The 61,656-nt window shown below is 35.7% G+C and overlaps 2 protein-coding genes across 4 annotated transcripts; one reads left to right on the top strand and one right to left on the bottom strand.

Annotated features, from left to right (window-relative positions):
- The first annotated feature begins 8,439 nt into the window (after positions 1 to 8,439).
- LOC149530845 (uncharacterized) lies at positions 8,440 to 21,021 on the top strand. Of its 3 annotated transcripts, none has more exons than XM_089808949.1 (4): positions 8,440 to 8,897; positions 9,338 to 9,632; positions 9,815 to 9,872; positions 9,972 to 12,631. In XM_089808949.1, the coding sequence occupies exon 4, from the start codon at positions 11,558 to 11,560 to the stop codon at positions 12,020 to 12,022; it is 465 nt and encodes a 154-aa protein (XP_089665075.1). In that variant the 5' UTR covers positions 8,440 to 8,897; positions 9,338 to 9,632; positions 9,815 to 9,872; positions 9,972 to 11,557; the 3' UTR covers positions 12,023 to 12,631. The 3 variants fall into 3 exon arrangements, 2 of the variants coding, with proteins under 2 accessions (XP_089665075.1, XP_089665076.1); XM_089808950.1 differs by having other exon boundaries at positions 8,468 to 8,897; positions 9,972 to 10,520; XR_016358502.1 differs by lacking the exon at positions 9,972 to 12,631 and adding an exon at positions 20,684 to 21,021 and having other exon boundaries at positions 8,482 to 8,897.
- A 27,180-nt stretch (positions 21,022 to 48,201) lies between these two features.
- On the bottom strand, positions 48,202 to 52,532 carry LOC149530844 (uncharacterized). The gene is made up of 4 exons (XM_089808254.1): positions 52,479 to 52,532; positions 52,203 to 52,371; positions 52,021 to 52,110; positions 48,202 to 48,814 (listed from the first exon to the last, which is right to left on the bottom strand). Exons 1-3 carry the CDS (start codon positions 52,530 to 52,532, stop codon positions 52,082 to 52,084), a joined length of 252 nt encoding a protein of 83 aa, XP_089664380.1. The 3' UTR covers positions 48,202 to 48,814; positions 52,021 to 52,081.
- Positions 52,533 to 61,656: the final 9,124 nt, after the last annotated feature.

The following is a 61,656-nucleotide window of genomic DNA, read 5'->3' as shown; positions in this document are numbered from 1 at the left end:
ATAACTAATAGAATGATTAACACCTCTTGTTTAGTTTAATATGATATTAATGTTATTAATTTATTAATATTATCATGATTTTTTTAATGCTATTGTAGATATGGTTCAGCAATAGTGCTATCAAAAATGTAGTTAAGATATTAACTGAAATAATAAGTATATGTTTTTAGGAAGAAAGAATACATTAATTAGGGTTCATGACAGTCCCCCCTTTTTGAATTTGCTTGTTCCCAAGCAATGTTGAGTGAGAAATGACTTCTTCTCTCTTGAAAAATATATATTGATCTTCTAACTGATATTATATCATATCTCTTATTTGATATATATCAATATCAATATCAATATCAATATAATATATATATATATAATCTCAAATTAATATATTAATATAATATACAATATCTCTTGAATGATCTTACTCTCATATTATATTGATTATCTCATGTATGTGTACGTGTAGGTGGGTGTCTATCTTATATTGTCTACATATCTTAATATCTTAATATGTTATGTACATAGCATATACTACTTATTAATTGTTTTAGTGTCTCATAACATGTCTTTCATACTTATTGAAAGGTATATATAAAACTCACTATAATCCTCACATGAGATTTCTCTTACACATTTTCACGTCTTTCACTTATATTCTTATCTCTCTAATATTCCTCACACTTTCTGAAAATCATTCTCAGATAACATATTGCTGCGATATACTCAATGATATATATTGCAGCAACATAAAAAATCTGATTTCAATAATCATTTGACCAATATTATTTTAGCTTCCCAATCATAAATTCTGTCCAAACCGTTTGAAACCCTTATCACTGCTATAGCATATTATGGCTCTCACTGATTAAAGTTTGGCAAAAACCTGCTTGTCATTATCATACGCTATTGTTGGGAATATTTTTGTTATTAATCTTGTTTGCTGCTAAAAGGTATTTATTGTCCATACACAGTGCATAGATTTTAATCTCAAAGCCACAGTATGTTCAAAAAAACTGTATCATCCCAATAATCTCTATCTTATATCTTTTAACCATTTTGTATAGAGCCGCTCTACTAAATATTCTTAGTTCATAAAAAAATTAAAAATAAAAAAATAAAATAAAATGAAAGCATCTAGTTCATAGTAGATTTATTTATTTGTAACTCTATGATAGTTGAAACCCTTGAAGAAAATTTCTCTATGGATTTTATTTGCATGTCTAAAAAAAATTATTTTGAATTTAATCCTTTAGTCTAATTATTGCATTGTTTCACCATATTTTCTAACTTAATCGCTTTAACCCTTTCAGAATAGGCACGTTGAGATTCTATGTATTGTACCCACTAGCTTCATGTGGTTGTTTACTTTCAAATGTATAATCATTCAAAATAGCTTGTTACTGCAACTGTACTTCATTTATGGATCTTTCATGACCTATATCTAGTCATCTAGTTTTCTGCTTTTAAAATTACTTTTTTCATATCGTTGTTGGGCTGAACACTGGCTCCATTACACTAATTTTGGATTTGTAGCTGATGTGTATATACCACACTCAACTCTTCGTGCTTTTTGAATGGCATAACATGGTTACTTCTATGGAAATTGAGCTGCATCATTGATATTTATAATTGAATACGAATTTATCTATATATTACATGCACTTTTAACTTATTTAAGATTGGCCTCATATATACTTTCAGCATAACTTGTAAAAGTTCTATCAAATATGAAACTCTTTTAAATATTTCAATCAATCATAGCTTATGAATTAAAACAAAGAAGGCTCCATTGTGCAAAATATGTAACCGTATATCTGTCAATTTTTCCTTCTCTTGTAGACTTTATCATGTTGATGTTGGTGCACCTTTCATTGCTGCATAGGAGCTTGTGAGCTCAAAGATTAATACAATGTTTGTAGCTTGTACCAATTATGTGCTCTTTCTATCTTATTACCATGCTATATATTGAAAGTCTTTGAGTAATTTTTGGCAAGGCTTTCGCATTTATGTTTCGAATTTGTACTTTGTTGCTGCAAATGTCTAGCTTCACTTGTTAAAAGTTTGCTCCCAATTAAGCTTGATCTCCTCTATATGCAAAATAACTAGAATGGTGAGTGTTGAGAGGATTTTGTCCTCCTATTTATACACCCTTTTGATTATGTGATGAGGGTTAGGTATAAAAAGCACTTGTTTCCATGCAAAGGTTTGTATATACTCAATTGAAATAGAAAATTTGATCATTCTAATTTTCTTCACTTTATAATACCTTCTATTCCATAGCTTCCACATGATATTTCATATATTTATTTATTTATTTCCCACTCTCAATTTGTTCAACTCAATAGTTTGAAAGTACCAAGCTCAAATAGGGGAGCATTTTTTCTATTAGGATGGCTTGAGGGCAATGATTTAGTTCACTGTAAAAGCAATGGAAACATACATTGTTCATGTTAAGAAAGTGGATTCGATAGATTGAAAAGGACACTAATAGTTTCTTGATGTGCAATTGTAATATCCCCATTGTCAAGACATTAAATCATTTGTTATAGAATTTTTCATTTAATCTTTTACAAATCAATAATTTATATTTTGTCCTATCTCCTTCATTTGGAAATAATTTTTCCTTCTGAGTTATAGTAATAATGACATTGAAAATTATTTCTATGATCATTTTCTATCATAATATTAAGAGTTATTCGTAATAGGTATTCATAATAATCATTAAGTTTTATTCATTCTTACATAATATTAATTTTAATTTTAAGAGTATTATATATGATTAACTCCATATTCTTCTCCCTTTGTCTCTTCTTCATTGCCTTTGTCACATTTTGCCTTTTTGTTGACCTTTTCTTCTTCAAGGTCTTCTTCCATTCTTTGGATGCAGCCTCTTTTTTCACATCTATGTGTGGGTGCCTAGTCTATTCCATAATGGTGACAAGTGTTTCTTTTTCGGCTGCAGTTATGGCCTGGTTCCCATGGCTTTTGGCATTTAAAGCATAATTTTTTCTTCTTTAGTTCTTCTTGATCCTTCGTAGGAATGAACTTTTTGTATGATTTATCTTCTTTGTGATATTTTGTATTGGACTTATTCCATGATTTGTTGTTTGTGGTTGAGACTTCCAATCTTAGTGCTATTTCAAAAGCATCATCTAAGGATGAAGGTTTTAGGGCACTTACTAGACCCTTTAATGAATCTTTTAATCCTTCTATGAATAAGTAGGTAGAGTGTTCGTCATCTACTCCTGTGACTTGGACCGAGATCTTTTGAAATTTCTTAATATAGTCCTCTACTATTCCTTGCTTTTTGATTTGAGTTAGTTTCTTAAAGTTTTCTTGAGGATGCTTCCTATCAAATCTCTTAATGAGTTTTTGAGAAAATTCTTCATAGGAAGTAATGTTTTGGTGCCCCTGAGTAATAAGACCATGATGCCACCAATCATGTGTTGTTCCTTCTAGGTGGAGGATTGCAAATTGAAGTGCATCTCCTTCTGTCATTGGACTAAGGGTCAGATAGGTGTTTAATTTTTGTAACCAGGCACGTGCAGTGAACTTTTTCTGACCCATCAAAATTTGGAAGTGTCACTTTATTTACTTTACTTCTAAAGTCTTGATTTTGTAGAATCCTTCCTCTCCTATGCATTTCATGTTTGTTGGCTTCACAAAATTCCCTAAATGTGATTAATTCTCTAATTTATGGTTCAAGGTTAGCATAAGCTCTGGCATTCTCAATAGAAATATTGGTTGTATGTCCCTCTTCTTCTATTGAGGGGCCTTCCTTGGGTAAGAAAGTACATTTGGGTACTTGAGGTGGTGAAGCTCCATTATTTGCTGAATGGTTTGAACTTATGTCCCTTCCACCAGAATTATTATTTTTAAGATTGTTTATGGAATTTCCCATGTTTTGTAGAGCTTGAAGAAGGGCTTCATTTGATCTTTCTATTTGCTCTACTAAGGTTTGGTTGGTTTGTTCCATAACATTTCTAATTTCATTAGATAATTGCTCACTCATTTTTGCTCCTCTTATCATTTACTATATTTTCAGGATGGGAAGATCAGGCTCTGATACCAATTGTAATGACCCCTTTTTCAAAATTTTAACTTGATATTCAATTTAGGTATAAATTAGGAAATCATCAATTTTTAAAACAAACAACCTAAGATTCTTCCTTCTATTAGTTATGCGAGGAGTTGAGCATTATCATTAATTTATTGATTTTCAAGGAATATTTTTCCTCATAGTGTTAGGTCATCTTTCATTTTGATTATGATCATTCCAAGATAGTAGAATGACGGTGTAGAGGGCATGTGAAACAAGGTCCAAGCATATCCGACAAGTCCTCGAAATTACTCCGCCTTTCCCCCCACCAACTCCCTATCTCAGGATTTCATAATTCGGGTGAAGTACAGACTTCTACACTATAATTCAAAATATATCTTGATGTTATTCAAATTTCTATACATATAAGTTTATTGTATTAATATCCTTTGATACAATATTTATTATTACTTTATGTATCAATATCCATTTGAACTTTGACTATCATGCACATATATATATATATATATATATATATATATATATATATATATATATATATATATATATATATAAAATGTAAAATATGATAATCTGAACAAGTATTGCAAATGTTTTAATAACATTTAGTACTTCTTTTTATTTATAATATCCATTTTAATATGCATGTGATAACACTTATGAATTCATAATGTAATAATATTGTGAGTACGTAATAATCCTTTCATGCAAAAGCCCAACCATTTTGTGTTGGGGCATGAGACAGGAATTACGTATTTCGTAACCCCCCTTAATAACATTGTATTCATTAACGTTATTGTGATAAGGCACAACTAAAATTTATTCCAATACCTTCAAACATTTGACAATCGGCTATTTGAAACATACAGGAGGAAATTGTGATAGTACCTGTATCTGGATTGCAGATGTATTGCCCTGTCAGCGTGGTCTTGCAAATCAGATTACAACGTGATGTCTTGAAGTAATTATATATATCCCATGTCCATTCACAGAATGGGAATATTCTTATTACGTATTCAACGTTGGTTTTTATATATAATTCCTTCTTCTCTGAATGTGAAATATTGATTATGCCACTTGATGTGATCCCTTCATTCGTATTTTTTCTTCCTTTGGATTAGCCCTAACCCTAAAGATAACTTAGGGTAGACACAAGTGAAGGGTTGCGCCCTATTATATGCTTAATCTTTTCTTATGTTATGTTTATTAATTAATTTTATGTACATTTATTGTTTAAGCATAGTATCTAAGTTATTTTATTCATTTGAAAGGATTAATAATTTATGGTAAGGATATTGTAACATTATACATAAGAGTATTTAATTAGAAAGTATTTGTAGTAGTTAATGGATTAGGGTATAATAAATAAAGTAATTATAATTATATTTGGTAATATAACTAATAGAATGATCAACACCTCTTGTTCAGTTTAATATGATATTAATGTTATTAATTTATTAATATTATCATTTTTTTTTAATGCTATTGGTAGATATGGTTTAACAATAGTGCTATCAAAAATGTAGTTAAGATATTAACTGAAATAATAAGTATATGTTTTTAGGAAGAAAGAATACATTAATTAGGGTTCATGACAAGAACAGTCCATGCAAAATCAGTCTAAAGGGTTAAAATCACGAATTATGTCATCTGACATATTCGAAAGGTAAAATATCTCGAATACTTGTCCTACCTTTCTTGGACAAATGGTTTAAGGGCTTAGGATTTGGACTTGAGAATTTATCTCCCCTCTCTTACTTTTGAGATAGTGCGATAGGGTACGCTCATCCTAGCAATTTAGGGAAGTCGATACTCGGTACCTGCAACCTGCATAAAATCCATGCATGTACATATATATATATATATATATGTTAAGCTAAACAGGCAATGGCAGGAAGTGGTGCATCATGTAGATCCCGACTAGCAGGTGACTACGACTCCCTTCCTTAACCACATTAGAAACGCCATACAATAAAAGAACAAACACACACACCATACACATGCAAGTATGGGGTAAGTATCCATAAGAAAACACATGTGATAATAAACGATCTAATCTAATCATCATCAATAACTAAAAGCAATGTAATAATCATCATGCATCCATGAAATGTAGAGTCTAAGTAATCTCATCACATATATCAACTAAATCTATAACACAATATCTGATAGTCTCAAAATAATGCCATCAATCATCAATATATAATTGACCTAAAAGAGTTTGGTAATGATAACAAAATGCGACCTAGGGGCAGGCACTACAATACTCCTATGTTTTCCATCAACATAATTTTTATTATTTGTACAAGTTTATTCTATTAGAGGATATAAGTAGTTTTATTATGTATTTATCTCTTTTAATCCTTCACAAAATATCAAAATATGGAAAATGAAACTCACTGCCATCAATAATCATCTATATACTAATCTTCCTATTAAAGCAAAGCACAATCTTAGGTAGTTGAGTAGGATATCTAGATTAATTTCCTTTCATAGTTGAAGAATAATAGAAAAAATATTTGTATATTATATGACTAAATGGAGTATTGATTTGTGGTGAATGTGCATGTTAAATGTATTAAAAAAATAATAATTAAGTTTTTTAAAGTTGCAAGAGTTATTTTCATATTCTTTCCTTAAAGTGACTTGTTTTGTAGAATGTTGTTTGCAATGTCCCCTATTTAAAATAGGATTTTATAAAAATAATTATATTAACTTAACAGTAGTACAAAAGTATAAAATTAGATTATAATACAATTAACATTTAGTTAAATTTAATGAATGGTCTAAACACATAGAATGAAAAGTTTTGATTCCACCAAACATGATATATAAAAGGGAAAAGATGACCTCATTTGAAAGCAAGGAAAGAAAAAAGAAGAAAAAGGAGAAAAGTGTGAATCAAGAAAGAATAATAGAGAAGAAAAGAAGGAACTAATCTCTTCAAAGGTAAAAGTTATGAAGGCTTGTATTCTTTCAAATGGTGGTAATTGTGAAAGACTTCAATTTTTTCAAAGGAAAGAAACAATGAATAGTTGTGCTCTAAAAGATGACGACAATTGTGAAATAATATTACTTTTACAAGGGGTAGGCATGATGAAAAGATGCGATTTATCCCTCATAGTGAAAGATATAAAGATGGGAAGGTTTCATTTAAGGATGATCCAAAGGATCAATTAGGGAGAATATAATAGTCATATAGAAAATAATTAAAAGGGTTATAAAGTTTTCTCTTGGGCTTTGATATGAGGATTTCTAGGAACCTTATTATGATTCCCTTTCCAATCTCTACATTGGTTTATTATTGGAGAAATCATAGTTGTAAAAAGGATGAATACAAAGACATGAATATGGAGGACAAAGATGAGCATCCCACTCGGTAGATCTCCCCATGATGGATGTCCAATGTCCCTACCACTTGGGACCAAGGGGGTGTATAATCCACTCTTGAGCTTAGTGTGAGGATTAGTTTGGGCCAACCTATCATTCTCCCTCATTGCAAGCGTATTGCAAATGGAATATAAGTGTGTGTGTGTGTGTGTGTGTGGAACATGATTTATCTAATTAATTGTGATGATTATACATCTTTGTTACTCATATCATGTGTGATTATTAACACTAAGAGAAATACTTGGATTTATGAATTATACCCACTCATAAACTATTGTTTAATATGATTGCAAGACCTGAACTAAAATTAATCTTATCAAATGATATTTTAATTGATAAAGCCATATCCTTAACTATCTTAAATATTTAATTTAAATGAAAATTATGATTTTAGGGCAAGACTTATGGAAATACCGAAGAGGGGACATTACATTGTTTTGTATCATAGAACCTAAACTATCATAGATTTGGGTTTAATGTAATGGAGAGTCAAAAGATTTACTAAAGAGGAAGCAAACAATTTTAAAATTATATATATTTCTTTTTGAATTAAAACTTAATAAATGTTAAATGACACAAACAAGCTAATGAACTATTTAATAAATTATAAAGGTCAATTTTGATTGTGCTCTAAACTTAACATACAATAACTTCAATAAAGTGTAATTATTAGTCTAAAAGCATTTGTAATTTATTTGATAAAAGTACAATGTAAAACTGTCTATAACACATTTAGAAATAGAACATCCAAAGAAAACTATTGATACAATTTTGAAGCGCTTGATTTAAATGCAAAAAAATAGACCTTTAAAATTTCAACTCAATTAACCATAATTTATAATTTTAAGAACTCAACATATTCATATTAAATTTACTATTTTTTTTTTTTTTAAACTTAAAAAACATACGCTAATTTAAACATGTTTTTACATAAAAACAAAACAAAAACATATTTGTAAAGCACAATTTGTTTGAACATTGGCCGGGGAAAATAATCAAAGCATACACTAAATTTAAACATTGGTCGGTGAAAAAAACACACTAAATCTAGTCTTCTTGCGTTGAGAAAAAGCGTAAGGCTGAAATTGCAAATTAAATCTTCCTAACGTTGAGAAAAAGCATAAAACCTGAAATTGCAAATTAAATCTTCCTACCGTTGAGAAAAGGCATACGGCTGTTGTATAAGAAGGGTTTCATTGCTGCTGCTATATATGAATAGAAGAATGGACGGATTGATGAATGGGAGCTAACAAAGGAAGGAAGAATGTAAGATTGCTGAAATTAATGGAAGAATCGAAGAATTGTACCGTAGCAACTCCAGACAGACTTGTGTTGCAAATTTTTGAAGCCTTCTCCAGCAAACGAGGGCTTCAAGATTTCCTCTGTAATTTGAAGACAAGGGCATTTTATTTGGAGAATCTGGAGAAATACTCGAGTTCATCCGCATTGACTGGTGCGTATTCCAAATTAGTTAGTGAGATATCTGAGGTACCCTGCAATCTGATTGTGGTAATTTTTTCTGGGGAGGAGCAAGGCATCTTGTGGTTTGGATTTTTGTATCTTAACTCTGTTTTGGATATTACAAATGCTTTGTGCCATTTAATTGTAAATTTCAGGAAAATTGTAATACTAAAGTTATTTTTCTATATATTTCTGGAGAAAACTTTAGGCACAGTTTTGGTTTTAGTTGCTAGTAGTTCTCAATATCTAAACAATTTTAGTGATCTTTTTCATTTTTAGTCTGCACGAAATTCATTTTAATTCGAATTGTTCTTACAATCTTTGCACAGTCAATTTAAGTTATCTTTGTAGATTCTACAGATTTTTTTTATACAATTTATAAAGAATTCGTTCATTTAATAATGATATTGTTTGGGGTTTAAATGTACGCAGCAACACAGCCATGCCTGGGGTTTAAATGAAAGTTATCCAGCAACTGATCTCACACAGATGTTTGAGCGTCAGCTAGGGTTTCAATCAGATTCTGAAAATTTTCAGAGAGAAGATCAGATTGGGGCTTGCAAAGGAATTAAAACCCTCGATCTATTTCCGCAGTGTTAGCTAGGGTTTCAATCCAGTGGTCAACAGGACAAAAGCCAATGGGCTTTGGTGGATTTACGTATTGAAATGTCTGAAGCTGTGACAATTAATCTAAGGCAAAGCCACGCTGTTGAAAGATTGAATTTCAGTAAGATTTCTGCCCAAATTTGTGACAATTTAGAATGTGAACAATTATAGATCAGTACATTAACGACAGTTTAATTTTTGTTCTCACTCCAGCAGTATTAAAGATAAGGAAGATCTGTGACAATTTAGAATGTAAACAATTATAAATCAGTACATTGATGACGGATTAATTTTGTTATGTAGGTCTTCCGATGGCGAAAAGGATATCCCTTAAACGATTTTTACAGAAATGGAAGGACAGGTATGTTGAATTTCCTGCTTGATTTGCAATTCAGATTTTTAAAAACAGAGCATTTCAATGCTGAATTTTGACAAATTTGTGTTGTGTATGTGTGCAAAGTCTGGAAATCTCGAAGGTAAATTACATTGACTATACAAAGACAACTTACATCGACTGTGCAGAGATTGTTGGGTGGTCTTGTGCAGATATTTTAATTTGAACCGAATCTTCAGTATGTTTGTTCTTACTGCAGCAGTATTAGAGACAAGGAATATGATGGGGAAAAAGCGACGCAACTAGCAGACGCTATAAAAGTCTGTTTATCTGAAGTCTGTAATGTCCCTTTTCTAGCATTCATAGCATGATGTTGTCGTTAGCCTATTTCCCCACAGTCCCGTAGGCTAACTAGGACATTAAAGGGGCTTAGAGGCCATTTGGCCTAGACAGTTTCAGTTGCAGGTCTTTCTGAGGGGTTCTGGGGCAACTTTGGGCATACTTACTATTTATAGTAAGTCATCTTGGACATGGCCGGACATTCAGTCACAGTGGTTTGTCGATGGTAATTGTTTAAAATCGACAGGAAAACTTATTTATCACTGATAAGATTTGTTATGCATTGATAAAGTCATTTTATAAAGTGAAATTTAAATATTTAACTTTATTAATGCATAGACCATAGTTTGTGGAAAATATTTAAATTAAAAGAGTTCCCTTTATTTTTATAACACATTGAAGACATAAGGTACATAAAGGGAGTTATGTTTTATCCCACATTGAGAAAACGAAGGATTGAGCTCTTGTGAGAACACTATAAAAGAAATGGAAGATTTTTTTTTTTGTATGCTTGAATGAAGATTAATGTTATGTTGCTGGATATCTGATTATCGGGCTTGGAGGACGGAATCCCTCTTTGCTAGCATTCTCTTCGCTGTTGGAAGACACAGTCAGGAGGATCAAGGGTGTTTTCACTTCAGGAAACACACTGGGTTTCATTTGGGGCGTTTGCATAAAGAAATTTACAAGGGTTTTAGGTGCAGATCTGAAGTTAGTTATTGCTATAGTGCCGCATGAACAGTATTTTGCTACAGTCGGCATGAACAGTATTTTGCTACAGTACGGCGTGAACAGTGTTGATATCAAGTTTACTTGTTTTTCCGGCTGATTAGAAGTTTGGAGGGTTGGCCGACTACATCTGCAAAATACTACGGCCACTAATTCCAGGTTTCTTCTATCAAATTTTGATATTTTGCATAATAATTGTTGAATACAAGTCTGAATAGTTGTTGCAGCCTTTAAGGCAGCTGTAAGTGCACATCTACATTTAAAAATCACCCTTTATTAGCAGATTGAAAGAGTTTCCAGATTTTTCATATACTATTGAATGTGTGCCAAGTGTTTGTGAAAATGTTATGATGTGTATTATGCATTTTAATGTCACTTCATAGTTGTTCGTAAATCTACTCATTGGAAAGCAATTTATTGAGGAAATCAGCTTTATGAGTTTGCATACAAAGTGTTTGACAATATTCCTTAAGTTAAATTTCTGCAAGTCAAAGTTCAAATCAGGGGAGGATATTACAGTGGTATCAGAGCTATAAGTCCTGCCATCCTGTGGAGGTCTTATAGGAAATTTGGAACTGGCGGATAGAGGGGAAGGTGTTTGATGAAATGTCAAAACACTAAAATCAGAGCATTTATGTTTGAGCATGCGACAGGGGCCTTATAATTTCCGCAATACTAGAGCAAGACAAAGTAGGAGTTCAGACCTGCAAAGCAAACAGTCTAGTTCATCCATACAGGGGGGTATAGAATCCAGTCATACAGACACAACGGAGGTATTCTTTGATCAAGACAGCAATATGGGTGATCGAGATGACAGGAATACAAGATTAGGTGGAGGCGGGAATGTCGGTCCAGAGCCTGGAGAGGAAAGATTCTTACAGTTATTAGAGACCTTGGTACAGGGTCAGCGAGTAGCAGAACAAAGGGCACAAGAACAGAATCAGAGATTGGATCTTATGATGCAGATGATGGCTCGTCAAATGGGGTTGAATGCTAACATGGGTGGAGGAAATAATCAGAATGGTAACAATCAGAATGGAAATGATCAGGATGGGACACATAATGGAGATGAACAAGTTGGGAACAATTTCGGTCATGCACCCCAGTGAGCTAGGACAGTGAGTTCAAGGCCCATGATTCCTACATTTCCTCCTAGAGCTCCAGAGTAGCTCGTACCAGAGCCCCAGATTACTGATATACAGGACCAGTTGAGGAGAGATTAGGAAGCCGGAGGGCCAAATTTTACTGCTGCAATTACCTTTAGGGAGTATATGGATGTGCGGATGAAACATATGCCACGTGGACATGACAGGAACCAGAGCTATGAGCTACGGAAGAAAGTAGAAAGACTTGAGTTACCATAATATGATGGCTCAGGAAAGTCTACAGCAAGAGCTTGGGTTCAAAAGCTTGACACATACTTTCAATTGAACCCTATGCCTAAGGAAGAAGCTATTAAGTATGCAGCAATTCATCTGGATGGGTTAGCACACAAGTGGTGGCATCATGGTATGGTCACTATGGGACATGCACGCATTACCTCATATGTGGAGTTTACAGAGAGGCTGATTGAACGTTTTGATAGGAAGGATCCATAACTCCATTTCAAGGAGTTAGCTCAGCTTAAACAGTGGGGATCATTGGAAACATACATTTCAGAGTTTCAGAAACTTGCAGTGTTAGTAACAGATGTATCTGAACGAAGGATACTAGTTCTATTTATGGATGGGTTAGCTGATCCGTTGAGAGGGTGGATTAAAGCTCTAAACCCTCCCACTTTGCAGGAAGCCATTAAGAAAGCTCGTGACATGGATTCCTCTTCATCTTCAAAAAATAAATTCCAGGCAAAGAGTTTCCCTTCAAGGAAAGATAAGGACAAGAAACCTTTTCATAAAGAGGTTCAGCCAGCTAAGGAGGAAAGTAAGAGGTTGGACAATGAGACACTTAATGATCTCAGGAAGAAGAAGTTTTGTTTTCATTGCAGGGAGCCTTGGGATTTGTCACATAAGTGTCCATTGAAAGCAAAAGCTAAGCAGATGGAGTACTTTTCAGCCAAAGAGTCAGTAGATGGAGATTCAGAGCAGTCATCTGAATCAGATGGAGATGATGATAGTTCTTCACAGGAGGAAGCACACGGTGATAGCACGATAGCTCAGTTGTCAAGTATACAGGAGGCCGTCACTTTCAGAGTTAGGGGAACCTTGGATGGACAGAGAGTTGTGGCACTCATTGATACAGGGGCGACACATAACTTCATTGATGAGAAGTTTGTGACACGCAGAGGGCTACATACAGAGGAGCATAGGGGATTTAAGGTGATGGTTGCCGATGGCTTCAAAATTGAATGTACCAAGAAAATCTCCAACTTGCAGCTTCGTATGGTCATGACAGGAGATTTCTTTGTGGTCAACATTGATGATCAAGATATGGTGCTTGGGATGAACTGGATGAAGTCTCTGGTAGAGTTTACATTTAACTTTGAGAAAGATAGTGCTCAGAGGTTTGTCAGATGGGAGACTTCGAGTGGTGTCACTCAAGCGGATGCAGAGTTTCTTTAAACATGATCAGGTGCAGTGGGCAGCAGAGTTTAGAGTAATGCCTGAGATGACAGAGCAGCATAAACTAGAGTATCCACCTTATGTACAAAAAATAATAACCAAACATACTAAGGTGTTTGGTGAGATACCTCCAAGGAGACCCCCGGATAGGGGAATCGAGCATGTTATTGAATTAGAGGAAGGGGCTAAGCCAGTTATCATCACACCTTACCGCCATCCGAAGAGATATAAGGATGAAATAGAAAAGGCAATTAAGGAGTTGATTGACATGGGGCACATACGGCCAAGCAAAAGTCCTTTCGCTTCGTCAGTAGTATTGGTGAAGAAGAAGGATGGTACAATGAGGATGTGCATTGATTATAGGGAGCTAAACAAGAAGACAATCAAGAACCGATACCCTATCCCGCGCATCGATGAGCTTATTGATGAATTGCATGGTGCATGCTACTTCTCCAAGATTGATTTGAGATCCGGCTACCATCAGATACGGGTTAGAGAGGTGGATGTGGAGAAGACAACTTTTAGATGCCACTATGGACATTTTGAGTTCTTAGTCATGCCCTTTGGGTTGACAAATGCCCCTGCCACTTTCCAGTCCTGTATGAATAGAGTGTTCAGAAATCAGTTGAGGAAGTTTGTGTTGATATTTTTTGATGATATACTGATATACAGCCGTACTTGGGAGGAACATTTGAAGCATATTGATACAGTGCTCAGTATTCTAGAGAGGGAGTCATTATATGCCAAGATGAGTAAATGTGAGTTTGGGATGACAGAGTTGCTCTATCTAGGGCATATTATTAGTGCAGGAAGTGTTCGGGTTGACCCAGACAAGATTAGGGCCATTCTGGATTGGCCACCACCGAGGAACACTTCACAACTCAAGGGATTTCTCGGGCTTTGTGGGTTCTACCGCAGATTTGTGAAGGGATTTTCACAGATAGCAGCACCACTTACAGATTTGACACGGAAAGATAGTTTCAAGTGGTCAGAGAGGGCTCAGGATTGTTTTGACAGGTTTAAGGAGCTGATGAGTATATGTCCTGTTTTAGCCATTCCAGATTTCACCAGGCCCTTTGAGTTGCAGTGTGATGCTTCGGGAGAGGGCATAGGAGTTGTTCTCATGCAAGACAAACATCCCATCACATATGAGAGTAAAAAATTACGAGGTGTGGAGAGAACCTATAGCATCTACGACAAAGAGATGCTAGCAATCATGCACGCGCTAGCTAAGTTCAGGCAGTACTTAGTGGGAAGCCGGTTCACAGTAAAAACAAATCATAATAGCTTGAAACATTTCCTTGGACAGAAGGACCTTAATGACAGGCAACAGAAATGGGTGAGTAAATTACAGGCCTATGATTTCGGCATAGCCTATGTCAAAGGGAAAAAAAATATTGTTGCAGATGCTTTATCTAGAAGGCCTCATTTGCTTGCTGTTGGGATAGTCATGGATGATTGGAGAGAGATGATCTTGGCAAAATATGCTAAGGATAGTTGGGCATCTAGCATTATTGAGGGAGCTATTCAAGATAGTCGATACACTGTCGTAAGTGATCTGATCATCTACAAGGAAAGGATTTATTTAGTACCCGGGTCTGCTATGAAGCAGAAGATTTTGAGGGCATTTCATGATTCACCAATGGCAGGACATCCCGGATTCTTTAAGACATATCGGCAGGTGAGAGAGCGCTTCACTTGGAAAGGACTCAAATCAGAGGTGCTTCAGTTTGTGAGGGAATGCCCTGTGTGTCAGCAGAACAAACAGGAACATTCTTTTTCGGGTGGTTTACTACAGCCCCTACCCATACCAGAGAAGAAGTGGGATAGCATTTCCATGGATTTTATCACAGGCCTCCCCAAGGCACAGGGTTGGGATTGTATCTTTGTTGTGGTAGATAGATTGACGAAATTTGCACATTTCTTTGCAATTTCGTCTACATATTCAGCAGCACAAACAACAAAACTATTTTTTCGAGAGGTATTCAGACTACATGGGATACCACAGAGCATAGTCAGTGACAGAGACAGCAGATTTATGAACCACTTTTGGCAGGAGTTGTTCAGGTTATGTGGAACAGAGCTCACTCCGAGTACCAGCTACCACCCCCAAACTGATGGGCAGACAGAGATAGTGAACAAATGGGTTGAGGGGTACCTTTGAAACTACATTGCAGGAGAGCAGAAGGCTTGGGTGAAGTAGCTACATCTAGGGGAGTACTACTATAATACCTCTTTCCATATGTCTATTCAAATGTCCCATTTTATGGCACTGTACGGGTATGATGCTCCTAATTTTTTGGATTTGTTATTTGGGGACAGCAAAGTGCCTAAGGCCAAGGATACTTTGCAGGAGTGCCAGGACATTATGCGATCCTTGAAGGAAAATTTGCAAAAAGCACAAAATCAGCAGAAGCAATATGCTGATCAGCACAAGGTTGAGAGGTCTTTTGAGGTGGGAGATATGGTGTACCTCATGTTACAGCCGTATAGACAGTCCTCTCTCAAGAAGAGTGGAGCATTGAAATTGAAACCACGCTACTATGGACCGTTCAAAGTAATCAAGAGAGTGGGCGAAGTAGCTTATGAGTTGGAGTTGCCTGCAGACAGTAAAGTGCATAATGTGTTCTATGTGTCACGCCTTAAGAAGGCATTGGGTCACAATGTGGTGCCTTCAGTAGTATTGCCACCTCTTGATGATGAGGGAAAGCTTATCTTGGTTCCTGAGGCCATACTTGACTCCAGGGAGAGGGTGCTTCGCAGGAGGACTATCAGGGAGTATCTAGTGAAGTGGAGGAACCTACCTGTCGAGGATGCTACTTGGGAAAATGAGCAGATATTGCAACATCCAGAGCTAAAATTGCTTGAGGACAAGCAATTTTGGGAAGGGCGGACTATAATGTCCCCTTTCTAGCATTCATAGCATGATGTTGTCGTTAGCCTATTTCCCCACAGTCCCGTAGGCTAACTAGGACATTAAAGGGACTTAGAGGCCATTTGGCCTAGACAGTTTCAGTTGCAGGTCTTTCTGAGGGGTTCTGGGGCAACTTTGGGCATACTTACTATTTATAGTAAGTCATCTTGGACATGGCCGGACATTCAGTCACAGTGGTATGTCGATGGTAATTGTTTAAAATCGACAGGAAAACTTATTTATCATTGATAAGATTTGTTATGCATTGATAAAGCCATTTTATAAAGTTAAATTTAAATATTTAACTTTATTAATGCATAGACTATAGTTTGTGGGAAATATTTAAATTAAAAGAGTTCCCTTTATTTTTATAACACATTGGAGACATAAGGTACATAAAGGGAGACATAAAGTACATAAAGGGAGTTATGTTTTATCCCACATTGAGAAAACGAAGGATTGAGCTCTTGTGAGAACACTATAAAAGAAATGGAAGAGCTTTTTTTTGTATGCTTGGATGAAGATTAATGTTATGTTGCTGGATATCTGATTATCGGGCTTGGAGGACGGAATCCCTCTTTGCTAGCATTCTCTTCGCTATTGGAAGACACAGTCAGGAGGATCAAGGGTGTTTTCACTTCAGGAAATACACTGGGTTTCATTTGGGGCGTTTGCATAAAGAAATTTACAAGGGTTTGAGGTGCAGATCTGAAGTTAGTTATTGCTATAGTGCCGCATGAACAGTATTTTGCTACAGTCGGCATGAACAGTATTTTGCTACAGTACGGCGTGAACAATGTTGGTATCAAGTTTACTTGTTTTTCCGGCTGATTAGAAGTTTGGAGGGCTGGCCGACTACATCTGCAAAATACTACGGCCACTAATTCCAGGTTTCTTCTATCAAATTTTGATATTTTGCATAATAATTGTTGAATACAAGTCTGAATAGTTGTTGCAGCCTTTAAGGCAGCTGTAAGTGCACATCTACATTTAAAAATCACCCTTTATTAGCAGATTGAAAGAGTTTCCAGATTTTTCATATACTATTGAATGTGTGCCAAGTGTTTGTGAAAATGTTATGATGTGTATTATGCATTTTAATGTCACTTCATAGTTGTTCGTAAATCTACTCATTGGAAAGCAATTTATTGAGGAAATCAGCTTTATGAGTTTGCATACAAAGTGTTTGACAATATTCCTTAAGTTAAATTTCTGCAAGTCAAAGTTCAAATCAGGGGAGGATATTACAAAGTCCAAATAAACTGTAAGTACGCATTTCTTTTTGTTGTTTTGAAGAACCTAATAAGTTTGCTTTATGAATCACATTTTAACCCACCAATTTGTAATTGCTGCAAAATCCAAGAAGAAAATTTAAAAGGAAGACATGCATGCTTTATTTCAGAATGCATAGCGTAATAGTAGAAAGAAAATAACTATACAATATTATCTGCTTGATGCACCTTAATAAAATACTATACAGCATTCCCTAGTTGCTTATATTTAGATGCGAACAGTATGCTATATTCCCTATTATACTGCATTACCTAGGCACTCAGCTAAGTCGTCCCCTGCTCCTTGAAATGTTGATCCATAGTGGAGATTGCAAGAAAGTAGTTGATTGCTCTTACATTATCTAGGTGAAGATGTTTCTAGATATTTGCAAAAGCTGGTGAGTTGATCAAATTGTATTCTATATCTTCTCATGTACCTTCCAACTCACCAATTCATCTCTGTATGCTTCCAACTATCCCAATTTTAGGTCATAATACAAGTGAACTGAAGATGATTAAATTCTCTATGAAGGTGTAGGAGATTCCCTAATAGTAGTAGCTGCCACTGGTCTGATTAAATATAACATCTTTTTCCCATGTTTTCAGCTTGTTCACATGATTCCTAACTAGGCCTGTGTCAATTACACTATATTGTTGGGTCTGTTATCTCTATCTTTTAAACACCAAAAAATCTTCATAGTGCATGGTATTTCTATATTCACCATCCTATTATCTTTCCTCTACAATACACTTTTGTCATTTAGCTCCTAAATCTTTTCCTCTGTCAGTGTTTGGGCCTTTATACAATTATCATATTATGTCTGTATCATAAATACCATTCACCATTTCGACTGCCCCATGTCTTACAAAGTAATGGACCTCTTATCCTCTTGAATTATGCTCGTCATTTATGGCTTCTTGACCTAGGCTTTGTCAAAATGCTAATGCTTGTTCTAGAATCTCTACTTTGTTAATTAGCTCACCGTCATAAACCTCTATTACATACTAGGATTCTGATTGCTTTAGATTCTATTGTTCTTTCCACCAACCCTTGTGTTTGTTTTATGATTGTTGGATTATTATGGACTGTTATTTATTACTATAATCAGATGGCCATTATTTTGTTTGTTTTAATTTATGTCTCGGTCCTCTACCTGTAGTTTGTTGACCCATAGCATGTTCTCTGTCCTGGTTCATTTAAAAATGTTTTCAAATCATTCTTGTAATATCAATATTCGTCATTTTGGTGCTCACTCAGAAGAATAAGTTGTAAAGAGAAGTTTGACAATGAGACTTGCTGTCTTTTCTCTGTCTTCTATGCTCTTTTTGATCATTGAAAGCCTTTGTCATACTTCTTTCGTGATGCACTTCATAAGTCTAATCACCCTATCGGTGATCCTTTACCCTAATTAATCAAGCCTTTCAGTGTCTTGATTACGCTCTTTGATTTCATCGTATCATGACAGATGTATAACCTTGTCCAAGGCATGCAAGTTTATTGAACTGAGCATGGTAGACTTCTTACTCAAGGAGTTTCAATGTTGAAAATTCTGTCAAATTTTAAATGAAATGTCAAATCAATGTTTTCTACCATCTAGAAAGTTTATCTATTCTTATTTGACCAGATGACTGTAATCACTGGGACTATCAGCATTGTGCTCTTGTTCATCAAGGATACTTGTTCACAATTCACTGTAAGATGTTTTGTTCATAGCTTGATACTGCTGCTCTAAAATTGTAGAAAGGTATGTTTCCAGCATTTCCTAATTTCTTGGCTTCTTTATGCATCAGTCTATATTTTTGTTCCTTCTATACTGTTGTTTATTTCTATTTGTTATGGCCATTCTTTAGTTTTATTTTGTGCATTGAGTTCTACAGCTACTTTAATTTGTGCAAAATTAAAGAATTTAAAATGGCTAGGCTTTACATTGGATTCAAACTGCTCTCAGTGGGAAGAGTATGGACTACATAGTCTATCCCTCACTGCTGTACTATAATTTAGTGTAATTTTATACTTCGCACTGTCCAGAGTTAATGCCACTATTAAATGCCAAACATTATGTTGTTTACTAGTTATGCTGCTCTAGCATGTGATAGGTAGTAAATGAATGGTTCCTTAATGCATATTTTGAGTCAATTCGTTTGTCAAGGCTCTGCATATTGAAAACATATTTGAGTTCATTTTAAATTTCATAGGCTAAGGTCCCAAAGTGTTTCAACAAGAGACCCTTTAAGGGTAACAAGTAGAGAATGACAGCCAAATGTGAAGATTAAGGTTTTATCCAGTACTGTCACAAAGTTTATCATCCTGATGTGAAGATCAAATAGGAAGATTTCAAAAGTTTTACATTTTCAAGTAGGCTTTCTAATTCATTATAAGTTTGGTGTTTCTTTCCCTTATTTAAATCCTTGCAACCCACAAGAATCATAGATGATACCAATTATTTAATTGTAATTTGAATATTCAACATCACATACATATGTCCATGATTTTTAAAAAAAATTGGAGTAATTTTTTAAAAAAAATTGTAGGGGTGATAAGGTTCCTGCTGAAACAGAAATAAAAGTAATATGAACTTAGAATCCTTTTAGAGGCTGGGCTTCGTATTATTGAGTTCTATTCAAGTGAGCAAAAAGAAGCTGGTAAGGAGTATCATGAATGCAAACTTCTATTATTTTATTTTGATTTTGTTTTGAAGTCAACTTGGGTTGCATTTATCTTACAGACTGGTTATTGAAGTCAGATTCACTTAAGCTATTTAATGAATGTTTAAAAAGTTGTATTTAGATAACATTCTATTTTGTTGGCTTCTTTATCCATTATTCTATGCTTTCCCTTTTCTTTCTTTTCTACCATTTTAATTTTGTTTGGCATGGCCATGCCACCTCCTTTTATTTTGTCTCTGAGTTCTATCTTAATATGATTGTTTTGCATTTTTATTTTTTGTTTTTAATGGTATCTTTATAAAGGTTTTATTGCTATTATTTACTTGTCCTTTGTTTGTGGCTGGTGATTTTTTAATCTAGAAATTGCAGGAGAAAAGAAGCACAACTCCAATGAAGATTTTGTAGACTATTTGTATTGAGGAAGTAGTAACTTTAAAGAGGATAATGTAAACTAATTTTTCAACTAAATTTTATTTAGGTACCTATTTCTGAAAATAGTTCTCATTCTTTGACCACCATGTGGTAGGGGGATTGTTCATAATCATTCTAGCAATTTCTTCTCTTTTATTACTACTTTCAGATCTTGCAGTTAGAGCTGAACTTTGAATCTATAATATGGGTTTTAAAGCACTATTTAGAGCTCATAGCATAATCAAACATTTTATGGGAAACATATATGACTATATGATTACATACTATACATTCTGTGGAGTTTTAGAAGATTTTTTTAATCTTTTTGCTTCAGATCTCCGTAAACAAATTTAAATAGTAATTTCCATTCTTAAGATTATTTTTTGCTGCAGTTTGTTTTTATTTACTTGTAGAGAAGGTCAATATACACATTATTTATGCATCATTTGATGATTTTGATGTTAAAAGATTTATTAATGTTAGGTGTGAAATGTGAATTGTGCAGGGTTCATTTGTCTAAAAGAAATAATATAAATGCCGAAGGAGTAATATATCATTTAAAAGGATGTCTATATCTTATTGTAAATAGATTTGTGTAATGGTGAATGCCTAAATTTCTGGTACACATTGCTTGACAATTATAAGTAATAAAAAAATATTTTTCAGGTGTGGTAGAAATACCACTCCACAAACTCTTAAGGATGGCCATGGACATCCTTCAAGAGGTCTTTTTTGTTTCCTTTTTATGTTCTTTTTATTTACTTTTATTTTTCTAGAGCATTGAATGAATGAATGAATTTATAATTGCATGTAAACAACTTAATGATCAGTTGTCTTATGTATTTTACATTTAATCACGATGGACTATTTTTTTGCATTAAGGTTAATGACATGAACTAATCATCACTAATTATCTAGATTGAATAAATATATGTATAAGGTATGCATTAATGTCTATATAAGAAATGTGAGTGAATGAATTAATGTATGTTTGCATTATAATTGCATGTATGTATGTATGAATCAATGAATAAATTTATGTAGCTATGAAGGCAGGAATGAATGAATGAATGAATGCACGTATCAAAGGTGTGAAAATGGATGCATACATATATTAAGATTAATGGCATTAACAGAGTGTAGACAATGGCATTGAATGTATGTGTGTTGTTGTTATACATTAAGATTAATGGCATTAACAGAGTGTAGACAATTATGTTAACTATGTATAAAAGAATGAATCAATGAGTGAATAAATGAAGCATGTATTCATGTAATTATTAGTCTAAAAGCATTTGTAACTTATTTGATAAAAGTACAATGTAAAATTGTCTATAACACATTTAGAAATAGAACATCCAAAGAAAATTATTGATACAATTTTGAAGCACTTGATTTAAATGCAAAAAAATAGACCTTTAAAATTTCAACTCAATTAACCATAATTTATAATTTTAAGAACTCAACATATTCATATTAAATTTACTATTATTTAAAAAAAAAAACTTAAAAAACAAACATACGCTAATTTAAACATGTTTTTACATAAAAACAAAACAAAAACATATTTGTAAAGCACAATTTGTTTGAACATTGGCCGGGGAAAATAATCAAAGCATACACTAAATTTAAACATTAGTCGGTGAAAAAAACACACTAAATCTAGTCTTCTTGCGTTGAGAAAAAGCGTAAGGCTGAAATTGCAAATTAAATCCTCCTAACGTTGAGAAAAAGCATAAAACCTGAAATTGCAAATTAAATCTTCCTACCGTTGAGAAAAGGCATACGGCTGTTGTATAAGAAGGGTTTCATTGCTGCTGCTATATATGAATAGAAGAATGGACGGATTGATGAATGGGAGCTAACAAAGGAAGGAAGAATGTAAGATTGCTGAAATTAATGGAAGAATCGAAGAATTGTACCGTAGCAACTCCAGACAGACTTGTGTTGCAAATTTTTGAAGCCTTCTCCAGCAAACGAGGGCTTCAAGATTTCCTCTGTAATTTGAAGACAAGGGCATTTTATTTGGAGAATCTGGAGAAATACTCGAGTTCATCCGCATTGACTGGTGCGTATTCCAAATTAGTTAGTGAGATATCTGAGGTACCCTGCAATCTGATTGTGGTAATTTTTTCTGGGGAGGAGCAAGGCATCTTGTGGTGTGGATATTTGTCTCTTAACTCTGTTTTGGATATTACAAATGCTTTGTGCCATTTAATTGTAAATCTCAGGAAAATTGTAATACTACAGTTATTTTTTTATATATTTCTGGAGAAAATTTTAGGCACAGTTTTGGTTTTAGTTGCTAGTAGTTCTCAATATCTAAACAATTTTAGTGACCTTTTTCATTTTTAGTCTGCACGAAATTCATTTTAATTCGAATTGTTCTTGCAACCTTTTGTAATGACAGACTCTTACGACATTATGCCAAATCATCCATAAAACGAGAAATACGGAAAAAGAAAGAAGCACTTCAGCAATGGAGTTGAAAAGTCAAGACATTTTATTTAGTCAACTGAAAAAGATTACTTAGTTCAATACAACTCCAATAACAATGCTGTTCGGATGTATTTATGCACAAAAGATAAGACTTCATCACATCCATTCAATGAAATGTCCACGTAAATGAATATGGTACATAGTACATTTCAAAGATGTATACATTTCAAAGATACATATACATCATAAAGACAAGATGAGTGATCAGCCAATAGGCATTTACAGCTTTTCAAGTGTTCGCTGCCCTACTTCTGAGTGTACTGGTCCTAGCCAGCAAACGACGTTTATCTGCTATCTGAAACGGGGGTGTGGCCCAGGCGCTTTTACCTCACCAACCACGGAGTAATACTCCCCCGGGGTTCTTCCTGACATGAAGAACTCTCCGACCCTGGCACGAGAAGGTTAGCTTCCCAGAACAAGACGGATCGGATGGATCCGGTGCAGCTGTGAAACTTACTACAGACATCTATGTGCTAAGTAGCCTAATCACAGATATATGGCAGGGAAAATAAAATAAAATAAAACATTCCACACATCAACACATATGCAGAAAGTAAAGAGAACATATTTTTCCATATGTACAATTCAACATATCTACACCAACGTAATGTCAGAATTAACAACATTTCAGCTGAAATATTAAAGATGGCTTGGCCAAGCACTAATTCGTCAACATGATGCATGGAGAGTCAAATCGTAATGAATCTTACCATACAACAGTCGACAGGTTGAGAGAAGCAAAACTAACTGCATCCATCTCCACCCTCCCAATGCCATATACACCCAACCATAGGGAAAATTAAACATCATCACTTAGTCCATCATCTTGTCACATTAATCTACATTGGAACCATATTTGTTCTTAACCGGCAAAATAAGTTATGAACTAAGATTCTAATAAGATCAGCAACAACAGTAGGGAAAGTGCATCAAAGTATATGTAGAACTTTTTACAATTAAGAAGACAGCTGAAAGCTCTTAAGACCAACAATTACTAATTAACAAGATTAACTCCTTGAAGGTTCGATTTCAATTTCATCTAAAAAAAAAAAAAAAAAACTTTTGGTGTTCCAAAAAGAAAGATCTGATTCTCTAAATGTTGGACATATCAATTGGAATGGCTCACAGTTCAAATTCAACAGAAATATAAACAGCAAGGATAATCTGTTTTCTTTTCTTTTTATAATTAAGATGTTACTACAACTACTAAGAGTGATCTAAATTTCAGACCTGCTATACAATTCCACCCACCTACATAGTCTTCACCAATCCAAGAAAGTGTATTGGCAAAAGTTAAAACTATCCAACTAAACTACGAAGAGTAAACACTCTTTCCTCTGCACCCTCAAATTCAGAATGAATACTTCCAAAACCAGTGTACAGAGTTAAGTAAAGTTTTAAGAAGAATTCATTATTTCAGCATGTGAATCATTAGCAAAAAGAGATGCTACAGCAGCCTATTCAGCATGCAAAACTTCAGCAAAAAGAGATGCTACAGCTGCTGATTCAGTATGCAAAATATTAGCAAATAGAGATGCTACAGCAGCCTAAACGTTTCATTATTTACCTAAGGACTCTATACTTTTTATTTTTATTTTTATAAAATCAAAAGAGGAGAACCTGAATTAATGGAGTGTAAAAACCTCATTTATGGCTTCTTGACCTAGGCTTTGTCAAAATGCTATGCTTTTTCTAGAATCTCTAGTTTGTGAATTAGCTCACCATCATAAACCTCTATTACATACTAGTTTTCTGATTGCTTTAGATTCTATTGTTCTTTCCACCAACCTTTGTGTTTGTTTTATGATTGTTGGATTATTATGGACTGTTATTTATTACTATAATCAGATGGCCATTATTTTGTTTGTTTTAATTTATGTCTCGGTCCTCTACTTGTAGTTTGTTGACCCATAGCATGTTCTCTGTCCTGGTTCATTTAAAAATGTTTTCAAATCATTCTTGTAATATCAATATTCATCATTTTGGTGCTCATTGAGAAGAATAACTTGTAAAGAGAAGTTTGACAATGAGACTTGCTGTCTTTTCTCTGTCTTCTATGCTCTTTTTGATCATTGAAAGCCTTTGTCATACTTCTTTCGTGATGCACTTCATAAGTCTAATTACCCTGTCAGTGATCCTTTACCTTAATTAATCAAGCCTTTCATTGTCTTGATCATGCTCTTTGATTTCATCGTATCATGAAAGATGTATGACCTTGTCCAAGGCATGCAAGTTTATTGAATTGAGCATGGTAGACTTCTTACTCAAGGAGTTTCAATGTTGAAAATTCTGTCAAATATTAAATGAAATGCCAAATCAATGTTTTCTACCATCTAGAAAGTTTATCTATTCTTATTTGACAAGATGACTGTAATCACTGGGACTATCATCATTGTGCTCTTGTTCATCGAGGATACTTGTTCGCAATTCACTGTAAGATGATTTGTTCATAGCTTGATACTGTTGCTTCTTCTTTATGCATCAGTCTATATTTTTGTTCCTTCTATACTGTTGTTTATTTCTATTTGGTATGGTTATTCTTTAGTTTTATTTTGTGCATTGAGTTCTACAGCTACTTTAATATGTGCAAAATTAAGGAATTTAAAATGGCTGGGCTTTACATTGGATTCAAACTGCTCTCAGTGGGAAGAGTATGGAGTGCATATCTTTGTGTTTATGTGCTTTCTTTCTCTATCTATTTTCTATATTCATAGTTTATTGCAATATTATTGTTTACATAATATCAAATTTGAAATTGTAAGGGTTTAATAGGAATTTGCACAATACTTTCCTTAAGGGGTTAGTGTAGGAAGTTGTTGCTACACCTGAGTTTCCTTACATGTGGGGGTGCATGGCTGAACATGTGTGTAAGTGGATGTGTACATGGGTCAGTTGGTGGGTAAACACATGATAGTGCACAGAAATGTGTGTTTGTGTGCATACATGCATGATTGTCTATGTGTGCATGTGTTGTTGCACACATGCGCATATATGTCTATAAGTGGGGGTGCATGGTTGAACATGTGTGCATGCATGTGTGGTTGCACATGTATGGATGCATGTATGTGTGTGAGTAGGGGTGCATGGGTGAACATGTGTGCATATGTGTATTTGTATGTGTGGGTGGGTGAGCCTATGTATGTGTGTGTGCATGTGGGTGCATGCATGTTGTGGTTGCATCGGTGGATGTGTGTAAGTGGGGGTGTGTATGTGTATGCGTGGGTAGGTAGGCCATTCGGTGCACATATATACATGCACATGTGTGGGGTGCATGGGTGAACCATGTGTGCATATGCGTATGTGCATGTGTGGGTGGGTGAGCATGTGGGTGTGGGTGTGGGTGCATGCATGTTGTGGTTGCACTTGTGGATGTGTGTACACATGTGCATGTGTATAAGTCAAGGTGCGTATGTGTATGCATGAGTGGGTAGGTCATTTGGTGTACAAATATGCATGCATATATGTGTATGGGTGGTTGTACATGTGTGGGCCACCCATGCATGTGGGTAGGTGCACACATGTGCATGTATATGCATGGGTGTATGTGGGTGGATGTGTATTTGTGTATATGGGTGCATGTGCATGCATCTATGTGTATATGAGTGGGTGTACACGTGTGGTGCAAGTGTCACTAGGTGTGCACATATGTGTCTGGGGATGTGCAAATGTGTATATGTACATGGGTGAGTGTGTACATATGCATGCATGCATGTGTGGGTGCAGACATGTATTTTTATGGGTCTGCATGTGTGTGTGTGGGGGTATGCACATGTATGCATGTTCGTGGGTTGGTGCACACATGTCTGCATGTTTGTGGGTGTGCGTGTATGGGTGGGGGTGTGCAAATGTGTGCATGTGTATGGGTAGGTGTGTATGTGTGTGCATGCACATGCATGTGTGGTTGCACACATGTATGCACGCATGCATATTTGTGGGTGTGCATGTGCATGAATGGGAGTGCACACATGTGGGTGCAAGTGTCACTAGGTGTGCACATGCGTCCATGTACATGAGTGGGTGCAACATATGCATGCATGCATGTATATGTATCTGGTTGTGTACGTGTGTGTGCACATTGTTGCCAAGTTTTAGTCCTACTCGTAAAAGTTAAAGTCATTGGAATTTAAGCGAGTTTGTGTTCAAGTGTGATGTCTAAGGATCCTTTAGGTTACTTCTCATCTTCTTAGAGCACCTCATTTTCTTTGTTTTTCGAGTCTCCCTTGCATTGCCTTTACCTAATTCTTCTTTGTGGTTTTCTATTTTTTCGATGCACTTAGGGTCTAGGTGATCTAGGTATGGTTGGGATGTGTCTTAGTGTCTTCCTAATGAGAAGTAAGTTATTTATGTTTTACTATCTACTATCTTGGCTCAGTATCCTTTCTCCTATGGATTCTAAGCAATTGAAGTAGTTTTCCTCTTTGGTGAACTTAATCAAGTACATATCTGAAGTATGAAGCCATGATAGTGATTAAGATGCTATGTATACGATTATGTCATGATGAAAGACCCATGAAGCTCTGGATCAAAGCCTGAAAGAAGCCCATTGATGTTGCAGAGGTAAAGTCTGCTTTCACAAGGAAGAATTGATCTATGGGTATTTTGTTGTGCACTAATGGAAGTGAAGGTGTTTTGTTCTGCTTCTGAATCTACAATGATTTATGTGAAATCAAAGTCTTTACACACAGGCAGTAGAAGCACGATGTTTAATGAATTGCTTCAAGCCCTTAATCAATAAAGCATGCTCAAGGTCTAGCTTTGAAGCCATTAGATTGAGATTAAAGGATGAAGTGTTGCTAGTTTACTTTGTTTCGAAAAAAAGTTGCTCAAAGAGTGGTTTTCCATCCCCAGATAATGAAAAAGGCCACTTCTTCAAAGGCTTAAAAAATGGAAACACAAGTGTCTTTGAAGTGTGAATAGTCTTCGAAGATGTGTAAAAGATACTTTTGGAAAAGTCAGTAGTGAGAATGTGACCCCAATATAAAGGAAAGGAAGTGTTGAATGCTTAAGGCAGAAAGTGAAAGAATGAAGTGTGCAAGCTAACAAAGGATCATTCCCCTTGTGATTCCAAGTAGAAGGAGAGTGGGTTTTTGGAAAAGCTAAGTTTCTCTCTCTCCCCCACATATGTTAATATTATTAAGTATTTCTACATTCTAGTTTCTGAAGCAAAATAAGGCACTCCCCGCGGAACTTAAGTACTTGTTTTCTTAAGTGATTTTTAGTAATATCACTTTAAGTAAAGTAATAGAGCTTCTAGAAATTACAAGTTTTCATGTGCAGGTGAATAGAAAGTTTAAATAGTCATTGATCAAGGAATTAAATGTAAATCCTACTGTTATAATTGTTGGTCAAACTAAATTTCATTCGTGTGGCACCAATGGTCAAATTCCTATAATTATTTCATCGAAATTGCTTGAAATCGATTTCCCCAAGTATTTTTAAAATGACTATTTATCGAGAACTACATCCTGTGCAATCATAGCAAATGGTAACCAGAGCTATTGGTTATGATAAGTTAATAGGCCGAGAAAGTGAATTGAAAGAGCTAACAAATACATCATTCAAATTCTACAATTTGGGTGATCTCCATAGGAGACTCAAGTCTCTACCTATTCACCCAATCACTCAAAAGCTTAAAGAGAGCAAACCGGTTGAGGTAGCTAGTTTTCCAATGACAGTACATGCACTGGAGCTTGTGAGGGAGTGTATCGAGAGATATGACCCAAAATCAAAGCAAATTTTGTTTCCTGATCAATACATCCTCATCTCAATAAAATTTGGGAAGTCTAGTGTTAGATTCTCACAAGCTAAGTGTAGTGCCTACCCTTAGTCAACATTTTCCTAGTTTACATTTCTGCTATTATTGCCAAACTCTTTTAGGCTAGTTTTATGTTGATGATTAGTAGCATTATCTAGAGATTATTAGATATTGTTTCAAACTTAGTTGATATATGATAAGATTACTTGGTACTCTATACTTCATGTGTGCATGATGATTATTACAATGCTGTTAAATTATTGATGATGTTTAGTTAGATGGATTATCATATGTGTTTTCTTGTAGATACTTACCCCATACTACATGTGTATCGTGTGCGTGTTTGTTTTCTTTATGTATGATGTTTATGATGTGGTTAAGGAAGGGAGTCGTAGTCACCTACTAGTCAGGATCTACACGATGCACCACTTCTTGCCATTGCCTGTTTAGCTTAGTATTTATTGTGTATGTACATGCGTGGATTTTATGTAAGTTGCAGGTACCGAGTATCGACTTTCCTGAATTGTCAGGATGAGCTTACCTTATCGCATTATCTCAATGGTAAGAGAGGGGAGATAAATTCTTAAGTCCAAATATTAAACCTTTGAGCCATTTGTCCTAATTGACAATTAGGACAAGTATTTGAGTCGTGTACCTTCAGAATGCATTAGATGACGTTAATTTTTTAAACCCTTAGTTGATTTTGTATATGTTTTACTATGATGGGTTTTCGTATTTTACTTTATAAGTTTTTGGTAAATTTTCTGTTAATTAAGTCTAATTAAAAAGATTTAATTTAATAGAAAATTATATGTTATGTTAATATTTTATTTTATTTTATTGAGAAATTAATTATATAAAAGAGTCAAATAAAAGAATTAAATTTGAGAATAAATTTATAAGTTTAAATTTGAACGTGATAATATTTAGTTAATTTAATTTTATATATATATATATATATATATATATATATATATATATATATATATATATATATATATATATATATATATATAGAGTGCATTTTTAAATAAATGCTAAATAATATTATTATTTAAATTAATAGATAGTTATCAAAATTATTGTTCAAAAATAAATTTAGAAGTGGGAAAAGAAATTAATTTATTAAAAGATTCATGATTGCATAATACGTGCATGAGACTAAATTAAATAAATCAATTTAAAAGAGGTCAAGTAAAAATTAAATAAAGTAATTTAATGGATTAGTGTATGTGCATGGAAAAGATAAAAGAAAGACAAATAAAAGTTAATAAAGAGTTAAAAGATGTGAGCAAATAGTTCTCTAGGGTGAACGCACATTTAGTGCTCCGATTTTATAAAGAGAACTCCTTATCACAATTTGAGGGTTCATTTTTCATAAAAGGCTAGGAAATTTTGGAGAAGGAAGAAGTTTTTAAAGAAGGAGAAAGTTTTGAAAGGGGAATTGATCTCTACAAATTTTTGGAGGGTAGCGAATTAGCATCAGTCTCCAGGTAGACGCTTGTGAAAAATTGCATAATTTAAATACGTTCTTTTAATTCCTGTCTTTTTCGTGTTTGCTAAATGATTGTCTGGATAATTTTGGTAAAGAATATATATTATGATGTGAATTCTGGATGTTGGAAAATTATTTTGTACATGGAATGTTTTAATTGTCCAACGCGATGGGAGTAGGCCATTTAGGTTCCACGCGGTCGGGTGGTAGTGCTTTTTCACTCTTACCATTGAGATTCGTCCGCGACACCATGGCTGGAGTATTCTTGTTGGCATTTACCTTCATTCTGTTCATGGATTTTATGATGGATGGTTAGATTTTATGGTGGATGTTTTTATCATTATGGATGTACGGATGTATCATGTATGATGAATGATTTCATTTATCTTATTGCACGTGTATCATGGATTCGAAGAGGATGATGTATATCTATTTTTACATATGTATATTGTTTTAAGCCTTTCATACCCTGTGACATGTATAGTGGACGAATGAGCATTCCGAATTAATTTACCAAGAGGCATTCGAAACAAATGTATATTAAATGGACATTGGACTTTTCATTATTCTTTCATATGGATGTAGTAATTGATGGACTTAGTTTTAGATTAGATTTAAATGTGATTCAACGTCATGGGATCTTTAAGGAATGCAACATGTTATGTATGTTTTAGATTAAGGTAAAATCAAGTTTTGAAGAGACTCTGAAACCCCTTACATCAAAGAGAAAGATAAACCATTAAGCACAACCAAGTTAAAAAAGGACCTGAGACCAACAAAACAACTAAATCAAGTTTTACAGGGACATGAGACCAACAAATGTGACCAGAAAAATCAACCAAAATAATACTAGAACCTGGAAAGTCAACAAACTGGAACAACAACCTAAAAAACCTCCCGAACCAGTATCCAATGAACCAAAAAAGCAACTAGTTCACCAACACAAAAAACCAGTCATCATAAGGAAACAAAAGATTTTTCTTTTGATATGAATTTTCCCTTACTCGACCGAAGGACCCTATCTAAAGGGGGGTAGAAGCATTAGACTTCTTTCGTTTAACCGCAATCCAACCATCCTCAATCTTCGCAGCCTCAACAACCCAAGCCTCAAAAGACAAAGACCCAAGGAACTCAGGGGATGTTGAAGCCGCAACAACCTCCGTGAGAGAATTAGATGACATCTGACCCCTAGGAGGGACATCTGAACCAGGGGTAGAGACCAAAGCCACCTCCACCACCGGCTCGGAATGAATGTAATCCTTAGCCACAAGATCCTTAGAAGCATCCAAGGAATGATCCACAAGAGCATCCACCTCAGTCACCGGCTCGGAGCTAGCCTCGGCTTCAGAATCCACAAGAGCAACTGAGGAATGTTTCACCGTGTAGTGCTCAGAGGAGGCCTTTGACCACCAAGATGGTGGTCGCCTAGACTTGGATTTCCCAACAGCACAACGAGCAACAATATGACTCGTCAAGTGGCATTTCCTGCATCGAAAAGGGATACCCTTGTATTCCAACAATTGTGTCCAAGAACCCCTCGGGGAATCCAAGCAAATCGCCTTAGGAAGGCCCTTAGAGACATCCAAGTCTACAAGAAAGTGAGCACAGGTCGAATGGAGAATATCTGAAGTGTCAGCATCCACATATAAGAAATCCCAAATAGCATTCCCGATAGTTTCAAAAACCAAATCTTGCCAAAGATGTAATGGAAGATTAGGGAGCTGGACCCATATAGGGAACTTATTAAAGGATTCCGAGAGAGGATTGAACTCCATGTGTCATGGTTTGGCCATGAGTGGAAATCTGCCCTACCAAGAAAAATTATTGTGACACAAAATAATCTTTCTGTCATTGGTACTTTGAAATTGAACTATAAAAAAACCTTTAGCACACGAGAAGATGTGGACTTTATTATCTATAAGTGGCATCCAGTTCTTGGAGATCCAACCATGTAGATCAACAAGAGAAGGCCAATAGCCTCAGAAGCGAAAAATGGCAGCAAGAGAAGAAAGGTCTTTTGCCGTATGGAAAATTTCTTCAACTGATTCTGGATCTAAAGAAACCCTAATAGGCTTTAAAGCACTTACAGGTGAAATGTGAGAGGGACCAGATGGAATGGAAGCACCATGCAAACTGGCTTCAAAGGTAGCCACGTCTGCAAAAGACCTACATCTAGAACCAACAGACCCTAAACGAAGAGCAGGAGACACAGAGGCCAAATGAGGGGCAGACGAAGCCCTACCCCCACCCGCAAAAGCATCCAAATGTGAGGTAGACGTGAGGCACCTGTTATGTATGTTATTGCTTCCGCTATTATCTGTTTGATGTGAATGGTGTAACTTTCATGTTTAAAAAAATAAATGCTATCAAACTTAGTCAAACTTAGGTTATTTCTTTTGGATCCCTTGAAGGGGCGTTACACTAAGGGAGGCAACTTCTAATAATTAGACCACCATACAAAAGGCAACAGATGGACTGATTGAGCAGTTGGCCTTATTGCAAGAAGTTATTGACATGAAGACAAATGTTGCCATTGCCCATGGGTTCCTCAAGACAAGCAAGGAGTCATTATTTCATTGGAAACAATCCTTGGAGTTCATTATAGAGAGCTCTATGAGGTCTGCAAATGAGCTCAAGGATGTACATGACCTGGTCTAGAAGGTCATTGAGAAAATTATTTCAATATCTGAAGATACTACATACAAAGTCATTTGTGTTTACTAATGGTAAGCTTGTGGGTATTGAGAGGATGAAGTCAAAGTTCTTGCCATTTGCTAATGAAGCTATTGATCCACTCAACTTCCAAATTTCAAAGATCCCAGACTCTCAGCAACAAACTCAATCATAAGGAGAGAATTGGAGAAGTTTCAGTCAAAGGTCGCCAGAATTGATGAATTAATTGAGATGCATGACTATTGGATGATTCGACTTGACAACATCATCATTCCAAATGTCGAGGAACTGGACAAAGTAACTAATGCAATGAAATCTTGCAAAGCCAAAGAAGTTACATCTAAGAAGGCATGATGTTTTGATGTTCTTCCGGACATCTGTCATTCTCTCTCTTCTTTCTTTTTGTAGCCATTCATGGCATTTTTTTATCTCTATAATGGACATTGACTCAAGCTTGTCCTATTTTTAGCTTATTTTGTTCAGAGATGCTTTGCGATGCAATCATCTATTATAACTGGCCATTTTGAGAAGGCCTATATATGTAACTTTTTGATAAGTTAATAAGATTGACAAAATTACTTTTGGGCGAACCCTTGTAGGTAGGTAGATATTGCATGTGTGCGAGCGTACGCGAATGTGTGTGTGGGCTACTTCTCAAAAGAGCATCCAACCATATAAAAATTGTGAGGGACCAAACATTTTTTATAGTGCCCTACTACTAGTTGCAACTATGAAATCAAAACTACTTGGGGCGAAGTGGCAGAAGATGCATAACCTTATTTTTTTCTTAAAATAATTCTTACTGATGGATGGAATTGACTTCTGGATCATCATCACCCAAGTCTAGCCAAACTACTTGGTCATCTAGTAACAATGGTTGAGTAGGGGAGTATAAAGTTAGGTTTTGGAGAAATTAGTTACTAGATGACCAAGTAGTTTGGCTAGACTTGGGTGATGATGATCCAGAAGCCAATTCCATCCATCAGTAAGAATTATTTTTAAGAAAAAAATAAGGTTATGCATCTTTTGCCACTTCACCCCAAGAAGTTTTGGTTTCATAGTTGCAACTAATAGTAGGGCACTATCAAAAATGTTTGGTCCCTCACAATTTTTATATGGTTGGATGCTCTTTTGAGAAGCAGGTCACTGTCAAAAATGTTTTTACCAAAGAGGTCCTCAAAAGATGGTAATGAGCTGATTTTTTAATTCACGACTTTGTTCATTCCACCTTTTTTGAAAAACTAAAACTGTTAGATCAATAACTTTAATATAGTACAAAAAATGGAAGAAAATAAAAATATTGTAGTAATGACATGAAACTATGTACTTTTTATGTATGGTGGGTCCAAATAGCTTCGATGTCGTTTCAAAAAGAGTATCATAGAAAACATCATTTCCTACAAAAACATCATGGGATTATCAGTCCAAAATGAGTTACATATAAGTAAACTACAATTACAATTATCAGTGCATGTATGTTTATACTGTAAACAATCTTTGTCATCAACCCTTTCTACTATCTGCTGCTAAATTGAATTGTAGTGTGACAGCTGAAAATTTATATGATTTATTAAAGAGTAATCGAATGTGGAGGTTTGGATAAAATGAAGATTGCAAGGTCATGCAAGGTTGGTGTGTGTTGGAGCGGATGGACCTTCGGTTATGCAAGGTCATAAAGGCGGTCTTTGCAAAAAGATCAAGAATGATTTGGCACCCTACGCTATTCCCATTCATTGCATGGCCCATCAAATGAATCTAGCTTTTGAAATTGTCAGCGATTTTGGTTGCGTGAGTAAAGTGGAATCTCCAATCAAAGAGATTTACCAATACTTTTGTCAAAGTCCAAAACAAGTCTAGGAATTTCAAAGGACTTACTGATGGGAGGAAGCTTCTTAAAGACGATGATACCAGATGGATCTCTTTGGATGGACCAACACATCTAGTAATCTCTAAATATCTATCATTGCTTGGACTAATCCACTCTATGTGAGATAGATTCCCTTGGCTATATTCAAGTCTAACTAGAGTTAAGATACTCTTAACTTTAGCAACTATTCTCCCCATGCTACAGGACATGAGAAATATTATATGCATGGTTCACCCATGCATATGTGTGCATCAAACGACCCACCCACCCATGCATACACACACACCTCCACTTACACACATGCATGCACCCATGCATGTGTGCACACACATCCACGAGTGCAACCACAACATCCATGCATACACATACACACCCCCACTTACACCCATGCATGTGTGCACACACATCCATGAGTGCAACCACAACATGCATGCACCCACACACACATAGTTTCACCCACTCACACATACACATATGCACATATGTTCACCCATGCACCACTACTCACACACATACATGCACCCATACATGTGTAACCACACATATGCATGCACACGTGTTCAACCATGCACCCCCACTTACACACATATATGCACACGTGTGCAACACATGCACACGCAGATGTATGCACACACACATACACACATTTGTGTATGATATTATGTGTCTACCCACCCACCCATGTGCACATCCACTTACACACATGTTCTACCATATATGCGCCCCCACATACACACATGCATGCACTGATGCACACTTGCATACAAACATGTGCAACCACACACACCCACACACATTTGTGTGCATTGTCATGTGTCCACCCACCCATGTGCACATCGACTCCCACTTATGTGCAACCACCCACACACATGCACACATGATGCAATCATACATTTTTTCACCCACATACATGCATGCACATGCACCCATACATATGTGCACCCACAAACACATATGCACACCAACTCACACACAAACACGCATGTGCATCAATGCATGCATCAACACATGTTCACTCACACACCTCCACTCACACATACATCCACCAATGGACATACTCACATGCAACAATGCACATGCACATACATACACCCACACACGTGTATCCAAACTATGATGTGCCCATATGTGAGCACCCACACATACATGTGCACACTCACTTGCACCCATGAATGCATGCATGCACTCGTGTTCACCAACACACCCCATTCACACACATACATGCACCAATACACACACCCACATACTCACACACATGCGCACACACTATCATGCGTCCACACACACATGGATGTATACGTGTTTTCACCACCCCCACACACATATATGCACCAAAGCACATGTGGGATACACATGCATGCACTATCATGTGCCCATCAACACAGATCCATGTACACATGTTTTCACTGACCCCACTCACACATATACATGCATCATGCACATGTGCACATGTATGCACCCACACGTGTGTGCACACTATCATGTGTCCACCGACACACACATGCACACACACACACACACACACCCCACATGTGCAGCCACACACACATGTGCACCTACACACATACACACATGTACACATTTTTACCAACCCCACTTACATACATACATGCACCAATGCACATGTATGTACATACACACATATGCATGTACACATATTTTCACCAACCCCACACACATACATGGACCAATGCACATGTGGGATATGCATGTATGCACTATCACGCACCCACCCACACACACATGTATGTGCACATGTTTTCATTGACCCCACTCACACATATACATGCACCAATGCACATGTGCAGATGTATGCACACGCGCACACGCACACACACATACTCATATACACCCACACGTGTATGCACACTATCATGTGTCCGCTCACACACACACACCCCACGCACGCAACCACACACGCATGTACATATGTTTTCACCAACTCCACTCACACATATGTATGCACCAATGTAGATGTGTGCGCACACACACACCCCTATACTCACATACACACGTGTGTGTGCACTCTCATCTGCCTGCCACACACATGCACACACCCTCACACGTGCAACCACATACACATGTACACCCACCCACACAAATATGTATTCACGCAAACATGTGTGTGCCCACGTGTGCACCCACACACATACATGCATGCATATGCACGCGCACACACACACACAGGCACCTAGACACATGCATGTGCACCCACTTATATACACATGCATGCATGTATATGTGCGAACACACACATGTACCCATATACACAATTATGCATGCACACACACAAACATTTATGCACATCCACACATGCACACTCATGCATATACACGTGTTTATATGCTCGTGTGCACAAACGCAAGTACCCATATACACAATTATGCATTCCCACACACAAACATGTGTGCATACCCACACATGCATATGGATGCACCACTCATGCACACATGTGTGCATCCCTTCACACATTGGTACCCACCTATGCACACATGCAGGTACCTATATACATAATTATGTGTGCATGCCACAATATGTATGCACCCACACACATGTACTACACATGCACACCCACAAGCATACACTCCACACATACATGCACCAAATACACACTCACATGCGTGCACATGTGCACACACACTATCATGCACCCACCCACACACGCATTTATGTACACATGTTTTCACCAACCCCACACACATACATGCACTAATACACGTGGGATACACACGCATACACTATCATGAGCCCACCCACCCACACATATGTATGTACACATGTTTTCACCAACCTCACTCACACATATACATGCAGCAATGCACATGCACGCGCGTGCACACACACACACACGTGTGCACACTCTCATGTGCCCACCCACACACATCCCCACATGTGCAGCTGCACACACATACATGTAGACATGTTTTCACCAACCTCACTCACACATATACATGCACCAATGCACATGTGCACATGTATGCACCCACACACGAGTGCACACTATCATGTGTCCAACCCCACACATGCAGCCACACACACGTGCACCTACACACACACGCGCGTATGTACACATATTTTCACCAATTCCACTTACATATATACATGCACCAATGCACATGTGCACATGTATGTGCACAAACAAACACATGCATGTACACATGTTTTCACCAACGCCACACACATACATGCACCAATGCACATGTGGGATATGCATGCATGCATTATCATGTGCCCACCCATACACACAAGCATGTACACATGTTTTCACTAACCCCACTTACACATATACATGCACCAATGCACATGTGCACATGTATGCACACACACACACCCACAAACTCACATAAACCCACACATGTGTGCACACTATCATGTGCTCACCCACACACACACCCCCCACATGTGCAACCACACACACAGGTACACATGTCTTCACCAATCCCACTCACACATATACATGTACCAATCTAGGTGTGCACATGTATGCACACATACAACGCTATACTCACATACACTCACACGTGTGTGCACACTATCATGTGTCCACTACACACATGCACACACATGCACCCTCACACGTGCAACCACATACACATGTACAAACGTTTTCACCAACCCCACACACATACATGCACCAATGCACATGTGGGATACACATGCATGCATTATCATGTGCCCACCCACACACACATGCATGTACACATGTTTTCACTGTCCCCACTCACAAATATACGTGCACTGATGCACATGTGCACATGTATGCACACACACACCCCCACATACTCACATAAACCCACACGTGTGTGCACACCATCATGTGCCCACCCACACACACACACATACACCCCCCACACGTGCAACCACACACACACATGTACACATGTCTTCACTAAGCCCACTCACACATATACATGCACCAATGCAGATGTGCACATGTATGCACAGATGCACCCTTATACTCACATACACTCACATGTGTGTGTGCACTATCATGTGCCCACTACACACATGCACACGCATGCACCCTCACACGTGCAACCACATACACATGTTTTCACCAACCCCACTCACACATATACATGCACCAATGCAGATGTGCACATGTATGCACACACACACCCTTATACTCACATATAGTCTCACGTGTGTGTGTGCACTATCATGTGCCCACCACACACGCGTGTGCACACACAAACATTTGTGCGCATCCACACATGCATATGTACGCACCCACCCATGCACACACATATGCACACTCGTGTGCATCCACTCACACATGCACACCCACACAAATACACATGCATGTATGTGCACATGTGCACAAATGTAAGTACCCATATACACAATTATGCAGACCCACACATGCATATGTATGCACCCACTTATGCGCACACACTTGTGTGCATCCCGCCCATGCACACACACATGCACACCCACACAAATACACGTGTGTATGTAGACATGTGAACAAATACACCCATATATAAAATTATGCACACCCACACATGCATATGTACGCACCCACTCATGAGCACACACTTGTGTGCATCCCGCCCATGCACACACTCATGCACACCCATGTGCATCCACTCACACATGCACACCCACCCATATACACATTCATGTATGTGCACATGTGCACAAACGTAGGTACCCATATACATAATTATGCACACCCACACATGCATATGTACACACCCAATCATGTGCACACACGTGTGCATCCCTTCACACATGTGCACCCACCCATATACATAATTATGCACGCATGCACACAAATATTTGTGTGCCCACAATATGTATGCACCCACACACATGCACTACACATGCACTCCCCACAAGCATACACACACGTACATACACCAACCAATACACACACACCCACATACTCACATACATGCACACATGTGCACATGCACTATCATGCGCCCACCCAGAAATGGGGGTAGTTAAGCGTGAAAGGCTGTGATCAAAGGCCCCCTTATTAATAGCTCGGTCCGCATGCATGTACACATATTTTCACAAATCCCACACACATACATGCACCAATGCATATGTGGGATACACATGCATACACTATCATGAGCCCACCCACCCACACATGCTTGTACACATGTTTTCACCAACCTCACTCACACATATATATGCACATGTGCACATGTGCACATGTATGCACACACACACACACACATACTCACATACACCCACACGTGTGCACACTCTCATGTGCTCACCCACACACATATCCCACCACGTTCAGCCGCACACATGTGCACATGTTTTCACCGAACCCACACACATACATGCACAAATGCACATGTGCGATACACATGCATACACTATCATGAGTCCACACACAAATGTACACATGTTTTCACCAATCTCACTCACATGCACCAATGCACATGCACACATGCACATGTGTGTGCACACTCTCATGTGCCCACCCACACACATATGCCCACACGTGCAACCACACACACACATGTATGCATATACACATGTTTTCACCAACCCCACTCACACATATACATGCACGTGCACATGTATGCACACACACACACACCCCTATACTCACATACACCTACACATGTGCACAGTATCATGTGCCCACCCACACATACATGCACACACACACACCCTCTTACACATATCCACCCACCCACACAAATATGCATTCACCCACACGTGTCCACCCACACACATATATGCATGCATATGCACACATGCACAGACACCCATTCACATGCATGTATGGATCGACACACACGTGCACTCACCCATATACACGTGCATGCATGCACATTTGCACACACACACACACACACACACACACACACACACACACACACACACACACACACACACACACACACACACACACACACACACACACACACACACACACACACACACACACACACGTACCCATTACACAATTATGTATGTGCACATGTATGTACCTGTTGCTATTTTTTGCGCCTTGCCAAAATTTGAATTTTAAATGCTTACTTGCCAACGGTCACTCCCCAGTTATATTATTTTTTAAACGTCCCAAAATATCAAAAAAATTAGATGATCAAACCTTATGATTTGTCTCTGTGGGTCCGCAAGTTCCTCATCGTTGGATCAATCTGAATCGACGGATGGCGCTATGTCACCATTGAGAGTTGCACGTTGTTTTGTGTTGGCAACATAGCGCCCTTTTATTGCGTGTCAGGTGGGCCCTTCCTTTTCCTCGTTACTTCTCCGACGTCGAGTTTCGTTCTAGCCGGTGGGCGCTATGGCACTATCGAAAAGTCTGTGCTCCTCGTCGTTAGCGACATAGCGTCCAGACGGAAAATGACATTACGGCTCATCCTCTGTGGCGGATTGTCAGGTGAATCAATGTACGATAGGGAGCATCTCATTGGTCAGTCTAGCTGACTTAGCTTACTATTCTACAGATCTCTCAGCACCGTCCGATGCAAGCTGATCTACGGTTCCCCACTTCCCCGCATTATCAAGATGCAAGATGCTTAAATAATGCAGGAAAGCCTTTTTGTGACGCGTGGCAGGTGGGTCCGTGTTTCTTCTGTGGGCCACAGGTTGGACAGGGTGGCTGGTTGAGCTAGCAATTCTATTGGTGCCCGCTTCCCCGCATTCTAAGCTTGTCAGACCTTCTGACAATGTGAGAAAGTGGGTTGTTGACACGTGTCCCAGGTGATGTCACAATGGATGGTCGTGCAGGTCCAGAAAGTACAAGTTACGATCGCTATCGGATCTCCCCAGATCAAGGGCTGGCACTTTCCCGCATTATCAAGATGCGAGGAGATTAAACAATGCGGGAAAGCGGGTTGACGACACCTGTCTCAGTTGATGTCATAGGCCCACTTTCTCAGAAGGAATCGGTGGCTTGTCTTCTGTGGCAGCTGTCATACAGGTCAGAGTACGAAGGCAGATCTTATTGGCCCATCCAATTAACCAGGAATGCAATCTTGCACAAATTTTGGTCATCGTCGGATCTTCAAGGATCGAGGGCTGGCACTTCCTCGTATTATCAAGATGCAAGGAGATTAAATATTGTGAGAAAGCGGGTAGCCGCCACGTGTCTCTGCGGGACCAATTTCTTTGTAAATCGCCAGTTAGACGCCATGTGTTGCCAAGTGTGGTACGGATTGCTGAGGTGACGCCAAGTATGATGGGCTTGGAGCAAGAACAAGAACAGTAATACGACGAGTCTTCACGATCGTCAGATTTCAGGAAGATCAATGGTTGGCATTATCGCACTATTAAAAGTTGCTCATTTTTTACCATAGCGCCATAGCACCCTTTTGCCACGTGGATCAATGAGGCCGAGTGTTATAAAGCTGCAGGGATGGTACCAGTTCGGGCTGAGGCAGATGCCAGGTATGCTGAAGGTGTTTCGTGGGCCCGAAAGTTTATAGAGACAGTGCAAGAAAAGACAAGCCTTCATGATTGTCGCATTAAGGAAGATCCACGTTGGGTGCTATCTCGCTATGGGAAAGTGCCTGGAGGATACCCATAGCGACATAGTGCCTAGGTGACACGTGTCCTCGCGGGCCCGACCAAGATTGACAGTTAAGCGGCTGGCAGTTAATGTGACCGTCACGATCAGGGGTTGCAAGGTGGCGCAGTTAGTGATGAAAGACATGGTCAACTCGGGGAGACTTTGCAAGGTGGCGAAAAGATAAAAGGTTGTTGGTCCATGTGGCTCATCCTGGTGCCAAGGTCATGTTGATCTATTGATCATGCTGATTCACGAACCAGAAACAGGGGAAAGCTAGGATTTTACACGAATCTGATCTTCATGATCGATTCCAACCACCAGAAGTGAATGCTAAACGTGGGAAAACACTCCACCCTTCTGATCCAATCCATCTACTTGGTCAAAGCACAATTATGGCACCGTTTTTGTCTTCTCAAGGCATTATTTGATAGCAAGATCAGGTTTTCTTCAAATCCCCATGATTGTTCTTGACAGAGCCTTGATGGCGGTGGTTGCAAGATAGTTTTGGAGGGAAAATCTCAGTTATGCCTGAACTATAAAGGCAATTTTTGTAAATTTTAAAAAGGTTGATCCTTCTCTGACTTTTCTCTAATGTTACTCTACAATTTCAGTGTAAAAATTTCCTTTGCCTCTAAACTGAATGATATTCTACCTTATCTCCTTCAGCCATTGGTATGAAAGTGCAAAAACTCTTTGCTTCTTATTGGTGTTTTGTGGAAATCAGTAATCTGCATGATTGTATTTCCTTGGATCCATGAATGACAATATAAGTGAATATCCCTTTCCTTGTGTCATTCATCTTGGTCTTCTGATCTGCATGTGATTATTTGATTAAAATAAGTCTGAATGTGTAATATCCTTAGTTTCATTTTGGTTCAATAGTGCATATATGGGCAGAGATTGGTCTGAACACTCTATTTTGGTGCATCACCTTTTTAGATTAGATTAGGTAGATTTGCTTTCATGCTCTCCTTCTCCCTTTTCCTCTCCAAGAGTAATTAGGTGCATCCTGATAGTAAGAGGAAGCTGGCCTTCTCCGAAGACTCAACCTCACAGTTCAAGTCCCACAGCTTGGAGGTTGTTTCCATGTTTCACTAGGTTGTCCTCATGCATAGGCTTTGGACAAGGGTGCAAACCTAAGTGACAACATTACCCATATACATAATTATGCGTGCATACACACACATGCACACAAACATTTGTGTACCCACACACGTGCACTACACATGTACACCAACAAGCATACACTCATATACATGCACACACCCATATACACAATTATGCATGCACACACACATGTACCCACATGCACATGAGTGTGCACCCAAATAAACATGTACACTTGCGTGCACCCCCACACCACACACACATACACACGTACATTTACATGCACACACCCACACATGCACATACACCTATACATGTGTGTGCACACCCACACACACATGCATGCACCCATATACACAATTATGTGTGCACACACACATGTACCCATACACACTTGTGTGCACAACCACATGTACACACACACACACACACACACACATGTAGACCTGTGTGCACTCACACACCACACACATACGCATGCACACACCCACACACACATGTGCACCCCCATAAATGCATGCATGCACATAATACATGTGCAACCATACACAAAACTATGCACACAACACATGTGCACCCATACACAAAAATATGCACCAAATGTACACTCACATGCACATGCACACATGTTCGCACACATGCACACACACACACAAAATCTACCTACCTATCCACCTATACATATATTTTAATACACACACTCATTCATGTGTAAATATAGATATTTATACATGTGCACCACTCTATATACACATGTATCCATACAAAAAAAGATAAATTCATTCATTCATGTGTAACCCCCTGTACATGTATGAATGCACACAACACTTGTGCACCCATACACAAAAACATTTATCCAATGTGGACGCACACCTATGCACACCCACCCACACATTATATCTACCTACCCATCATATATTTTCATACATTCATTCATGCATTCCTTCATGTGTATATATAAAAATTCATATATGTGCACCTTGCTATATATGCATGCATGCACACAACACACATGCACCAACACAAAAAAATATTCATTCACTTACGCACACCCCCTATACATGCACCCACACACATTTATCAACATCCACACATATACATACACGCCCACAAGCACACATGCATACATGTACACGTGTGTGCACCCACACACCACACACCCACAAATGCACGTGCACCTATACACACATGTGCACCCCTCTATACATGCATGCACACACACAACACATGTACATCCATACACAAAAACATGCACCCAATATGCACAAAGACCTATACACATCCACACACATGCGTGCATGATCACACACGTGTGTGCACCCCCTTATACATGCATGAATGCACACAACAAACATGCCCCATACACAAAAACATGTACCCAATGTGCACACACACCTAGGAATACCCACACACGTGTGCATGCTTAGACAAATATAATATCTACCTACCTATCATATATTTTCATACATTCATTCATGTGTATATACAAACATTCATATATGTGCACCCCACTATATATGCATGCATGCACACAACACACATGCACCCATACAAATAAAATATTCATTCATTCATGTACACCCCATATGAATGCATGCATGCACACAACATGCGTACATCAAAACACAAAAATATGCACCCAATGTGTACGCACACCCACACATGCATGCACGCTCGCACACACATAATATCTACCTAGCGATCATATCTACCTAGCTATCATCTATTTTCATACATTCATACATGCACTCATTCATGTGCACACCAATATATATGCATTCATGTGTATATACATACATTCATGTGCACACCAATATATATGCATGCATGCACCTATACACAAAAACATCCACCCAATGTGCGCACACACCTATGCACACTCACACACACATATAATATCTACCTATCTATCCACCTACACGTGGATTTGCATACATACATTCATTCATGTGTATATACATGCATTCATATACACACAAGGGCATTCATTCATTCACACATACATACATACATATGTGCATACATATCTAGATCATTCATTCATACATATATACACACATATATGATGCATCCATTTACACATACATGCATGCAATGTATGCATACAAAGAATCATTCATACATGCATCCATACACACGTTCTTAAATTCATGCATGTGTGTACACACGCATGCATCTTTGTATCCAAAAATATATACTTTCATTCACACATATTATGTATGTATATGGATGGATACATATTTATATGTACACATACACACACGTGTATGTTACAAACATACATGCCTACCATACAAAAATTTATAGATGCATTCATTCATGCATATATATCGATGCATTAATACAAGCATTTATACATGCATCCATATACAACCTCACTCATAGATACACAAATTTTTTTCATTTGAATGTATGTATGTATGAATGTATGCATGCATCCATAAGCATGAATGAATGATGCATATATATACATAATAAGTGTATGGATAAATGTGTTTGTGTGTGTGAATTCTTACATACACACATTCCCCCATACATTCATACATGGCATGCACATTTGCACACACACACATACTCGTGCATTCTTTAATACATACCTTTAATCGAGCTCAATGAATGAAATAATGAAGTTTATGTATGAGAATGAGTGATGCATATATGTATTATGAGTGTATGAATAAATGTATGTGTATGTATGAATATGTGTGTATAAATTCTTACATATATTGATTTACCCATTTGAAAATTCATGCATACATTCATTAGTAATGCATGTATGGATACATTCATTCATTCATACACGCACCCAAATACATTCACTCGTAATGCCATTCACTCCTTTATTCATGCCTCCATTCAATCATACCTTCATACATATATACAATCAATTAATCATAATGTAAATGTACATGTATTATTTCATTTACTCACACATTACATACATAAAATGTATGTATGAATATATGTGTGTATAATAAATACTTACATACATATATTCAATCATAATGCATGTATACATACATTCATTCATTCATACACACACTCGTACCTTCATTCACTCATTTATTCATGCTTATTTTTCAATCACTCATTCATAACTTCATCCGTATATACATTCAATCAATCATAATATACATGTGCATATATTAATTCATTTACTCACACGTTACATATATAAAATTAATTCATTTCAATGTATGAACTAAATTAAATGTATGCATGCAAATGAATGAAAACATGCCGAGAATGAATGATGCATATATACATTATGAATAAATATGTGTGTTTCATTCATTCAAAGTAAACAAATACATTCAATCATAATGCATGCATTCATTCACACCTTTATATATATATATATATATATATATATATATATATAAAATCAATCAATCATAATGTAAATGTGTATGTATTAATTCATTTGCTCACACATTACATACATAACATATATATGTATATGTATGAATATATGCATGTATAATAAACACTTACATACATTGATTTACTCATTTAACATTCATACATACATTCATTTATTCACACAAACACAAAAATACATTCACTCCTTTATTCATGGTTTCAATCATTCATTCATAACTTCACACATATATACATTCAATCAATCATAATGTAAATGTGCATATATTAATTCATTTACTTACACATTACATACATAAAAATAATTCATTTGAATGTATGAAATAAATTAAATGTATGCATGCATGCATGAGAATGAATGAAAGCATGTCAAGAGTGAATGATGCATATATGCATTATGAATGAATATGTGTGTTTCATTTATTCAAAGTAAACAAATACATTCAATCATTATGCATGCATTCATTCACAACTTGATACATACATACATGCATTTATTTATTCATGCTTTCACATGTTCATTTATTCATGGCTACATATATTAATCATTGATTCATACATACATTCATAGATGCAATCATAATAATGCATGCATGCATTCACACACACATTAATTACATGCATACATACTTCATTGAGTCGCTCATTGATTCATTCTATTTTACATAGTTAACATAATTCTCTACACTCGGTTAATGCCATTAATCTTAATGTAAAGCAACACACATGGATTCACTAATACATACATACATCTATGCATTAATTCACACCTTTGATATGTGTATTCTTTCATACATACATACATTCATTCATTCCTATTTTCATAGCTACATAAATTTATTCATTGATTCATACGTACATGCATGCAATTATAATGCAAACATAAATTAATTCATTCACTCACATTCCTTATACAGACATTTATATATACCTTATACATATATTTATTCAATCTAGATAATTAGTGATGACTAGTTAATGTCATTAACCTCTTAATGCAACAAAACAGTCCATCATGGTTAAATGTAAATGAGCTATGAGAATTTTTTATAAAATCCATATGACAACTAATCATTAAGTTGTTTACATGCAATTATAAATACTATACCAAAAAAAAACAAAAACATAAAAAGGGAACAAGAAAGACCTCTTGAAGGATGTCCATGGCCATTCTCAAGAGTTTATGGAGTGGTATTTCTACCACGCCTGAAAAACATTTTTTTATTAATTATAATTGTCAAGCAATGTGTACCAACAATTTAGGCATTCACCATTACACAAATCTATTTACAATAAGATATGGACATCCTTTTAAATGATATATTACTCCCTTGTCATTTGTATATTATTTCTTTTAGACAAATGAACCCTGCACAATTCACCTTTCACACCTATCATTAATAAATCTGTTAACACCAAAATCATCAAATGATGCATAAATAATATGTATATTGACCTCCTCTACAAGTAAATAAAAACAAACTGTAGCAAACAATTGCCTCTTAAGAACAAAAATTACTATTTAAATTTGTTTATAGAAAACCAAAGCAAAAAGATTTTAAAAAATTTGTAAGACACCACAGAATGTTTAGTGTGTAATCATATAGTCATACATGTTTCCCATAAAATGTTTGATTATGCTATGAGCTTGAAATAGTGCTTTAAAAATCAAAATATGAAATGGAAACAAAATCACTAACTTACAACATTTTATGGTATGTGGGGGTTACGTTTAGAGCTCCTTTGTTCAAAACCCATATCATAGATCCAAAGCTCAACTCTACCAGCAAAATCTGAAAGTAGTAATAAAAGAATGATTTCAAACAATCCACTACCGTATGGTGGTCAAAGAATGAGAACTTCTTTTAAAAATAGGTACTTAAATAAAATTGAGTTGAAAAATTAGTTTACATTATCCTCTTTAAAGTTACTAATTCCTCAATGCAAATAGTCTACAAAATCTTCCTTGGAGTTGTGCTTCTTTTCTCCTCCAATTTCTAGCTAAAAAAATCACTAGCCAAAAAAAAAGAAAAGTAAAAAATAGCAATAAAACCTTTATAAAGGTAAAATTAAAAACAGAAAATAAAAATGCAAAGCAATCATATTAAAATAGAACTCAGAGACAAAATAAAAGGAGGCGGCATGGCCATGCCAAACAAACTAAAATGATAGAAAAGAAAGAAAAGGTAAAGCATAGAATAATGGATAAAGAAGCCAACAAAATAGAACATTATCTAAATACAACTTTTTAGACATTCATTAAAATAACCAGTCTCTCAACAATAAGATAAATGCAACCAAGTTGACTTCAAAACAGAATCAAAATGAAAATAATAAAAGTTTGCATTCATGATACTCCTTACCAGTTTCTTTTTGCTCACCTGAATAGAACTCAATGTTATAAAACCCGGCCTCTAAAAAGATTCTAAGTTCATATTAGTTTTATTTCTATTTCAGCAAGAATCTTATCACCCCTGCAAAACAAATAAAATTTACTCCAATTTTTCAAAAAAATCATTGACATATGTATGTGATATTGAATATTCAAATTGCAATTAAAGAATTGGTATCATCTATGATTCTTGTGGGTTGCAATGGGTTGCAAGGATTTAAATAAGGGAAAGAGACACCAAACTTATAATGAATTAGAAAGCCTACTTAAAAATGTGAAACTATTGAAATCTTCCTATTTGATCTTCACATCAGGATGATTAACTTTGGTGACAGTACTGGATAAAACCTTAATCTTCACATTTGACTTTTATTCTCTACTTGTTACCTTAAAGGGACTCATTGAAACACTTTGGGACCTTAGCCTATGAAATTTAAAATAAACTCAAATTGTTTTCAGAATGCAATCTTGACAAACGAATCGACTCAAAAAATGCATTAAAGAACCATTTATTTACTACCTATCACATGCTGGAGCAACATAACTTGTAAACAACATAATGTTTGGCATTAACTCTGGATGGTGCAAAGTATAAAATTGCATTAGATTATAGTACAGCAGTGAGGGATAGGCTATGCAGTCCATACTCTTCCCACTGAGAGCAGTTTGAATCCAATGTAAAAAAGCCCAGCCATTTTAAATTCCTTAATTTTGCACATATTAAAGTAGCTGTAGAACTCAATGCACAAAATAAAACTAAAGAATGGCCATACCAAACAGAAATAAACAACAGAAATATAGAAAGAACAAAATTATAGACTGATGCATAAGGAAGCCAACAAATTAGAAAATGCTGTAAACATACCTTTCTAAAATTTTAGAGCAGCAGTATCAAGCTATGCACAAACCATCTTATGGTGAATTGTGAACAAGAGCACAATGATGATAGCTCCAGTGATGACAGTCATATTGACAAATAAGAATAGATAAATTTTCTAGATGGTAGAAAACATTGATTTGACATTTGATTTAATATTTGACAAAATTTTCAACATTGAAACTCCTTGAGTAAGAAATCTACCATGCTCAGTTCAATAAACTTGCATGCCTTGGACAAGGTTATACATCTGTCATGATACAATGAAATCAAAGAGCATGATCAAGACAATGAAAGGCTTGATTAATTAGGGCAAAGGACCACTGACAATGTAATTAGACTTATGAAGTGCATCAAGAAAGAAGTATGACAAAGGCTTTCAATAATCAAAAAGAGCATAGAAGATAGAAAAAAGACAGCAAGTCTCACTGTTAAACTTCTCCTCACAACTTATCCAAGTGAGCACCAAAATGATGAATATTGATATGGCAAGCATAATTTGAAAACATTTTTAAATGAACCAGGACAGAGAACATGCTATGGGTCAAAAAACTACAGGTAGAGGACCAAGTTATAAATTAAAACAAACAAAATAATGGCCATCTAATTACAGTAATAAATAACAGTCCATAATAATCCAACAATCATAAGACAAACACAAGGGTTGGTGGAAAGAACAGTAGAATCTAAAGCAATCAGAATCCTAGCATTTAATAGAGATTTATGATGGTGAGCTAATTCACAAACTAGAGATTCTAGAACAAGCATACCATTTTGACAAAGCCTAGAAGCCATAAATGACAAGCATAATTGAAGAGGATAAGAGTTCCTTTACTTTGTCAGACATAGTAGCAGTCTAAATTGGGTATTTATGATACAGATGTAATATAATAAATATATAAAGGCCCAAACACTAACATAAGAGGAAAACATTTAGGAGCTAAATGACAAAAGTGTATCGTAAAGGAAAGACAATAGGATGGTAAATATAGAAATACCATGCACTATGAAGAGTTTCTGGGGTTTAAAAGATAGAGATGACAGACCCAACAATATAGTGTAATTGAAATAGGCCTAGTAAGGAATCATGTGAACAAGCTGAAAACATGGGGAAAGATGTTATATTTAATCAAACAAGTGACAGCTACTACTATTAGCGAATCTCCTACACCTTAGAGGATTTAATCATCTTCAGCTCACTTGTATTATGGCCTAAAATCGGGATAGTTGGAAGCATACAGGGATGAATTGGTGAGTTGGAAGGTACATGAGAAGATAGAGAGGACAATTTGATCAACTCACCAGATTTTGCAAGCATCTAGAAACATCTTCACCTAGATAATGGCAGAGCAATCAAGTCCTTTGCTGCAATCTCCACTATAAATCAACATTTGAAGGAGCAGGGGACGACTTATCTGAGTGCCTAGGGAATGCAATATAGTAGGGAATATAGTATACTATTCGCATCTAAATATTAGCAACTAGGGAATGTAGTATATTATTTTATTAAGGTGCACCAAGCAGATAAAATCTTATAGTTATTTTCTTTCTAATGATAAAGCATGCATATCTTCCTTTTAAATTTTCTTCTTGGATTTTGCATTAATAACAAAGTGGTGGGTTAAAATGAGATTCAGAACAAACTTATCAGATTCTTCAAAACAACAAATGTGATTCATAAAGAAAACTTATTAAGTTCTTCAAAACAACAAAAAGAAATGCGTACGTACAGTTTATTTGGGACTTCAGATAAACAGACTTTTATAGCTTCTGCTAGTTTCGCGGCTTTTTTCACATCATCTTCCTTATCTTTAATACTGCTGCAGAAAGAAAAAAAATTAAACTATCGTTAATGTACTGATCTATAATTGTTCACATTCTAAATTGTCACAAATTTGGGCAGAAAACTTACTGAAATTCAATCTTTTAACAGCGTGGCTTTGCCTTAGATTAATTGTCACAGCTTCAGACATTTCAATATGTAAATCCACCAAAGCCGATTGGCTTTTGTCCTGTTGACCGCTGGATTGAAACCCTAGCTGACGCTGTGGAAAGAGATCGAGGGTTTTAATTCCAGTTGTGTGAGATCAATTGCTAAGACCTGCATAACAAAATTAAACTGTAATTAATTTACTGATCTATAATTGTTCACATTCTAAATTGTCACTAATTTGAGCAGAAAACTTACTGAAATTCGATCTTTCAACAGTGTGGCTTTGCTTTCCACCTCCTCTGGATTCATCTAAATTTGAAATACTGACGCTGCGGAAATAGATCGAGGATCTTAATTCCTTTGAAAATATTCAGAATCGCTCAAACATCCGTGTGAGATCAGTTGCAGGATAACTTACATTTAAACCCCAGGCATGGTTATGTTGCTGCGTACATTTAAATCCCAAACAATACATTATAGAATGAACGAATTCTTTATAAGTTGTATCAATAAAAAATCTGCAGAATGTACAAAGATAACTTAAATTGACTGTGCAGAGATTGTAAGAACAAGAGCTTTAGTTAAAAATACTGAAGATTCGTTCAATTCGTATAAAGATTGAAAACGAGATTTACTATTAAATGGCACAAAGTATTTGTAATTCCCCTAAAATGTTAAGATACAAAAATGCACACTACAAGATTGCGGAAAAGAGCTCTAAATTCTAGAACTCAATAACTGATTTGGAAAAACAGGAGGCAGAGGAGAATATTTGGGGGAAAACCCTCAATAGCAGGGTACCTCATATAAATGCGGATGAGCTCGAGTGTTTCTCCAGCCTGGCATCCAGATTCTTCAAATTAAACAGAGGAAATCTTGACCTCATTTGCTGGAGAAAGCAGAGGAGGTTCCGCTTTCCAGAATTTGCAATTTCAGCCGATTCTTCAAATCAATCACCCCATTTCAAAACCCATGCCATCGCACATCACTCTAAGAATAAGAGGGCAAATTAAACAGAGGAGCTTCCGCTTCCAGAATTACCTGGGTACCTCAGAAATTCAGGGAAAATGTCTAGAGAAGGCAGAGAAGCAAATCTTCAACTCACCCATGGAAGCTGCCATCACAAATCACTAGAAACAGAGGAAGACTCGAAGCCAGAGAAGGCAGAGGAGATTCCGCTGCCAGAGCTTGCAACGCCTACAATTTATCCATTAATTTCAGCAATCTTCCATTCTTCCTTTCTTCATTTATATAGCAGCGGCAAAGAAACCCTTCATATACAGCAGTCTTATGCTTTTTCTCAACGGTATATATGAAACTCTTCAGCTTTTTCTCAACGGTAGTTTTTCGCAGGCCAATGTTTAAATTTAGTGTAGCTTGTGCTTTAAATTAGTGTATGTTTGTGTATGTTTTTCCCAAGCTAATGTTTAAATTTAATGTAGTTTGTTTTTTTAATTCAAATTGTTTGTGATGTAAACTAGTGTATGTTTTTCCCAAGCCAATGTTTAAATTTAATGTAGTTTGTTTTTTTAATTCAAATTGTATGCGTTTTAGTTGCTCTTTTTAAAGAATAGTCTTAAAATTAATACGATTAGCCATTGCAGCAAAAAGAGATGCAAATGTTTAGTGGATAGTAATATATGTTTTTGTTAAAATTTCTAAATAAATTAAATTCAATAAGTTATTCTAATTTGACTTATCATTAACAGTCTGAAGATGATAGGAATTGGCTGTTTTAAAATTTGGATTTGAATTTTTTGTGCATTTGTTTCAAAATTGGCAAAATAGAATTAGCACATCGGACTTTCAATTTTGCCTCAAAACCGAGTTATGTTTTTTATGGAGTGTAAAAATAATAGATTGGACTACTGTTTGAAATTTGCCTCAAGTGAAACAAACGGTTCAAGTAAAATTCCAAAAATTGGGATGAAGATTTGCAAAACCTTGATTTGGCTAAACCAAAGTTTGCAGAAATCTCGTTTCTTTAAATTCCACAAAACAAACAGACCCTAATCTATATCATAGCATTGAATTCATTAATACTCACTTTAAATATAGATTTAACAAATAACAATAAAGAGGTTTAATTTAAGATATTTAATTTATTTTCCTTCTAAATTTAGATTTTAGTTTTGTAGAGTTAAATATTGTGCTAGATATTTAATTTGTTTTCCTTCCAAAATTAGATTTTAAATTTATTTAGTTAAAAATTATGATAATTGATGTGACTTAATCCTTCACATTATTTATTATATGTAACTTTGTAATTTTTTTTAGATCGGTAAACGGTCGAAGCTTAGATTAATTATTATTGTTTAGATTCAAACCCAAGACCTCCCGCATGAGAGGCTCGCAAGTTACCGTTGTGTTGTAGGCTTTTGCCTTATATTTAACTTTGTATTATTAATATGTTTGTTTATTTTTTTATTTTCATTAGTTTGTAATCTACATTCTATTCTATTATTTTAGAATCTAATTTCTTTTATAAAAAAATTCAAATATTTTATTTAGAATATATTTTTTGTATGAAAGTGAAAATTACTTTTTAAATTCTCAATCTATTTCAAAAATATTTAATTTGATTTACTATATAAATACATACCAAAAAAAAAGGCAATAGCCTACATCACAATGCTAATTGTGAGTTTCTTATGTGGAAGGTCTTGGGTTCAAATCTACTCAAGCTTAACGCATGATAATAATAACTATTAATCTCAACAAATAATAATAAATATGCAAGCTTTAAGAAAACATAGATATACAATATTGTAAAAACTAAATCATTAGTTCTATGAAAATATGCTTTTTATTATCTTTATTTTTTAAGTTTGAAAATTTTAAGTTAATCCATTCTCATAAAAATTAAGGCTAATGATTGATTAAAATAATAAATAAATTAAATTAAAAATTTTATTTTTTTAAATTTTATTTTAATGTAAATGTCATCGATTCCTTCTCCAATATTTTTTTAAATCAATATTTTTGCAACAATTTTATTTCAGTGGGAGGTTTTACCAACAAAAATAGTCTATCAATTAACTATAAAATTTAAGTGTTGATGTCATGCCCAAATTTTACAAGGCAAAAACACAACCAACAATTTCTTTTTTTGTAAGATAAACTTAGAGTATCACATGTTGCCATAAACATGTTGCAACTAAGTTGCTCACTCAAGTCAAGCTACTTGCAGATAGATGAGTAAACAATATATAGCTCTTCCTTAGCATTTTGGATCTGACTGATTTGTCTCAAATATCAATATCCAATTTTGAAATGACACCTTAATGGTTATACTATAACGAGAAACATTATGGTTTTCTATATTACTAAGTACCTTTAATAGTATTGATTTGTGTGGTACAATATTGTTGTGATCTATTATTTAGTATGTATACATATCACAAGTGATATACTATGTAATACAATGTTTGTATACAAAACCCCAAATAACATCTTAGCATATAGGTACATATATATAGCATACTATCCAATATCTATTATATACCAATTGTATTATCCATAAGGTGTTGGAGGTGGTAATCATAAAGTATCATACGATATGCATATTATTAAATGTATATATTATCACTTACCTATATTAACAACTAAATTCAACTAATTACTATTACTAACTAAAGACACTATATTCACATGACCCACTAACTACTAATAGGAAATTACCAACAAATTGTAAATCATCAATTTAATATATACTATCCACTTGATATGTAAACCATGTATAAAATCTAGCTTCTAACCAAGTATTGAATTTAGTAGATGACTTTATTAATCACAATACTATTTCTTAACAATTTCCCATTACACTAACTTCTACCCAATTCAAATTTCTTACAAGAGAACTAACTATCAATTTCATCACATTCCTACCATTATTTAATAATGCTATACCATTATTCATTTCCATTACAATTTACACACACACACACACACACACACACACACACACACACACACACACACACACACACACATACATACATACACACACACATATACATACATACATACATACATACATATATATATATATATATATATATATATATATCATTTGAACCTCATACCTTAAATACAATGATTATTTTATGTGTACTTGATTGCCTCCTTGTATAATGTAGCATATATTTATAACATTGTCATTTGTTTCTCTTTCGAATGTTGTCTACATTAGTAGCTAATATTAATGTATTGGAAACATCTAACACATACACTAACCACAATACTCTCATAACTATACTTACATCCACGGTGATAGTAGAGTGATAATAATTGGATTAATAAGCTATTCCATTTCAACCATTTAATTAACGAAATACTAACCTGAAGATGCGACTAACTTAACTTTCATTGATTACTAAACTTCTGAATATCTAACTACCTAAAATGTACTTTGTATTAACTAATTTATAACTAACCACTTGCTAATTTATATTTTGTTCTTTTAAAAGCTAAGCTATTTACATCTCCCATTCTTACTAGTATTATCACTAACCTTCCTTATATTAACTTTTCTACACACTCATCCTACCCTTTCACCCTTACTAATTTTGCCACCTCCCCATACTAACATTTCCTAAATTATTTAGTTCCCTCCCATTAACCTTTTCCTAAGTCCACCCACGTGGACTGTATGCTGCCCAGAGCACTCACCTACTAGCACATCCTACTATGCACATTCTTGCACTATTTCCTAGACTAAGTACTATCTCACACCGCATTTTCCCTCCTTCACTTCCCCACGTGACTCGAGGTAAGATCGGATGTGGAGTGGGGAGGGAAACGTACACTGACCCAAATCAGGGTGTGCAGTGCTTTTCATGCATGGCATTGTTTAGCGTGGAGGGGACTGGGAGTGGTAGGGACCCTCCTTCCAAAGGAAAAGGGCACCTCCTTCCAATGCAACCCTGCATTAAAGTTCCCTCTCTTTTTTTTCCTAGTTTATTTTAAAAAGTACTTTCTATTCAAGGGTTGACTCCTTATAAGGCATTTTATTTTATTGAATTTTTATGTGACTTAGACATACTTCTCCGCGTGAATCGCTTTTGTTTTCCATGGGATGTCTAGGCTAAGTACATTTTTTTGAGTATTAGGCAAAGTATATTTTTTTGAGTATTAGGCATACTTTAATCCTTTAGGCTCCATTTGGTTGCAAGAATTGGATGGGAATAGGAAAATATTAATATCTACATTGGCTAATTTGTTGTTTGTTGGCAAAATACAAATCTAGAATTATAATTTGTCTATTCTAATTTAATCCAAAAATGGGCAAGGTGAAATTCCTAAAAAAAAGATGGAATAAGAATAGCTTATTCTTATTCCACTTTTTATTAAACCCAATTTAATGGGTTGTCAGGTCTATGGCTGCCAAATTATTTTTCTACTAAAAATATTGCTTCGTTCATGACCATTTTCTCCATCATTCGCAGATTTTTCACGAGCAACAAATCTTCATCGTAGTTGTTGATTTTGTTTGAGACTAGTTGTTTGTTTCATAGTTTTTACCAAGTCGTGAATGTTGAAATTTTTGGAGTTTTGTTTTCCAGAACTAATTAGGGCTTTCCTTGTTTGAGTAGGATTTCTTTTTATCTATCAGGGTTTCTCTCTAATAAATGAGGTATGTGTTCCATCATGCGAAGAATGTGCAGGTTTATGGGTGTTAGCTTCTTTTTCACTACGTTTGATGGTGTTTGGGTGTTTAGTTTTTGAACGAAGCACTCCAAAACTGATCTTTCTGCCAATAGAACCTTGTGGATTGAGTTTTTCCATGAAAATCTTTGCAGGTGTTATATGACAACTCAATCTTCTACTATTGCAGATGTTGTGAGTCTCTTGTATAGCGCTGAAATTTACCTGAACAATCTCATGTATGTATAAATGTGTTAAAAAAATTCACCACACACTTCTAGAAGGTCTTAAATGAGTTTGGGCATAACAAATTTATTATGTTATTATCTAGATTCCCGTTTCATTTCCTTTCTTTTTAGGGTTCTAGTTCTACATGTTTCTTGATAGGACAAGCCAGGGTTTTTGGATCACTCATATTTGATATGTTGCTCATTAAAATATCCTTAGAAATCTGAAGGCACGGAGAAGGGATCTACTAATGCATCTCACGAACAAAACGAAAATATCATATTTCTTTTTGTAGTTAAGGATGCTTTTTTAAGTATAGATTGTTGTCTTCTTCTGTGTATCAATCCAAATTAACTCTTAGTAATTATGAATTGGAAAGATTAAGTTTTATTCATTAAGGAAGGAAAAGTTCTAGTTCCTACTAAGAGTCATTACAGACTTAAGAGAGGTTGGTACTTGCTAGTATATTTTCTTATTTTAAGCCACCTAACTACTAGAAGACACCACGATAGGAATTCCTTGCCCTTGCTAGCACTAGACATCAGCTCTAATTTTTGGAAACCTATTAATATCTATGGTAGTCTTGGGTCTATGCAAGAAATCCATGCTAGCGTTGGATGAGCCACGAAATAGATATGACTAGTTTGAACCCAAACCCTTCTATGTTAGGTTGTACTATTTTTACCTGATTGCCAAGCTTAAATGCATTCTTTAGTTTCTGGATCTAACCATTGTGATAAAAAATAGAAGAGATAAGTTTGTGCATATACTTCATCAAGAAACAAAATAGTTGCAAATGAAAAATTGTCAGTTTCTAGGCTATTCTAACAAGACCATTCATGCTTTACTAAAGATAGGTCTTATTGCTAATGTTATTCATTGAATTTTTTGGTATCTAACATTTCAGAAGTTATTTGATAATCTGAGTGTCAGACTAGAAGAGAGCTAAGAGAGACATTTTCAAGAATTTTCAAGAATCTCGCTTGAGTAAACTAGGTATATACTTTTGTTCAACATCTCAAATCCCACAATGTGTTAGATGCTATTAATACGTAATCTCTGTGTTGTTAATATTCTCTCTTGCTATTTTTATATTAAAAACATTGAACAAATCATACCCAATGATTCATCCTCAAGAACATAACAATAGTAAATTGGATTGCAAAATTAATTATATAAAAGGATGGGTTGGATTAGTTCTGCAATCCTTTTTATATACTGATTTTGTAACATTTTTTTCTTTAATTCTATTCCCGGTGATAAAACATTGAACACAAATACATACACAACTTAGAAAAATTATTCAAAATTGATAGACTGTGAAAAGCTTTTAGCATTAAGAGCCAAATGTTGGTATCATTAATATCAAGATGGATTATTAAGAAGCATTAGTTGTGAAAATGGGTTATGAAGCACCATTCCATATATATAGATCCAACTTTCCAAATGCCAACTATTTCAAAGTTTTGAAATGGTTGGACATGAAAGATTCCAACTCTTTCAAGCCACACAAGTAGATCTACAAACCAATTGTGGGCTAAAATGTGTGATACTTATATTCATGCTTTTGAGTAAGATTGGGTGTAAGTTTATTAGCATCACCGACATTTTTAATTATACTTAATGATTCATCAATTCTCTCATCTTGATGATGGATCATTGAATATGATCCCAAACATTGATGTTGAAAAACTCACACATGATCTTTGCTCAAAAGCATGAATATAATATCATTAATTGTGAAAATCATGTTATCATTAGTATGATATGACTCCCAATGCATCTACAAGATAACATATTGAATTGAATGGCTCAAATCTCACCTCAACCTGTAGTTTACAATTCTCTTCCTTGAGATTGACATAATGAACCTTGAAGGCCTCACAGTCTTTCTTGAGAAGAGCATCGTCCTTTTCAAGCTGTTTAGTTTTTCACCTTGCTCTCCTATTCTAAAACCAAATTGGAATCTACCTTAGGTGGAGGCCCAAACTCCTTGCAAGCTTCAACTTTCTCTTAGGCTCCACCCTCTTCCCCTCCTCAAAGTTCTTCTCCAAAGCCCTCACCTACTCCATACTCAACCTCCTACATTTCAACTTCTTCTCCCCAAGAGAACTCTCATTATAGTACTCATCTAGATCTTCTTCACCAATACCCACATCAAAACTAGTCTTATCTGCAATGTAATTTGCCATTAACTTATGAAGAATGTTGTTAACTCATAAAAGCTACATAATGTATACTAAATGTTTATTTTTTCAAAAACTGCAACTTGATGGTACTAGCATTAATTATAATTTACAGTTGGAAGTCACGTTATTTTCGAGTACTAGGCACTTATCTACAAATTTCATTAAATGGTAACTTTATGTGGAAATCAGTCTACAGTTTGAACAAGGATAGACACATTCAGCCAACACATATTGAACTGGGTTTATGATTGTGAGGCATGAATGTAGTTATACTCATGCCACCTAAGCATGGTTGAAAATTATAATGTCTCTCCTTAAATGTAATCCTGTCACCTTGGTTCTTCCTAATGTCTTAATATTCAATAGTTAAGGAAATTTATCAAGTTTATTTCCCCTAAATTTTTATTTTATTTTTTTGTTGAACATAATTAGTAATTATGAACTAAAATTCTTTGAAATGACAAGTTTTGTCTGCACAGTTCTTGGCAATGTGCATGCATCATCTCTTGAAATAGTACCATTAAAGGCTATTGCTAAATTTACATGTTACAAATTGAATATCATCAAAATGGTAGAAAAGTGAAGAAAAGCAAAGAGAGAACCTAAATTTCTTAAACAAACTGAACGTTGCAGTAAAGATTTGTTTCACAAAATTTTGACAATTCTCTATAATAGTATATATTACCACTTTTATGATCATTTTAAAGATCGTGGCTAGAATGTTCAACTGCTTTTAGCAGAACTAATCAATAAGCCTCAATTTGGCTTCGTTAAGGTTAAGCAATACTCAATGGGATTATGATAACATTATAAACAAATTCATACTTGGTTCGATTATGAAATCAAGTATTTGTATCAAGCTTGAATGATTAAAGCTTTTGGGACTTTGGCAAAGGGAAGTGGACTTTCATCTAAAAAGGATTTCAGAAATTCAGATTCTCAAGTTTCTAGGTTAAATTGATTCAAAGCTACATTCAAATTCATTTCTATTGTAAATCACACTCTAAAAATATCCTCCTCTTTTGTGGGAAGATTGAAATTTGAGACAAAGTGATCCGTTATTATCTTGCATATCTGTAATATTGGTGAAAGCCTTCTATAGAATATTGCAAAGTAATTGATCCAAGATGATCTACGACTTTGATCAGCTTGTGGTGGTATCACAAATCAAATGTATCTTTCCCTCTGATTCATGATACCACCACATTCTAAAGATATCAGATTCTTAATTTTTAGTTTAGAATGTTGATATGGATTGTTGTTGTTGTGGAGTTGATGTTGTTGTTTGCAGTTTACTTTATTTTGGATATCGCTTAAAAGTTTTTTGTTTTCTATTTGTTGTTGTTGTGGAGTTCAATGTTTGGAGTCTA

Source organism: Cupressus sempervirens, chromosome 11 (assembly GCF_028749045.1).
Source record: "Cupressus sempervirens isolate cs-2001-9-10 chromosome 11, ASM2874904v1, whole genome shotgun sequence".
Lineage (NCBI taxonomy): Eukaryota > Viridiplantae > Streptophyta > Pinopsida > Cupressales > Cupressaceae > Cupressus > Cupressus sempervirens.
Note: the sequence above shows the minus strand (reverse complement) of the source record. Positions and strands in the feature narration are given on the sequence as shown.

Bases quoted from the DNA above. Each gene is read 5' to 3' on its own strand.
- LOC149530845 (XM_089808949.1), top strand. From the start codon at position 11,558: ATGCGACAGGGGCCTTATAATTTCCGCAATACTAGAGCAAGACAAAGT.
- LOC149530844 (XM_089808254.1), bottom strand. From the start codon at position 52,532: ATGAATCCAGAGGAGGTGGAAAGCAAAGCCACACTGTTGAAAGATCGA. The intron at 52,372-52,478 runs GTAAGTTTTCTG...AATTGATCTCAC, and splicing joins TGTTGAAAGATCGAATTTCA to ACAACTGGAATTAAAACCCT. The intron at 52,111-52,202 runs GTAAGTTTTCTG...TTCTTTCTGCAG, and splicing joins TGTTAAAAGATTGAATTTCA to CAGTATTAAAGATAAGGAAG.